This window comes from Lactuca saligna, chromosome 4 (assembly GCF_052625555.1).
Source record: "Lactuca saligna cultivar CGN05327 chromosome 4, ASM5262555v1, whole genome shotgun sequence".
Lineage (NCBI taxonomy): Eukaryota > Viridiplantae > Streptophyta > Magnoliopsida > Asterales > Asteraceae > Lactuca > Lactuca saligna.
The window spans coordinates 19899234-19971322 of record NC_136420.1 but is presented as its reverse complement, the minus strand read 5'-3'; the positions used below and the strand labels follow the sequence as shown (position 1 = coordinate 19971322).

At 37.4% G+C, this 72089-nt stretch overlaps 1 non-coding gene across 1 annotated transcript; it reads right to left on the bottom strand.

The window, feature by feature from the left end:
• Window positions 1-48452: 48452 nt before the first annotated feature.
• Window positions 48453-48559, bottom strand: LOC145044689 (small nucleolar RNA R71). Its single transcript, XR_013681634.1, has one exon. It is a non-coding gene; the product is annotated as a small nucleolar RNA R71 (small nucleolar RNA).
• Window positions 48560-72089: the final 23530 nt, after the last annotated feature.

Below are 72089 nucleotides of genomic sequence, written 5' to 3'. Positions count from 1 at the left end.
AAACCCATCAAAAGGAAGCTCATCGTACACAATGGCCAAAACCTTTCACCAATAACACACATAACTCAATTATTACAACTAAATTATAAATGAATACTTAAACATGAGATATTGGTTGCTAAAAATGAGTGATGGATGATTAATACAAGACACCTAGCCAAAGTTCCATATAATTAGTAGAATAAGCCACATGCTTCCCATTCTAACATTGGAGCATTTTGAAGAATGAATAAGGGAATCACTTATTTTATTAAACCATAATAGAAAAGTTCTTAACTCCACTTTATTAGTAAAATGAGCCACTTGTTTCCATTCTCCCATTAATGACCTAATCTTTATGAACCTTCATACTAGATTGACCTAATCGATTCATAGAGTTAGTTTAGGAAGAGACAATTGACCTAATATATGCAACATTCGAATTTCACATAAATGAAAATGCGAACAAAAATCAATTCACATACCTATTCTGTAGGCATCGACTGCTTGTGATTGAAGGAAAAAATGCCAAGACTAATGGAGGTGTGAAAAAAAAAAGACGACATGATGTAGGGGTCGATTATTGGCCTTGACATATCGGCTTTTATGTGTTGACATAATTAAGGAAATAAGTTCCAATGCTGACGGAAGTATTTCGACGATGAGGAGAGAAGTAAACTCTTGAACCTAAATCACAAGAAACCTAAATCATACTTGAGGCTTATAAGCATGCACAATCACGAGAAACCTAAATCACTGCCTAAAGTTGCTAGCTAGAAAGTAGACTTGTTGTCAATTACTTTAGAATGGGGTAGACGGGAAGTAGAAAGGTACACAGAACCCTCAATTGTCGGTGACAATAACGTTAGGAGTAGTTGTGAACAGTTTTATGAGGTCGCGTTCAAAAGCCTTAGTTTTTCGTTGATTTGGTGAGGAAAGGACGTCTTTGAAAGGGTGGTTTAGAATTATATGACAACTAGTAAAAAAGCCCAGGATTCGCCCTGGGTGGGTTTTTTTTTGGTATTGTGTTATAAAATATTTCACAAAGATTACCAGAAATATGATGTTACAACTCAATGAAAAGTGTGTTTAGGAAAGATGTAATAATAAAAAGTTAATCTAATAGGTTGCTATAATAAACTAATAATAATAATAAAAATCATAAATCAATCTGATTTCCGATAGGAATTGTATGTAACTTTTATTTTATTTTGACATTAAATTCATCCACGTGTCTCCCTCGGCTAGAATCCATGGACTTATGATGAAAAGTGCAAGAAAATCAAGCAGTAAGGTAAAGAAATAAGCAACTTAAATTTAAGATAAAAATGATTGTCTGATATTTATTGGCACATTCAATTAAAAACTCAATCAATAATCATCATATATTTTGATTAACTAACTGATTATATCTATTTTGAAAAGTAAAAACCTAATTTGACCCAAAGATCTTTATTAATGAAGTTAGAGAAGATTAAACCAAATCATTCTTCCTTCTTTTTATCTTTTATTTTATTTTTCTACACACCACTCTAATATACATAAATCTAGTATCTATTTAAACATCATAATTATTAGTTAATCATCCTATTAATAAATTGTTGTGGTAACATTGTTTTCCAAAAAAGTAATTTTTTTTTCTTTTTTTTTCTCTTTCTCTTATATATATATATATATATATATATATATATATATATATATATATATATATATATATATATATATATATATATATATATATATATATATATATATATTATGAGTAGCAAATGAGTTCTTTGAATTTTTCTTATAAGAAACATATCGTAAGAAATATATTTAGGAATGTATCTTTTTTAATATTTGTTGTTCTTTAATTTTAAATATAACATTAGTATTGCTTTTAAGTACCTAATGATATACTAGAAAGAAAAAATAAAAAAAATAAAGATTATAGATAGTTGTATAGGAATTTACAATAAAAACGAGAAAATAAAATTTAATGAGTGATAATCAGAAAGTGGCCATCAAAACAAACCCGAAACATTGTGCGATAATGTTTTTTGGGATTGAGTTTGAATTTTTATGTTTTCAATTTACATGTTACGATTTAAACGAAACTGAATAAATTCTGTGTACAAACATTGTTTAAATATTAATATTTTTTTAAAAAAAACTATATGTTTTAAAAACACTGCATGTTTTATAAAAAAAAAATTACATGTTTTATGAAAAACTGCATGTTTTAAAAAATCTGCACTTTTTATAAAAAAAAAATTTACATATTTTAATAGACAAACTGTACTTTTAAAAAAAAAAATAGCACGTTTTATAAAAAAAAAAAAAAAAAAAAAAAAAAAAAAAAAAAACCTACACTTTTAAATTCAAAAACTATATGTTTTATAAAAGAACTTAAAAAAAACAAATTATAACAAGAAACAACAAAGAAGAACATATTTATGAAAATTAAGTTTATAGAAATGGAAAAAAAAATGTTTGTGGGTTTACGACTAAAAATAAAGATAAAAAATGATGAAAATTATTTATAATATTATATTATAAAAATAACATTATGATTATTTTTTATTTTAATAAAAAATAAATTTAAAATTATGAATATTAATAAAATTAGTAATAAAAATATTATTATTAAATACTAAAGTTTTATTATTAGGTTTTACTGAAATAATTATAAAAGTTAGTCAAAGAATAATAATTATATGGTAATAATGACTAAAAAAGTAGGACAAATGATGACTATATGGTAATAATGACATAAAAAATAAGGCTAGTGGCGTATGAGGGTTATGCAGATTGGTGTGTCTGTAAGGCTAAGCGGAGTGGAGGTCGCCACCATTCTCGCTACGCTCGCTAGCCAACTTGAAACACCACCCCCTAGCCCTCGCTAAGGGGATCCCCACCAGGCACTCGTCGAAGTTGTGGCGAGAAGAGAGAGAAACAGCAACGCATTGTGATTGGTTGGAAGAAGACAAAGCGGAAATCGGGTTTGGTGTTTGGTGTTATTTTGCTTTTGATCTAGGTTTTCGCTTGATGTTCTCCAAAACCAACAAAATCATAGAGGCTCGCCGGTTGATCGGTTCATTCTTCATCGAAGCACGTGCTCAAAAGAAAAAGAAAAAAAAAACTCCATTGATGCTCCCGGTCCAAAACTCACTCGACATGGTTTAAAGGTTTGATTTGGTTTTTGAAGAGAAAAAATATAAAAGCAGGGGCGAAATTTAGAGGTGTGTATGGAGCGGTTTGGTTCGGTTATTGGTCAAAACCGAACCATAACCATTATGATTGGTTAATGCATTTTGATAACCATTGGGTATGGTTAATATTGGTTATGGTTAATGGTTTTTGTCGGTTAACGGTTTTGGTTAATGGTTAATATTGGTTAACCATAATGTTCAAAATAATATAAATGGCGAACGTATAGTTGCATAAAAAAATGAAAAGAGAATACAAAAAGTCATCGACACCAATGTTTGTAACCTAGCTTATAGTAATAGAATAAAATGTGTACCTTAATAATCAAAGTGAAATAACACATAGTCACATTCAAAATCAAAAACATTAAATAAAAAGTATAAAACATTAAAAAAAAATTAACATTAATAACTTCATATATTGATAATTGATATTAACATTAAAATAAAATCAAACATTCATACACGTTCAAAGTGATTAAATCAAATACTATAAAATAAAATAGCTAAACATTTATATTACGTGTTATCTGGATAAAAAAAAAAACAATCACTTATATAGATTCAATGTGATTAAGTCAAAAACAGTAAATAAAAAAAAACAATTTAAAAAAATACATTCTTATAATTTTACGAAGTGGAAAGACCAAAACTTAACTTACCTAAAAGTTTTGATTATAAATTAAAAAAAAAAAATCATTCGAATAAAACTATAAAATCAAAACAATCTTTGATTAGGATTAACGGTGTGAGAAACCTCCGATTAGGATTATGAGTGTGAAGATTAAACTAATTGTGAATAATGTTTACAAATTATAGAATTAACCGATTATGAATTACAACATTAATCAATAATCTCACTCAATGCATACCTGGAAAATTGTATGTGACTGCATGATCTGCGTGATCATCCTTTGATAGTTTGATTGCACATTCGTCTCCTGATAAGTGAAGATTAATGAATTATATTTTGAAATATTAATAGGTTTTAAATAAGTTTGACTATATTATTTTATATGTAATCCATAATTTTTATCTATTAAAATATAAAGTTAGCGGTTCAGTTAATAATGATTCGGTTAACCTATAAAACCATAACCGAACCGTTTGTTATCGGTTAACAAAAATTAAAAACCAAACCAACGGTTTTTAAAATGGTTCGGTTATTATGGTTCGGTTATATTGGTTAATTTGGTTATCGTTTGGTTTTTCGGTTATTATGCTAACCCCTAGCGAAATTTATTAAAGAACTATAAATTTTTTTGATGATATAAAGTGACTTGGAGAAATTGGCATCTACGGATGTCAATTCTGAACCAACAACTCAAGAATCTGTCAATTGAGAATTTCTCCTGTCAAGTATGAATTTGTCAACTGAGAATTGAGGTGCACATGATTCATTATACAATCTATTTGTAATTATGTATATTTTTATATGGTGCTCTTTCTATTTTTCATTCATGATCAATACTGAGGACCTTGTGGAACATTGATAGGAAAACATTTACAAATGCTAACCGATTTCTTATTTTATTTTTTTGTTCTTGGGATTTTGATTTCTTATATTTTGTTTTGTTACCCCATCAGTGTAGAACATAAAAATTGCATGTACTCTTTATTTTTGTATGAACACCAAGTGTTATATAAAATTCCTCAATGAAAAACTTCCTACATTTTTGAGTTCCTCTGCTTGTTTACACTTATAAATCAAATGTAAATCTGGTTTTTATTGAATTTGTAAAAGAATATTATTTATGTGATTGTTAACACTTTGAAGTCAATCTTTTCATAGCATACTCTGTGATTTGCAATGACTGAACATACATTTTTATTTTTATTTGCTTTGTATATGAAAAATCCAAGAAGGTAAGAGCAATGCTAAATGCAATTAGCACCCAAAATTGGTATTGTATTTGTAGGAGTGATATAATATGCTAATGTGGAGAATAAGATATGAAGGAGACTTACACGATCTGCATCAATGGCCTTCTGTCTCATATAGCCTTCTATCTCATATATGTATTGGATGATGTGGTGATGCCCTACATGTTTGGCTTGTGTTGAGTAGCAATATCTAGCCCTTCTTCTGTCCCTTGCTTCTGTCAACGACAAGGAAATAGCTAAATAAGATATTAATGTAAATATGTAATGATCATAAAAAGTATATAAATAGATGGAGTTGGTATATCATATGGGATTTATTTGAAAGGGTTTCAACTGAAGACGTCAAGCTAGTGCTAATGGATTGGTATTCTAGAAATCTACATATTTCTTAGAAGAAACAAATATATAAAATGAAAGAAAGAGAGTGAGAGGATCCTGGCCCCAAGAGAGTTACTTCTATATAACCACAAGGCAATAATTTTAGAAACACATGGTGGTGGAGAGAATGCCACGATTTCAAAAGAAAAAACAAACAAAAAATCATTAAACTCTTGACAGATTAAAATAGAATTGCACAAAAATAAGACACAAAAGGTTACATGATATTGCATGATTAAAGACTACAATTACAAATCCTCTTCATCGACCTATATTGCTTTACTAGATGGTAAGATGGGGATCAAAGTGAGAACACATACCCATGGTACTAGATTTTATAATAAATAAATAAGTAATCTTAAAGATTAATTTTGAATAAATCACTTTACAAACTTACATTAAAATAAAAAATTAATATATATATATATATATATATATATATATATATATATATATATATATATATATATATATATATATATATATAATTTAATATTGAATAAAAAATATTTGTTTATTAAAATATAGCAATTAAATTAAATTACAAAAAGTAAATACAATAAATATATTTATTAAAATATAGTAATTAAAATAAATTAGAAAAAAGAAAAATATAAAAAATTAAGTGCTAAAAGTGTTACTACTCATTACAAAATGTTATGTGTAGGTGTTAAAATGAGAAAAATGACGTCGCATTTAAAATGCTTATGTGGTAAGGTGTCAAGAGTGTCACCACTCCTCTTAGCCTAATAGCAGTCTTTGCAAAGTTACATTTTTTTATAATTTATTTTTGTTTTACATTTATTTTATGCAGAAAAATGGTTTGTTATAATGTTTTGAAATATGTATCCTTGAATTTAAAGTTTAAAGAATTTCATAAACTCTATTTTTCATACATATATGTTTCATTGATATTTGTACATTAGTAACATCATATCAATTAAAACCACAAAAATGGTTCATTTTTGCATAATTTGAATTGTATTCTTCATTTTCTTGCTTCAAATCCATTAAAATTTTTCCTTTTTTTATGGAGTTTGTTTCTATAAGAAAACATAGAAAACATCAAACAAGTGGTAAGAAAACCATTTTCCACAGAAAATGGTTCAACCACACAGCTTGCAAATAAGCTTCGATTTATAACTTGTAAGATAATCAGGATAAAACAGTCTTGGAAATTCTGAGAATTGTGATTTCACTAGCAAATCAAAGTATTGGGTGGTACTCCTAATCTTTGATTGGATAATACTCAAAAGAGAAAAGAACAGAGAATGAGTATATGAATTTTCGTAAGTACCAGAAAAAACTGACCAAAATTAGTTAAATACCTTCCTTGTCTGAAAACTGTCATAAAACAGTTTGACAACAGTCAACAAACTGTCATATATCCGGGTTTTCTATAAAATTAATACGAAGTCAAAAAGCGAGTCAAGTATTCTAAATTTGGATTTCTGATACTTTTTCAATACAGGGGCTCTGCCCCTTGGACCCCGCTCCCAGGGACGCTGCCCCCGAACCCCCGTTCGTTCAGGGACTCCGCCCCTAAATGACAATCTACTTTTAATCTTGAATAAATTTAAACAAGTGTGCACACCACACATTCCTTACTTGTTTAATATTTATTAAGATCATTTTTAGTAAATAAAGTAATTTCATTATACTTAAATTACATTAGTGAAACAAATCACCAACATCACTGTCAAATTCCAAACATATTAAATTCAGATTTCAGATAGGGAAATCTTCAGAAAAGTCCCAAAATTTTTGTCCAATTTATGAAAAAGTCCCAAACTAAATTTTGTTTATAGAAAAGCACAAACTACTGGCTAAAACTTCGAAAAAACCCTTTTTGGCCGGTTTCGTAGATTTAGCCGGTATTTTATCCTTTTTCGTTAGTTTGCTCAAAATATTAGGACTTTTTTGAAAATTACCCGATAACCAAAATATTATGACTTTTCTGAAAATTACTATGGAATTAATAGATATTATTATTAACAAATCATTTATAAACATAACAAATATTTTTTATTATAAACAAAGGAAATACATTTGTTTCTAATTTCTAGGAATAGAATGGTCGACATGGTCTATTGTTTGTTGACCACTTCAAACTCCTTATGCTCCTCCTATGTATCGTTATACAAGAGTTGATAATATTTATTAATACACAATTAATAAGTGTCTACTTTCTATTAGGTGTGATGCTATATGATCACATGTTATTAGAAAATATCATTAAATAATAATTCTTGAATATATAGATCTTTCATTATGTTCTTTAACGTAAATATCACCTAACCGCCATACATTATTCGGTAACAACCATCAAATTACAAACATAGTGAAAAATAAACACTGAGTGACAATTTACATAGATAATCACCCTACAATTTTTTCCACATAAACTATCATTTACGATTTACTTTTTCACATTTTATAGATGTATGTTAGTCTATGGTTGTTACCGTGTGAGGTATAGATGTTGGGTGGTAGTTAGGTTAAATAACATAAGAGGAACACCAACATTAGATGAACACTCACTGGGTACATCTCATCATCATATGCACAACGATGCATAGGAGGAACGTAGAGAGTTTGATGTGGTTAATAAGCAATAGAGGAGTACTTAGACCACCAATTTATTCCTAGAAATTAGCAACAAGTGTATATTCTTTTTTATAATGAAAATATTTGTTATGTTTATAAATGATTTGTTAATAATAATATCCATTAATTCCATGGTAATTTTCAAAAAAGTCCCAATATTTTGGTTATAAGGTAGTTTCCGGAAAAGTCCCAAAATTTTAAGCAAACTAACGAAAAAAGACGGAATACCGGATAAATCTTCAAAACCGGTCGAAAAGGGTTTTTTCGAAGTTTTAACCGATATTCTGTGCTTTTCTGTAAACAAAATTTAGTTTGGGACTTTTCTAGAGATTTCTCTTTCAGATAAAAAGAAATTTTTCCATAAATAAACTAAATAATTAATTAAAGAAATTATCAAGAACGGATTGACCTCCGAATTTCCAGTTCAACTTTATAGTACGATTCAAAACAAACAGGATGAGTGTTAACGTAAGCGATCTCATCAGATCCCTAAATAGCCGCCATAAAATCATTATCAATCTGAAAAACAATGATGAACAAAAAAGCATTTTCGGAATATAAAATATTGTACTTCTGTAGCATGGAACCTGATCCAGTAAATATTATTCCACATGAAAAGATGCAACTCAAAAAGAAAGATAAGTTACCTTCACATTAGCTGAATAAAGATAAAAAAAATTATATACATATTTAAATGCATCGACAAAAGTTGTAAATAGAATAAAATAACATAAAAGTAAATCTTTTTTAAACAAAAAAAAATACATTAAAGCATAAAAGTTTGCAAGCAACCCATATCTCCATCATCACCTTAAAACCCTACAAATCTAAAGCCAGGGACCTAATTAGATTATTGACCTGTACCAAAATGGATATGAAAAACCAATTTTATTTACTCTTTCCATCGCTAATCCCTAGCTAATCCGTCGATGATCCGTCACTGAAATTCGGATTGCTTTATTTATCACTTAATTTGATTTCTGCCGCTGATCTCTATGAAATCTGTCGCTAATTTAGCTACGGATGTCGTCCGTCGCTAATTCCGTTGATGAAAGTCCATTTTCTAGTAGTGTTAAGATGTTGTATTTTCTTCTTAAAGATAACCCAAGTGTTATCTAAAACCACCATGGTCCTCTCCTACTATACCATCAAAACCGGCCATCTCAAACCAAAAATGAAAAACACGGAAAGGGGGTAGGACCATAATCAACACGATGTTCAAATAACAAAATAGGACAATGATCATGAATCTTTTTTTCCAAGACAAGACTCGTAAGATGAGGGAATGATGACAAAATACCTTCCATAACCAAAAATCTATCGATCTTACTAATATTAGAGCCCCATTTGTCACTCCAAGTGAAACGCGAACCACTTAACATAACATCAACGAGATCAAGATGATCAATAAAATCGTTAAAGGATTGCGCATTAGCCGGATAAAAGGTTGATCCCAATCTTTCAGATCCATCTCAAACTTCATCAAGGCACCCATAGTGATACATTCTGGTGGGAAAGAAGATATAATCTGAGTAATATCATTCTAGAGTTGTCTCTAACAATCAACGACTTTTTTTTGAACCAGCAAATCTAATCTACTCCTAAGCTAACAACACCTATTCCACCTATGTCCACGACGGGACTTGAACCCTCGACCTCAAAGAGGGAGGGCACCATCTGATACAGCTGGACTACAAGCCCTTTGGTAACAATCAATGGCTTGTAGGGCATAAACTACAATAAATAACATTTCTAGACCCAAATTAGTCCAAATCGCCTCAATAGCAATGAACCAATTCGTGATAAACGTCCTTTTATGAGAAATGCAATTCAGATCCAAAATAGTAAGAATACCGCCGGAGACATCACGAGAAGGAGAAAATGCATGCATAAAAGAAGCATTTCCCCAAAAAGATCTTACTGAGACCAAGTCAATTTATTCCATCTTCATTTCTGGAATAGCTAAAAATTTAACTTTTTTAAGATGATGAAATTTCTAATCCAAGCACATTGATCCATACAACCTGCCCCTTAAACATTAATTGAGAGACAATTCATCAAATCTTTTTTCTTTCATCGTGACCTCCTACAATTTTTTTAAACAATCTAGACATCCATCCAAATTATATCCCATAGCTTCTCCCAATTCTATGGTTTTTTTTACTTCAATAATAAAGGAATTATTATTAAAAGAAGATCCTAAAACACTTTGATTACCACCATTAAACGAATAGCATTTACTAGAGAACCTCGGGGGATGAGTAAGCTTCTCCCAACTCTATGGTTTTTTTACTTCAACAATAAAGGAATTACTATTAAAAGAAGATCCTGAAACACTCAGATAAGTTAACTCCCGAAACTCTACCAAAACCTCCCGAAAAACCCAAAGAACCAACCACATGATGAGGAAAGGAATATTAAGATGGACCAAATTGAGCCTCAACAAATTTTAAACCTGATTCACATCAGGTTTTCTCGTCTTCTTCTAAACAGGATCACCAGGAAGGGGGTTGTCTGCTATCGGATCTACACCAGGAACAGATTCTAAAGCTCCAGTTGTTCATCGATCAGAAAAGGACTGCTGCATTGGGGCCAATGCAAAGGTTGTTGACATGGATGAAGATATGGGATAGTCAAACTGATTGCATTGCTCACTAACATCGTTGACATCCTTGTTGCCATCAGATTTTCTTGGAACAAAATGATTAGATTTTTTATTTTTCATTTCAGCTTTGTCAAGTTTTTCCAATAAATTCCAAACGGGTCCTTAGATACTTCATCATTCTCATTCATAGAGAAATTACTTCCTTCGTCAACAAACTAAACATGTCCCTCATCTTCCCCACCAACGGATTTCATGAAATCACAAGAAAATGACGAAGTCCAACTGGGTGCTTCTTTAGCTCTAACCGGAAATATGATACCATCCACGCTAACTTTCACCACTTCAAAAATAATACCAAGATGAGAAGTCAGAATACATTCATGACTTTTGTATATATCTTCACCAAGATTATCATCTAGTTGCACCACACAACCCCATTTTGCTAAAATTTCCCTAAATGGCAACTTACTCCAAGCCCGAAGAGGCAGTCCTTCAATATCAAACCAGATAATACGATCTTGCGAAACAAAATTTCTATCCCACTGTGGTTTTTCTATGATCCAATGACTAACCGCATCACTTACCAATAAATTTGTGCATGCTTCTTTAGAGGTGAATTCAAACATCACGCATAGTCCCCCTACATAACGGATTTGAAAATCAACAAAACCTTCATCATGACATAACATGCCAAGATTCGGTAATGTAGAAAAGTCTATTTCCTTCGCTAGACAAGCAAGCTTTCTCTTTTCAATAATAAATCCCCAGAATTAAGTACAATGGCGATATCAACTCGTTCTTTATTCCCCTTGTCTTGACCTTTAACCACATTTGCATATGAGACAGCAGGAGCTTCATTTTTCAATTTTTGAGGGGATTTTGTGTAAAGAAAAATCCTTTTTAGCAACACGTAGAAACGATCGATACATATAGTTTATGAAAGCCAAACCATACATCACATAGTTTCTTCTTAACCATACGATTGACGTTGCAATCACCCTAAAATCTAACAAAGCCAAACCTTTTCCCCATTCGAGACTTCTTATTAGAAACAAACACATCGACAATTTTACCCAGACGACCATAAACACGCCACACGTCAGAAGGTAGAACAAATTATGGGAAATTTGTAATGTAGAAGGATTGAATATCAGACCTTACATGATGATGATTTTGCTCAAATTGAGTTTTGTGTCGCTTGTTCACTTCATTAAAACTGTGAACTTTATTCCACCCATCATCTGGCTTCCATCAAGAATTCCTAGAGTTCTTGTAACCCATAACGAACACCTCTTACTGGAAGAGAATACCAACAGGATCTATGTAACATCCCAACTCCCATGTATAAATTTAAATATCTTTATATTCATTATTAATAGGGCAACTCGACGAGTTGGAGGCCCAAAATCGTCGAGTAGATATCGAGATAGCCGCGTGAACTTTAGAGCCTACTCGTTGAGTTGGAGGACTCAAGTCGACGCGTTGGAGCTGAGTGTGAAAGCTCTAATTTTTAGGGTTTTCACCATATTTAAAGGACCTTAAGTCCTCTACCCAGCCTCCCTTATCACCTTATCACCCAATGACAAACCTTAATCGATCTACCTTCCATTTTGAGAGTGTGTAAGGCTAAGAGTGTGTGCTTTAGTGCATTCCTTGAAGAAACTTGAAAAGTAAAGAGCTTGGAACAAGAAGGAGTCTTGTAACAACGTAAAATTTTCGACAAAATTTTCATTTTTAAAACACAATAAACCACATGTCACATTTTCTTAAAACTCACAAGTAACAAATTATCAACACATTTTAAAAAATCGTTTATCACAAATCCAGGATCCTTCAAATACATATCTCCAACTCGAATGTGTGTACAATCAAGTCGGTGTCTTCCTGCGATCCTGATAAAAACATGAAACACATAACACACAACATGGTAAGCACGAAGAATTATGTGTTCCCCAAAATACCACATACATCACATTAGCCACTCGAGGCTATAACACTGTAAGTGATGGGTTTTGGTCATAAGACATCCTATGTGCTCATACAAACCCTAATGCTTGGATCTAGGTTTCTCTATTGTACATGCTTTGAATCCAAGACTTCAAACCCTAATAATAGTATATGGAAATCGATATTAACATATAATTAGGTTTAAGATATTACCTTGATTGTTATGTAGCAATAACAATCCCAAATCTCCTTGATTTGACTTTGGAATGCTTAGAGTCACAAGTGTCACTCCTCTAATGGCTTACAAACACCAAGAGCAAATGGAGAAGGTATAAAGAGAGAGGAGAGAGGTTAGAATTCGTCCTTAGGAATCCGTGGGAACAAGTACACGAATTCTAAGGCCTTAGGGTCTTTATATAGGTGTAGAGATAGGGTTTCAGTCATTATCCTTATCTAGTTGCTTATCCACAAAGCAACTATAAGATAAGCCTTGAAATCCCTTATCCTTTATCCTTTGGAGGATTTCAAGGATCCTTATGTCCTTTAATTCGTTCAACCCATATTTAGGATAACCATTACCATATTCTGTAACTATCACATAATTACAATTCAGCCCCTCTAGTTCAATTAATTACACTTGATCACAAAATTAATTCCTAATTAATTATTGACCAATATTAATTAAGAAAATATGATTTCTCCTTTAATATATTATTCTTATAACATATTAATAAATCATAATAACCTCTCTCTCTTTATTTATTTCTCCAATCAAGTTGCTTTGGTGAAGGCAACCCAAAAGGACCATGCACCATCGGGTCAAGTACATACCAAAATAGTTATGGACTTAGACACTAATCCAACAGTCTCCCACTTTGATAAGTCTAATAACTATTCTGCGTATGACTTCAGATCCTAATCTGCAATCGTAGCTTTCCAAAGCCGCTGTCAACTCTGATCCTATCAGATACGCGTGTCCTTAGATAAGGGATCATATATTCCTCCATTCTAGATACCGTATGAGATATGATTTCAAATCATTCTCTTTGTACTACTTCTCGATTTCCGATTTATGACGACAGACTAATTGAACAAATCAAATTAGCCCTTGCCCGGCCGAGCATTTACGTTTGTCATCACTAAACCATCGAGGGGCCCAAAGATATCGCTTTTATCCTTCTTTGGATAAAAGGAATGGATAAACTTTGATACAATGCTTGCTTGCACTCACTAACCAAATCACACACAACAATATGTCTTATAACACCAAGTTACTAGTGCGTTTTCATATTATCAATGTGCAACCGATTAGCAAGATACAACTCACACATCTCGGTTTCAAGAATATAAGATGTTATCGTCTCACCAATCACTCATGATACAATTCATGGAGTGATCCAACTGAGCATGGGTTTAATCCAATGCTCAAATTCATATTCATAAGAACTCATGAATGTTGCAGCAAACATTTGCTTATGTCTAATACTCTTTTAGACAATCCACACACCAATTCACGACAGTCTTCATTCATATCTACTTCCAACATATGAACGACTGTGGCCCGTTTGAATAATTCGATTATTCTTAATAAACTCAATTATTCTGGAAGTCAAAACATGCAAAGTGAAACACAAGAATAATACTAATCCCATATGGCCTCAACCCTTTGAGCATAAATAAAACACTTTTTATTTATCACCATATCGATTACTCATTATTTGTCATTTCGGGTAATCAACTTCTTACTTGAATTATTACACTTGTCCCATGCTCCTAGCATGCACACAATGTTTACCTATGGTTCTTATTTTTGTGAAATAGACAAATTGAACACATTTCCAATCATTCTCATTTTACAACTCCAAATCCATTTTCTTAAGTGTAAGAATATCAAATTCTTGTTACTTATAGAATATACTAGATTCTAACACATTATGCAACGATCCTTTGTAATGTCACTGCACCAAAGTCTCAAAGACTATTGCCAATGATATTACAAAGTCCTCTAACGTAGATTGTTACAAGACAATTCCTTAGATATGATGTCTCTCACTCAAAGTACATTCCTTTGAACATCCTTTTGCATAAAAGTTTCTAATCTAGACATAGATTTTCAATATTTACTTCCTAATATGAACACGCTTCCATATTTTCCTCATGACAACTCATTCTTAATAGAATCTTTTCTATTTGTAATGATGTCGATATGGTCCATCCAATATGGAAACATTTCCATATTTTCCAATACTATACTTCCAACTACTCACAAGCGACCAATCCTCGTCGAACATTGGATTATCCTTTGATAGTTGTTTAATTATTTTAGTCAAAACCAATTCTAGTCCCTTTTTCCCTCTACATGCGCTAGACATTTGGAAAATTTTAGAATGGTCAAACATTAAAGCATTTGCAATCGATCCTATACCCGAAGCGTATGGGACACGATGCATAATGTTTTATTTGCTATGTTCTCAAAATTCGAATTGTGAAGAGGAATGCCGTAATCATAATTGAAATTTTAAGAACACACTATGTACCTTTGACTAAATTTATCAACATTTCTCAACCTAATCCTTTAGATTTAAAATGAAGCATAATATTCTATCCCTTAATTATAGCAAAACAACTTTACAACCCTTACGACTTTGCAAGGTATAACTCTTGTTTTTCTATAATTAATATTGCCAACTTGCAATACTTTCTATAATAATCATACAATCATAACTTTTATGCTCCCACTATCATGATGATTACTATAAAACATAACACTTATGCTCCCACTAGCTTCGACATGTATTCATAAACATCTTAACTTTCAGAGAGACAATACCTATTGAATTTCTTAAGTCCATGTTTCTAATACTTAGTGCTTTGATAATCTTTTATCAAGGCTTCTTGAACTTATACACCTTTGCCGTTAGATAGTTCATATGTGTGTCTCAACAATTAAGACTAACTGCCAAACCTCACAATTCAAATTATGGAAAGGGATACCGTAACCATGATTGAATTCGAGAATGCAATTTTACAATCATTATCTTCTTAAAATCTTTCTTAGTGAAAGCATTTCCTCACAATAATTTTCATGAAGGAGGAAATCTTATGACACTTAGATTTAAATGGTGTATTTGTTCCCATCCTTGTGAATTTGTTAAAACCAAAGTTTACGACAAATTCAAACTCATATGGACCGAGCCTTTTTTTAATCTTGATTTCTTGCCTTATGGTAGCACAGTTGTCCACCACGTCTTCCAAGTAGTTAAGCATCTCACCCTTTTCCTATCAATTTACCTTTCATTGATCAAGGTGCTTTGCCTTTTATGCGTTCAAAATGAGTACTCATAGGACTCACATGCATAATTAACTCAATTGGAACAGCACAGAATCAAAATATCATCAACACGATAAGTTGTAAAACTCAGCTCGTGTGCTAGTGATGATTGATAAGCTTTATTTGATTTGTTCTTGAAACTTTTCAAGACCATTAAGACTCCCACTGACTCCTTGACATATAAGATTCTATTGTCAATAAACATTTGTTGACAACCAAATATTCAAGATTTAGTGTAGCTTTTATCAAAACACTTCATAAATTGGTCCAAGTTGGTCTTTGTCTTATTCAAGAAATCACAACTTTCCACATTTTATGAATGTTATAAACCTTTAATACTTTTCACTCATTGCCACAATCTTAACTTTAAGACTTGTTATTGGAACGAAGTATGATAGACTTCTTGATTTAACCATTTCTTCAATCCTTGATTCCTCTTCTTAAATATATAATTGTACTAAGACTTACTTAGAGGATCAATTGAGACATGGTTCTTAATCATTAAGACCCATTATAAAGCATAAAAGCTACTCTCCCTTCTTCTTAGAATGGAGAAACTTTTATCTTTCTGCCTACTTCATTCTTCTTGTTCGTTCTACTATTGATCTAAACCCTTTAATCAATTCAGAATTACACTTAATCTTGTAAGTGTAATCATATTTACTAAGCCATTAGTAAATAATGACAAATATCTTTGTTACTCTTATGGTGAACTTGATCAACACACAACTTTGTGTACTCGATCTCCTAGTCCTTCACTTGACACTTTGTCAACGAATTTGTCTAATTTCCAAATATGAAATTTCTCATTCACCATGCAACCAAGTTGCGTGATTCCAAATTTCCGTCCAATTGAAACTTTGGGCGATGAGAAACTCTCCTTATTTGACAATTTCTCGACATTTCCATAAATAACATAACTAAGAATCATATCCATTCATTGTAGAAATATGCAAACATCAATTTTCATAACGATTTCATTGCAAGGAAGTAAACAAATAAATAAATAAATCAAACAAAATTTATCTTATTTATAAAAGTAGCGGAAAAACATTTGTCCTTACAATGCAAAATCTATTGAAAACTACGTAAAAGGAAAATTTCAAACAACTCTATCATAACTATCTAAGCTCAAAATCCAATCTTCAAGTCCATGCGATCGAGATCCATCTCTTGTGATTAGATTCATCTTGCTCTCTTATCAAGCTTCCCTTCTTTTCACCGATCCTGCAAATCATTTAAATGCAATCTTATCACATCATGTATTTGAATCAATGAATAGGAACTTAACGAAGTTAGATAGTGGATTTTACCTGAAGCGCAGTCATACTCTTTGACTCTCCCATCTTTGGAATTTTCAGGTTCTTGGGGCAGACTTCTATCCAACGCCCTTTCTCTTGGCAGCAAACGCAGGTCGGTTCTCCTAGAACATCCTCGGAAGCATGGTCGGCTGACTCTCCCAACGAATACGCTCCATTGCTTCGCCAAATCATTTCTGATTCAGCAGCAATGAGCATGTAGGTTAGGTCAATGAGGTTGTCGTCATGATCCATCATATAATACTTTTTTTTGAACTCATTATATGATTCAGGAAGTGACTGCAAAACCCAATTTACATCCAACTCATTCGGGAATGACACACCCAACATAATCAATCTATCGATGTGTGATTTCATTCCTAGAATGTGGGCACACACGGATTTACCATCTTCATGTTTCATTTCCAATAGGGCCTTAGTGATATTGAACCTTTCAATTCTTTGATCTTGTGGGTTAGGGAGAACAATTGGAGGAGGAGGAGGAAGTGAAGCATGATTTCTTGTTCCTCGATCGAATCGTGGAATATCATCTTCATGTGGAATGCTTGTTCCACGGGATTTGGGAAGACCATGATTGTCGAACTTTGACATCTACAAAACGGGAGAAAACAAATTCAAGTTAGTTGATCGATTGAGTCCTTAGTAAATCACCCAAATGAGATACTAAGGCTAGGACCCAACACAATATGCTACAACCTAGAAAAGGGATGCCGTAATCTAGTTGCAGAATATTTGAAGGTAAGTGAATGACGATTCACTAATTTCCACCATGAAAAACGAAAAAGAAATTTAAGTTTTAAATCTATGAAAACTCCTAGATCCTTTGAGATTCATTGAACTTTCAATGGCATGTTTAAATCTCGATATGCCCCTCTTGTTTGTGACTGGGATGCCAAGGATCACAAAGTGGGTGTGAATAACCATGCAAACTTACATGGTGCCCTCACATGTTACAATCACCCATTCGATGTGCCGGTAAACCACACACGCTCCACTAACGTCTTCGCAAGGGCACAAAGTGTAATTTCATGGAATTGCATCAATTCACTTTTGCCTAAGTAACTAAGATTGGGAATTAGAAAAACATTTAGTTACTTTGTATTTCATTATACTTATAATGGAAGGTTTCGTCCTATCCTACCCGTTCGGCTAACGACCCTCCACTAGTCAAGAGTGCGGTGGGTAAGAGTGGATACTCATTCAATCGCCATTTTATAGACAATTTCCTTAAACACCCCTTATAGACCAGCTTCGTGAATGAGGCCTACTAACGGTAAGACTGACTTTTACTCATACATATATATAATGTTAGACTTTTAATGTTATATATATAATATAGGGTGCATTTCATAGTTTTAAAATACTATGTGGTCAAATTTAATAATTATACCTTTAATTCAATTGCAAACCAAAACTTTTATGGATTTATTAAATCTCTTTTAATTATACACCTTAATTAATTAATAAAACCATAACGGTGTGATTTGAACTTTTCAAAACAATACTAGGGTTTTAGAATTTAACACTCCTAATTAAACATTTTTAATCAACTTTTAAATTCCAAAACTTGAAGGCAAGTTTTGAAACATTTCAAAACAATTTAGTTTTAATCTATCTTAAAATTTCGAATTTATGACATTTAAATTAAAATTTTAAATATTAAAACTCTTGATTTAATAATTATCTAGAATTAGACTATTAATTTAATTATTAAATCATAAGGGATTATCTAAATAATGAGGATAATTACCATTTATACATTTAAGTTATCCTAATCCCTTAAATATCTATATAGATTTCGAAAATATGGATGGATAATGCAAGATCTTGAATTACCATATATAACAATTAAAGGATAATTACAAGATATGGGATAATCCAAATCCCTAAAAATTAGAATCTTATCTTGGGGAGGAGGCAAATTTCGAAAATCAAGGGATTATAACAAACCCTCGATTTCGAAATTTAAGGGTTTAAGAAAAGGTTTTGAAGATCTTATTCAAACTCTTGCAAATTAGGGTTTGCAAACCCTAATCTCAAAAAACCCTAACCTCCTAGGGTTTATTGGCAATAAACCCTAATATATCAAGTTCATACAATTGAAACCAAACCAATGGCTCTGATACCACTGATGGGTTTTGGTCATAAGACATCCTATGTGCTCATACAAACCCTAATGCTTGGATCTAGGTTTCTCTATTGTACATGCTTTGAATCCAAGACTTCAAACCCTAATACTAGTATATGGAAATCGATATTAACATATAATTAGGTTTAAGATATTACCTTGATTGTTATGTAGCAATAACAATCCCAAATCTCCTTGATTTGACTTTGGAATGCTTAGAGTCACAAGTGTCACTCCTCTAGTGGCTTACAAACACCAAGAGCAAATGGAGAAGGTATAAAAAGAGAGGAGAGAGGTTAGAATTCGTCCTTAGGACTCCTTGGGAACAAGTACACGAATTCTAAGGCCTTAGGGTCTTTATATAGGTGTAGAGATAGGGTTTCAGTCATTATTCTTATCTAGTTGCTTATACACAAAGCAACCATAAGATAAGCCTTGAAAACCCTTATCCTTTATCCTTTGGAGGATTTCAAGGATCCTTATCTCCTTGAATTCGTTCAACCCATATTTAGGACAACCATTACCATATTCTGTAACTATCACATAATTACAATTCAGCCCCTCTAGTTCAATTAATTACACTTGATCACAAAATTAATTCCTAATTAATTATTGACCAATATTAATTAAGCAAATATGATTTCTCCTTTAATATATTATTCTTATAACATATTAATAAATCATAATAACCTCTCTCTCTCTTTATTTATTTTTCCAATCAAGTTGCTTTGGTGAAGGCAACCCAAAAGGACCATGCACCATCGGGTGAAGTACATACCAAAATAGTTATGGACTTAGACACTAATCCAACAGTAAGTCCCTCTGGTCTAGGTGTCTCACTGGGACCTTCCAGTTCCACGGTTTGTTTGAACCTCCGATCCAGTCAGGTTGGGACCCTCCAGTCTCATGGCTCGTTGGACCCTCCAGTCCGGTCATAATATAGCATGTATCACACAGACAAATGCACAACTCAAGTAACCACATAAGACCTTCCAGTCACACATAAATACCACTCTAGGTAAAGTTTAGTGACAAGACTCACCTCGCAAGCAGGTGAGCAAATAACGTTGCGCTCGGATCTCGAACTAGCTTCCGCCTAACACAAATGGATGAATATCTCTAATTAATACTCTTTTCACGACTCAAATAACTAAAGGATATTCTTTATCTCTCTAAATCTTTGAAGTGGATAAAAGACCACTTTACCCCTCCATGGTCTCAATTACTCATGTTGACCAAAACCCCAAAGTCAAAAAAAGTCAAACTCGAGTCAACAGTCCATGTTTGACCTGACTCGTCGAGTGCACTCTTGCAACTCATCGAGTTCCCTCGTATCCTCATAAGTCCCAAAAAATCGACCCCTAACTTGCCGAGTTATCGCACAATCAACCCATTGGGACAAACCCTCGCCGACTCGTCGAGTCAGGCCATGAACTCGGCGAGTCCCTTCGATTAGATTCCCCACTCATATCTACCGTCCTAAGGGTCGGTTGTCATGTAAAGTTGCAAGTGTTACGTTTAAACATGGCCTATAAGACTCATAATGCCAAAACATGCTCCTACAAGGGCTAGATGCACAAAAGCTAGACTCTAGCTCAATAAATCTTGGATCTTTGGTCTCTCAAGTCCTTCTACAGTCCAGATTTGAGGTTTCAACCTCATGATATACTCAAATGACTCATTGCCAAGAATTTATGGGAGAAAACCCTTAAAATCTCCCTAAACTAAGATCTCACAAAGGAAAGGTCAAGATAGGAGCTTTTTACCTTTGCACTGAAGCTAACCATTGGAGAACTCTGGATCTATAGCTCCTCCTTGATCAAACACACCAAGCTCTCCAAATCTCTTTTAAAGGATGCACAAAACCACTCAAATTAGCTCCTCACTCACTCTTTAGCTCTAATGGCGATTAGGGTTTGCTCTAAGGGGTGTAGGGTGACTGGTGAGGCGTGAATGCGGCATAAGTTCCCTTATATAGGGCCCCACCCCAGGAAATTAGGGTTTCTCTGCCCAGCACCTACTCGGCGAGTCGGTTCTCTGACTCGTCGAGTCCACTCATTAATTCCATGCGAACAACTCGACTCGACTCGGTGAGTTAGACGCTCAACTCGTCGAGTCTCTCCATAAATCTCAAGATTAAAATACACAATATTGTACCTAAAAATTGGATGTTATAATTCTCCCCCACTTGAATTTGATTTCGCCCTCGAAATCAGCCCTCAACAACACATAGATCGAACCCAATAACCCGAAAAGCACCACTGGAAGAATCTCATACCACTTAGATGTGTTTCCCCATGGACACTTGAATCCAAACAGGATTTTCCAAATCCGAAATAGGACAGACCTTTTTGCTTCTACGACACCCCTTCTGACTATCTAGACTCTGGAAACTCTAGTGGCCTGTCTCACTGCCAGACCGTCCTCTCAAGATATCGCCAAGATAATTTCCCCTTGAATAACAGACTCCGATAACTCACTGCCCCTCTGATTCTCTTGTTGTGACAGATAACTTAAGACAATGCCCAAAAATCGGCTGTCGATTACTTAAACCAGATATATTAAACAATCCAAATCATACTCAATGAAACGAATGGATCACATCACACCAGGGACCCATCCACTGAACTGTAAACAAAACCCATCTGAACGATGAACTCTCAACACCCTGCCCTCAAACACAAGAGAAGATCATGCTTGCTCAGTAGTATCCTCCAACGTCTAACAAACATAAACCCCAGCTCCATCCTCATATATCCCCTTTCAAAATTGAGCACTAGGTCATTTCCCGACCCAGCAATTTAACCTCCAAAGGTTATTCAGCATGCTCCAAAATGTCTCACTGACTACCTTCTCACAATAACCATCTCGGCCCACTGTGACACACAAGTCACAAAGCTCACTTTACCCCAAGCAATTACTATAATCCAAATTGAAATCATATCACCCTCGACCTCTGTCATCAACTACATATTAGTCCCATGCGTTTCGTGGTTTTCTCATACCAACAAACTGACCCACTCAGGTATAAGAAACCAGATGAAAAAAAATACCCCGTCCAAAATGAAATCCATCTCTGAATCTGGAATCTCATTCCGCCTACTCAATACACCGATAGAATCAAACTTATCTCGCGACCCATGACCCACAACCCACACGTACATCACTTCTTCGATTCCTTCTGATTGTAGTCTCTATATCCTAACTCAAAATATAATGATTCCCGACCATTATTGTGACAACCCTGAAAATTTTTGCTATAAAATCCCATTCAGTCAACTTAACTCAGTGTCAGACTCATTCCTGCTATCATTTAGCACGATTTAGAGTCTATTTGAGTGTTCTAAGCCTAGTACACTTAAGGTTTAAGTGTTGGGAATTATCTGTTGAAGCCAAAGTACAAGATTCAAGCCTTAAACTCCAACATGTGGAGTTTACTCCTGCAAACATGGAGTTTATGACTGTAAACTCAGCCCTGGCCGTAAACTCCTCTATATAACCTCATACCCTTCATTTTCTTTCATTATTTCATTTCCAACTGAAGAACACTCCCAAATCCTCTCAAGTATCATCCCGATTTTCATCCTAGATCATCAAAAGTTGTAACTGTTCTTCTTTTAGATTGATTTTAATCCTTCTTAACTAGCATCATCTCATGATTTCATCCATGAAAATCATGTTTTCTTAGATCTTCAAGTTTCACCAAGAACACACACTAGTGTTCTTGGCCACAACTGACCATTTCAAGCTACTAGATCGTAAGTACTCTTCCCTATGCTTCTTATCTAGTTAGTATCCATGCTTAGAGACTTGAAAACATCAATAACACAAGGACAAAAGAAGTTTACGGCCAAGCCATCTCCCAGGGCCGTAAACCCCTTTAAGGTTGCCATTTTGGCCATAAACCCTCCAAGATACAAAGCTAGTGACCCAGGACCCTTCATGGATGAGATTAGGACCTTAAACTACTCTCAAGTGCACAATGACCATGAGTTTACAGTCGTAAACTCCTTTGGGCCGTAAACTCATCAAAAGCCTTCAATGGGTTGGTCTTTTTCATACTTGTGTAGAGCAAAAGTCCCTAAAGTTTCCCTAGCCTTCAAACAAACACTTATGCATGTTTGATTTACGGTCGTAAACTCCCTTTGGCCGTAAACCCATGGTAGTAAACTCTTGTTAGTGCCATTCCACACTCCTTAGTCCAATCACATGTGATTCCAACACTTGGTCAAAGTGTTTCCTAGTCCTGGAAGGTGTTTCCTTTCATATAGTTGCTTCTAATCCCTATATTTGTCATTTAGGACTTGTTAAGTCTCGGGACATCATTCATGGAGCTTCTCATCCTTACACGCATACCCGTTTGAATCACCCACATCAGGTGATTTCATACCCCGTAATGAATCTTTTAACTATTTTAAATGCTTTTAAGGGGGGGGGGGGGGATACAAGTTGAACATGATGAGAATTGTGTAATTATTTTTTATAAACATCTTTCAAAATGTTGCTTATGTCTTCTATAAGTTGTCAAAACATTTTAAAAACTATTTGATAGTTATGTTGCTTTATAGTTTAACAAAACTTCGTTTTTAAAGTACAAGCATAACTTGGTAGTAAAATGAGTCTTTTCAATAATAGTTCAAGTAGAATACTAGTAAGCTATAATGGGTATAGTTTAGGGGTTTCAGTTCATACTAGATACAATACATGATAACATAAAGAACGTATTAAGATACTATAACAAGAGAAGATACTAAGATACTAAAACAGAACGAACACACTAATTTGCTATAGCATGACACTCTTACAGGATCTAACTATACCAATGAATCACTAATACATTGTTTTAAACAAAAGGTGATAACTATATTGGGTATATATGATCATATAATGTGGATGTTCACAGCTTGCAATTGATTGTAGAGGTCGCGTTTGGTTCCCAGAATCTTTTGACAGTGAGAGCGTTTAGTATGGGATCTAGCCATCACATTATATCTTAATAATCAATTTAAGACAATTAGTACAATAATAGTTACTATATACAAAACTACAGTACTTACATTTTACAAACAACAAATAGAACAGTCAGGTCTAGTACATGTTGGATAAGGTGTCTAAGTCCATAACTATTTCTGGTATGTACTTGACCCGACCCGGCATGGTCCATTTGGGTTGCATGGCACCATGCAATTGGATAAACTAAATGAGAGAAATAACGCTTGGAGATTATTAATATATTATAAGTTCTAATATATTAATAATATTATTTGATTAGTTTGATCAAGAATTAATTTAGAATTAATTAAGTGATCAAAAGATAACTAATTAAATATTTGGGTTGATTAAGTAAATCATCCATATCTTGTATAGTGGGCTAAAAGGCTCCATGGATCATCAAGTTGGGTTCCACCCATAGGATGCTCCATGGATGCTCCATGGGAGTTACAAACCCATGGGTCATGGAAATGAAGAGTCATGACACATTAGGGTTTAACCCTAGATGTGTCAACACTATATAAGAAACATAATCTCCACCAAAATCGGTTGCAACAAAGAAATAGAGGGCTTGGCCGATTTGAAGAAGTGAGTATACTCTCATAAGTTCTTCCAAGAGCATTTGGTGTTGTGTGAAGCATTTGAGGCATCACCACTTGAGGTGCTAGGCTCACAAGGTTTCAAGGAACACAAGCAACAACAAGGTAAGTTATTCTATCTATACTTTATGTTAAAATTGTTCCCCATGTATGCTAGATAGGAATATAACCTTGGAAATCAACTTTGCATGACAAATTAGACAAACATAGATCCAAGGTTATTAGGGTTGCATGTACACTTAGGAAGTGTTAGAATGCTCAAAACCCATCAGTGGTATCAGAGCCTAGGCTTGTTTGTTCTTATTTGTTCTTAAAAGTTGAAAACAGAATCGAAAATTTGCTGTCTGCGATCGGACTCGTCGAGTCCATAGGGGGGACTCGTCGAGTCCATGAGTATCTTCAACCAACTCGGCGAGTCATGTTCATGCACTCGGCGAGTAGGGTCGAATGAGTGCAGAATTTCGATTCAGTTGCTGGAAAATGAATTAGAAACATTACCCTAAACTATTTTAGTAAATATAAACTTGTTTTTGGTGGTGTAATGTTTTGCTAATTCATTTACAACAACTAGTTATCAAAATTACAAAGTTTTATGTAATTTTTGATTATGTTCATATTCATGTTCTTATTCTTATGATGTTTTAGATGATCATAGGAATTATTTGTAACCTATTTGGTAGTTTAATTCTTGATCATAATGTGTTTTAATGGAGTCCATAACTTATCCTTAAGTTATGGAAAACCAAGAGTCACACTTGAGTTAAAACCATTAAGAAAACACAAGAGTTATAAAAATGAAGAGTCTTCATTTTATGACTCTATTAAACTCATAAGTTACAAGAAATGAAAAGTTTTGAAAGTTACAAAACTTGCCCTCAAGTTTTGGAACAAGTAAAGTTAAGTTAAAACTTTAGTTCCAACCCCTAGAATTTTAAAAGTTAAAATTCAACCCTTATACTTATATTATGATGATTTAATAATTATATATATATGTATAAGAACAAGTCGTCTTACCGCTAGTACGCCTCATTCACGAAGCCGGTCTATAAGGTGGGTATAAGGTTGTTGCTTATAAAATGGTGACTTAATGGGTGAATATTCTCACCCACCGCTTGCTTGACTGGTGGAGGGTCGTTAGCCGAACGGGTAAGACAAGGACTTATAAATTCTCATTCAAAGTATGATGAATATATAAAGTAACTAAATGTTTATTAAATTCCCAATCTTAGTTACTTTAGGAAAAATGTGAATAAGGTGCTAATCCATGAAATTACACTTTACACTTTGTCTGAGTCGTTGGTGGAGCGTGTGTGGTTAACCGGCACACTAACTTGGACTTAACAAGGTAGGTAAAGGGTGACTTAAGGTTTATTATAGTATCGGTGGAGCGTGTGTGGTTTACCGGCACATCGATTGAGTGATAAACTTTAAGGGTACCAAGTGATTTGCATGGTTACTTCACACCTCGTTTTGTGATCCTCGGCATCCCAGTCACAAAACCTGGAGGGCACTCCCGAGATTGAAACATGCCTTTGAAAAGTTCATTGGATCTTAAAGAATCTAGGAATTTCTAAAACCAATAAAAACTAAATATTTAATATTTCGGTTTTCGTGGTGGAAATTGGTGAATCGTCATTCACCTACCTTTCAAATATGGTATAGCTTAGATTACGGCATACCTCTTCTAAGTTATATTATATTGTGATTGGGTCCTAGCCTTAATATTACATTTGGGTGTTTTATTAAGGACTCTCTTAAATCTAAACTAAACTTGTTCTTCTTTTTCAGATGTCTTCAACTAATGCTTCTAGCTCGAATCCTAATGGCTCCTTTACTCTTATGAGTCTATGTGGGAAAGTCACCTTTGATGGATCCAACTTCAATAAGTGGATCAGAAACATCAGGATGATTACCCGCTACGAGGACAAAGAATATGTCCTTGACAAGGAGCTTAAGGAAATTGACGAGTCCACTGCAACTCCCCAGGAGATCGCTGACTTTCATACTCATGAAAGAGATGCAACCAAGGTGGCTTGCATCATGTTAGCCACCATGACAGCTGAACTCCAAAAGTCTTATGAAGACTTCTACCCTTATGAAATGCACCAAGATTTGATGGAAAGATACCATCAAAGTGCACGACAAGAGAGGTACGAAGTCATCTGCTCCATGATAACAACCATGATGAAGGACGGAGAGTCCGTCACGAGCCACATGCAGAAAATGCAAAGGTATGTGGATCGGTTGCTGAAGCTCAATGTGAACTTCCCTGAGGAGCTTGCAATAGATATCATTTTGCACTCCTTACCATCGTGCTATGATCAATTCCGCATGACATATCACATGAACAAGGAAGAGGTCACCCTCAGCAAACTTCAGGGACTTCTCAAGACCACAGAAACAGGTCTTAAGGGGAAGTCGGTTGCTATCACTCCTACTCCAGAAACAACTCCGGTCTTGGCAATCGGGCAAAGTCGAGGGAGGAAGAGAAAGAGATCTTCAAAGGGTACCAAGGCTCGGACCCTTGATGGCTCTTCTTCAAGTGGAACCAAGAAAGGTTTCATTACTCCTTCTTCTGACCCAAAAGAGGCGGAATGCTTCTATTGCCACGAAAAAGCTCATTGGAAGCGGAACTGCCCAAAGTACCAGCAAGATGTAAAGGATGGGAAAGTCAAACCCAACCATGCAGGTATTTACACTATCATTTCTAATAACTCACCCCATTCGAAATCTTGGGTCCTTGATACAGGTTGCGGAATTCATACTTGTTGTGACTTGCAGGGACTAGGAAGAAGTGAGAATGTGGAGCAAGGAAGAATAAACTTAATCATGGGGAATAGGAAAGTTACACCTGTCACCAAGATTGAAGTTTATACTTTATCGCTAAGTAGTGGGTTAAATTTAGATTTGAATAAATGTTGTTATTCGCCAGAAATGGCAAGAAATATTATTTCCTTTCATGCATTGTACAAACAAGGTTTCACCTTTTCGTTTGATAATGAAGTTGGTTCGATTAATGCTTTCTTTAATAATGTACTTTATTTTAAAGCATTACCTTGTGATGGTGTGTATGAAGCTGTATCTATTGTAGATAACTTAGGAAATAATGTTTTGTGTATTGATTCTACTAATAATAATAACTTGGATAAAGCATCGTTATGGCATTGTCGTCTTGGACATATAAGCAAGAAACGCATAGGCCAACTCCAAAAGGATGGAGCCTTGGAGTCGTTTGACCTAAAGTCAAATGATAGTTGCGAATCATGCTTACTTGGAAAAATGACAAAGTCACCCTTCACAGGCTCATGTGAAAGGGGTGAAGGTTTGTTGGACCTTATACACACGGATGTGTGTGGACCATTCAAACATGCCACAAGAGATGCTAATCGTTATTATTTGACTTTTACCGATGATTACAGTAGATATGGATATGTCTACTTAATCAAGCATAAGTCAGAGACTTTCGAGAAGTTTAAGGAATTTAAACAGGAAGTCGAGAATCAATTGGGCAGGAACATTAAGATGCTTCGATCCGATCGAGGTGGTGAGTATCTTAGTTCAGAGTTCCTCGACTATCTAAAGGAATGTGGGATTGTCTCACAATTGACACCTCCCAGGACACCGCAGTTGAATGGTGTGGCTGAGAGGCGTAATCGAACCTTGTTGGACATGGTTCGTTCCATGATGAGTCGAGCTTCGCTACCAATATCATTCTGGGGGTATGCCTTAGAGACTGCCACCCATATCCTTAATCTAGTCCCTACAAAGAAAGTTGCCAAAACTCCTCACGAGATGTGGACTGGTAAAGTACCTAAACTAGACCACATCAAGATTTGGGGCTGCGAGGCTTTCGTGAGACGCGAGACTCATGATAAGCTCGAACCCCGAAGCGAGAGGTGTATTTTCATCGGCTACCCACAGCAATCCTTTGGTTACCTCTTCTACAGACCTAGTGACAACGTGGTCTTTGTAGCAAGAAGAGGAGTCTTTCGAGAAAGAGAGTTTATAAGCCAAGGAGACAGTGGGAGGCAAGTTGATCTTGAAGAAATTCAAGAGTCAAGTGGTGAAGGAACTTCAAACTCTAGCCCTCAACTTGAGGAGGAAACTCCTGTTGAGCCAATTGACGAATCTGTACCTCTGAGGCGTTCCACGAGAGTTAGGAGTGCACCTGAGCATTACTATGGATTCCATATTACTGCAGAAGGTGAGACACTTATTAGTGATGAGACACTAGTAAGTCATGATGACCCTAACAGCTACGAGGAAGCCATGGCGGGCCCCGAGTCTGCTAAATGGAAAGAGGCTATGGATAGCGAGATACAATCCATGTATGACAATCAAGTTTGGAACTTGGTTGAGAATGTACCAGGTCGAAAGACTGTAGGGTGCAAATGGGTCTTCAAGAAGAAGACCGACATGGATGGTAAAGTACACACTTATAAGGCTAGACTGGTTGCAAAGGGCTTCTCTCAAATTCCTGGAGTGGACTATGATGAGACCTTTTCTCCGGTAGCCAAGATTAAGTCTATTCGGGTTCTGTTAGCCATAGCCGCATTTCATGACTATGAAATTTGGCAAATGGATGTCAAAACCGCTTTCCTTAATGGAAAGTTGGCTGAAGATGTTTACATGAGTCAGCCAGAGGGTTTTGTCAGTAATGAGTACCCTAATAGAGTGTGTAAGCTTGAGAAATCCATTTGTGGATTAAAGCAAGCACCTCGCAGATGGAATCTTTGCTTTGATGAAAAGGTCAAGGAATTTGGCTTTTCTAGGAGTGAAGATGAATCTTGTGTATATGTCAAGGCTAGTGGGAGTATAGTTAGCTTTTTGGTATTGTATGTGGATGACATACTACTCATAGGAAACGACATTCCAACCTTGCAGGAAGTAAAGTCATGGCTTGGAAAGTGTTTCGCTATGAAGGACCTTGGTGAAGCTGCCTATATCTTGGGAATAAGGATTTTGAGAGATCGGAGTAAAAGACTAATTGGACTTAGTCAAAGTACCTACTTGGAGAAGGTTCTGAAGAGATTCAGAATGCAAGACTCCAAGAAAGGAGAGTTACCCATCCAGAGTAACGCCAAACTGAGTAAGACACAAAGCCCTAGCACTGAGGCTGAGATAGCAGAAATGAGTCGAATACCTTATGCTTCGGCTGTAGGTTCGATCATGTATGCTATGATGTGTACTCGACCTGATGTAGCCTTTGCCTTGAGCATGGTTAGCAGGTTTCAGGGGAACCCTGGCAAGGCACACTGGACTGCGGTAAAGAATATTCTCAAGTACCTACGAAGGACTAAGGACTGGGTTCTTACCCTCGGTGGGAGTGATGACTTGAGAGTTGTAGGGTATAGTGATGCTAGCTTCCAGACTGATAGGGATAACTTCCGCTCTCAGTCGGGCTGGGTCTTTACCCTAAATGGAGGAGCAATTTCTTGGAAGAGTTCCAAGCAAGAGACAGTGGCAGATTCTACTTGTGAATCAGAGTATATTGCAGCTAGCGAAGCGGCAAAGGAGGCGTTATGGCTGAGGAACTTCATTGGAGACCTTGGAGTTGTACCAGCTATTAAAGAGCCGATGGAAATTTTCTGTGATAGTGAAAGTGCTGTTGCCTTAGCCAAGGAACCAAGGGATCACGGGAGATCCAGACACATCGACAGAAAATACCATTTCATCAGACATCGGATTGAAGAAGGACTCCTCGTGGCAAAGAAGGTATCATCAGATGAGAATCCGGCAGATCCCCTCACGAAGGGACTGACTCGGGTTAAGCATCTCCAGCATGCTCGGAGCATAGGGCTGAAGGATGATATTAGATTTAGTAGTTAGATAATCTTGAAATTTGTAAAGTGTAATTGACATTTGATGATGAATAAAAGTGTTTTATTTATGAGTAAAGTGTTGCTATCTCTTGTCGATCGTTTACTATATTTCTTTTGCATGTTTTGACTTCCAGAATAATTTTGTTTGGTATAACATATTATTCAAACCTCCACAGTCGGTCATATGTCGGAAGTAGGTATGAATCAAGACTGTCATGTTTGGTTGTAGAGGTCTGGGACAAGGCTACAACAATCATGAGTGCTCATAAGTTCTGAGCATTGGACTCAACCCACGCTCACTGGAATCACTTCATGGAATTCTATCTCGAGTGATCGTGAGACGGTAATATCATATAAGTCTTTAAACCTAGAGATATGATTTGTTACTTACGAGTTGGTTATGCATTGATTGTACGAAAAACGCATTGGTAACTCGATGTTATAAAATCGTGCTCTTATGTGTAATTCAATGAGTAGTAGAACAAACATATGAGTCGAAGTTTATCTGTTCCTTCTTGGATTAGAAGCTGACATCTGGGCCCCTCGATGATTTTGTTTTGACCTATGTACCGGGCCCGGTCAGAACTAGATTGATGTGTTCAATAAAGTTCTTTGTCAAACAAATCGGAAATCGGGAAACAAATGTTGGACAATAAGTAAGACATTGTTCCATGTATTTGTCCGACTGATATCTAGAACAGAGGATTATATGATCACTTATCTTAAATGGCGTACCATCATCTTCTCAAGTTTCGAGAAACCTTGTAAAGAGCTACGATTGCCGATCGGTTCCTGAAGTCATACTTGCAGTAATAGTTACTAGACTTATCCAAGTGGGAGACTGTTGGATAAGGTGTCTAAGTCCATAACTATTTCTGGTATGTACTTGACCCGACCCGGCATGGTCCATTTGGGTTGCATGGCACCATGCAATTGGATAAACTAAATGAGAGAAATAACGCTTGGAGATTATTAATATATTATAAGTTCTAATATATTAATAATATTATTTGATTAGTTTGATCAAGAATTAATTTAGAATTAATTAAGTGATCAAAAGATAACTAATTAAATATATGGGTTGATTAAGTAAATCATCCATATCTTGTATAGTGGGCTAAAAGGCTCCATGGATCATCAAGTTGGGTTCCACCCATAGGATGCTCCATGGATGCTCCATGGGAGTTACAAACCCATGGGTCATGTAAATGAAGAGTCATGACACATTAGGGTTTAACCCTAGATGTGTCAACACTATATAAGAAACATAATCTCCACCAAAATCGGTTGCAACAAAGAAATAGAGGGCTTGGCCGATTTGAAGAAGTGAGTATACTCTCATAAGTTCTTCCAAGAGCATTTGGTGTTGTGTGAAGCATTTGAGGCATCACCACTTGAGGTGCTAGGCTCACAAGGTTTCAAGGAACACAAGCAACAACAAGGTAAGTTATTCTATCTATACTTTATGTTAAAATTGTTCCCCATGTATGCTAGATAGGAATATAACCTTGGAAATCAACTTTGCATGACAAATTAGACAAACATAGATCCAAGGTTATTAGGGTTGCATGTACACTTAGGAAGTGTTAGAATGCTCAAAACCCATCAGTACATATAGTATAAAGGAACCATAATGATAACCTTATGATTCCTTAATGTATACATCAAGGGATATATATAAATAGGGTCTGCCAGGTAATATGATGTGTGCTTTCCGCTTCATTTCCTGTTCCTTGTTTGGTTGTGGGATTGGAGCAGATTCACCCAGCCTATTATCTATTTGATTTTGGTTATATATATGTTTTGTACACATTAAGTCATCATAAGGGGTACCAGGTATTGGTCAAGTCATAGGAAACTAATTCAATGCACAGTTACTAGCACAAAATCTACTTTTCGAAAGGTGATTGACTCTATAATACCTTAGTTTATACATCATGGTTATATATCATTAATACCCAACAGGTAGTTGGATGTGCGCTTTCCGCCTTATTTCCTGTTCCTTGTTTGGTTGTGGGCTTAGGGCAGATTCACCCAATTAACTATCTATTCAATATTAGATTATATATAGCCAGTATAAACTAAGTGATTATAGAAGTAATCATTGTAGTCACTATTTTATTATAAGAAGTAAGGGTTTTCTTAAAGAATCTTTTCATAAAATATTATGGAACTATTACAATTAACTCCATGAGTAAAAAGCGAATACATCAGTGTCATATACAACAAGGACCTAACAAACAATGGGATGTGTGTTATCCGCTTTACATTCTGGTTCCTTGTTTGGTTGTGGATTTAGGGCAGATGCGCACAGTCGATTGTTTGTTTACTCTGAGTTTTATATAACTTGTATTCATTTAGTACTCATAGAAAGGATTGTAGAATCATTTTACGTATCTGTTATCTAAGTAGGAAATATAGGATTTTCTGGAGGAACAGACGAACTTTTCTAAAAACAGAACTTATAACTTACTTCATTTCAACTATATTTTTCAATAACTTTCTACAAACTTACTTACATCACTAAAATCTTATTAACTCACCAGCTTAATTGTTGATAAACTCTTTCAAATACCTTGTAATCTCAGGGAACAAGTAGACAGGTACTCGCGCTGGGAATTCAGAAGATGGAGTAGTATAGCTCCATGTCTTGTTTTGTTATTTGCTTATATACTCTATGGGTGTTCATCACTTTGCTTACTATGATACATGTCTTGTGATACTAGACATGACGTCCTCCACCCCTTAACGTTTCCGTTGTTCCGGTTTTGGGGTGTTACAGATTGGTATTAGAGCATTGTTTATAGTGAACTAAGTATATCAACCGATAAAAGATATACAACTATAAATAAAATGGGGCTTAAGTGCTTTGGATAATAATATATTTTAAGTATACAATTGAATTATAAAAATATACCTACTTGCTTATGCATGTACTTACTAGAACAAGTATCACAAGAAGAATAGAACATAAGTATTTAAAGGTTGAATACTAAGGTCAAACCTAGGCAGTTATGTAATCGTATCTGGGATCAATATAGCCTGATCAACTATATTCATTTGAGATGCGACCGACATGTGCTTGGGAGTGATGTAGTGTTGCAACAGTGTTAAAACTTACCTAACTCTATACAAAGGATCTCTGGATCAGAACATGAAAGTTAGAATACTATAGGAGTATTCTATGATACTATAACACGATAACAAGTTTGAAACATACTAAGTACATTACGTTAAAATACTGTAGGAGTATTTTAGGCACTATATAAATAACTTATGTGATAACTTAAAAGACCCTTGTGGATAGGTCTATAATCATGCAATGTATACTTCCAAGGTTTTATATAATTGAGATTTTATAGACTTAGAATTTGTGATCTAGGCTTCACTACCTGTTCCTTGTTTGGTTGTGGTTTTGGAGTAGGATCACTTATTCGAAGACCTATTTAATCTTAAATTATATACGACTTGTATGCATTGTATGATTATAGAAGGACTCTATAAGGATCACCCCCATAAAGTTACCCTTAACCTCATAGATTCTTTAGACACTTCCATTCTCGCACGACAAACCCAAATAGATGTAACCACATCCTCATAGTAGCCGGCAAAAGAGTCAAGGAGGAACAAGATTAAATTCAAAAGAAGTTCTCAAGGAGGGATCAACCGAAGTAACCAGAATGTCATATACGTCACACTAATAAATAATAATCTTGGTTAACTTAATGAGTTAGTGGAAACGCTACTCGCCTTATGTGTTAGGATTATTTTCTCTACATGTAGTTGGTAATAGTTATTCAGGTAACAGATAATCATTCGAGAATAGCTATTCCAAATTCATAATGCTTATTCGGTATAAACCTTTTTATGAATCGTTTCCAGAACCCCGTGGAAGTCAGGACCCGATACGTTCAGAACTAGGATAACCTTGTCTTTCAGCTTTCGATTTATCTCCACTACTAAGACTTATCCCATCTCATCTTTATATTCTTTTAGAAAAGATGCCTCCTCGCAAATCGATCAGACGTACTACTACGATAACTCCAACACCTTCTCCACAAATCGATGCAGCAACTTTAAATGTTGCAGTAGTTGCGGCTGTGGCAATAGCCATGGCTCAATATCATCCTACCAGTTCCAGTGGAGGTGAAACAGTTGTTCATGCTACTCAAAGTTAGGTCCTTGTGCGCTCAAGAGAGTGTTCTTACAAGGACTTCATCAACTGAAAACCCCTTTCCTTTGACAAAAATGGTGGAGTCATCGCTCTGATGCGATGGTTTGAGAAAACAGATTCGGTCTTCGCAATCTGTACGTGCCCAGAAAGGAGCAAAGTAAAGTTTGCTACCTGCACCTTCTCCGACAGAGCCCTAACATGGTGGAACAACCATGTTAAGTCACTGACTCTATCAATGGCTAACTCAATAGGTTGGGAAAACCTAAAAGAATTGATGCTGGAAGAATACTACCCGAGGGGTGAAGTACAAAAGTTGGAACAAGAGCTATGGGAGCTCAAGATGGTCGGCTCAGACATAGTAGCCTACACTGACACGTTTAGCGACCTAGCAACACTATACCCCGGGATGGTTACCCCGGAGAGCAAGAAGATAGAAAGATACATTTGGGGTCTAACTACTCCGAACCAAGGAGATGTGTTGTCTTGTAACCCAACCACATTTGATAACGCCAAATGCCTGGCCCAATGACTCATTGACCATGGATTCTGCCATGGTGTAGGAGTCCTCGTTCCCTAGCCATCAAAGGGAAAAGACTATAATCGGAAGTCGGGGAACAAGAAGAAGAAGAAGAAGAAGCGAACAACACAAGAACCCACGCAAGAGCAACAAGCGAGTACTATGTACGCTACCACAATGCTTGCTGCTCCAGCACCTGCCAGTAAGTATGCTGGGACGCTTCTGAATTGTGGAAAGTGCAACTATCACCACAACGAAGTATGCTGGGAAATGCAGTGTCTGAACTGCCACAAAAAGTGACATACAACCTGTTTCTGCAGGGCACCAGCTCAACCGATCTCCCAAGTCCCGGGAGTTGAATAAAACCAAGCCTGCTATGGTTGTGGTGAGACTGGTTACTACCAGAAGGACTGCCCGATAACAAAGAACTCAGGAGCAGACGGACGGATCCTGATGATCACCGCAAGAGAATCAACCCCGGAGTCGTCAACGAGTAGCGGTACGTCTTCGATCTAGTAATTTCTTTAAAAATTAATTTATATTTATATAAGATTAAAACTAAGGGGAATACACGTAAAAGTAATTTTAATCAATCACATATTGAAATAGATCACGGTATTCAAGAGAGCTAAAGATTCGTTTAGAGAAGCTATGATGGCTTAGCATATGCATCAGGGTTGTGCATAACTAAGGTGTTGCAGACTTAGAGTGAGTGATTCCACCTTAATTCCTGTTCGTTGTTTGGTTGTGGATTTGAGGCAGAGATACTCAGTCGACTGTCTTATTCATCTTAATTATTCATAACTTGTATATGATAGGCGTTCGTAGTGGTACCGAGGAAGATCATGATATTAAGTATCATCACCAATTGTCAAAGCACTTTCATTTTTATGTATGTGCACATAGCGGTATGATACATAGGACTGTTAACATCAAAAGGGACAACAGAAAGCGCTAGAACATTTACAAAGAGTACACTATCGAACACACTAGGAGTACATTGTCGAACACACTAGGGATACGTCACTATATAACAGATGTTTCTTTCAAATTGGCCAAAACTTTGTTGAGCAAAGAGTTCGTTACTATCATTCGTCATGAGTTGGCGTGGTCCTCACCATACTAAGTTCATATGTTTCTATCGCCTCGATCGTCAATTTCTCAAAACCTTCCTCATTCGTATCGATTGTTTGACCTAAAACTTCAGTTTATCTATTTTATTCTAAACCCCGAAGTACTCGTGCGAAGGGTACATTTTCCTCTGAAGCCTTATCGTCAGATGTCCGCAAACCGTCACAAAATACCACTCGTCCAGCAGACCAAGTTCGAGCACAGAGGCTATGGACGAATACAGCTCACCTATCACTATTTAGTGTATAAGCGAGGGTGTAATATGATTATAATTATGTAGGTCTAGTATGTGTGTTTCCGCCCTATCTCGTGTTCCTTGTTTGGTTGTGGACCTGGGGCAGAGTCGCATATCCGACCGTCTTACTAATCCTAATTATATACGACTTGTATACACGAAGTAATGATAGATAGACCAAGTACGAATCCTATCATGAACACTAGCGCAAAATTTGCCAGGTCTACGAGTGGGTATTATGCAAATAAGAGGAGCACAACACCAATAGTACTGTAAGAAAGCTAATTTCGGGACGAAATTTCATCTAAAGATGGGGATGATGTGACAACCCTAAAAAAAATTGCTTTAAAATACCAGTCAGTCAACTCAACTCAGTGTCACACACATTCCTGCTATTATTTAGCACGATTTAGAGTCTGTTTGAGCATTCTGAGCCAAGTACACTTAAGGGTTAAGTGTTGGAAATTATATGCTGAAGCCACAGTACAAGATTCAAGCCTTAAACTCCAACATGTGGAGTTTACGGTCGCAAACATGGAGTTTACGGCCGTAAACTCCCCTATATAACCTCATACCCTTCATTTTCTTTCATTATTTCATTTCCAACTCAAGAACACTCCCAAATCCTCTCAAGTATCATCCCGATTTTCATTGTAGATCATCAAAAGTTGTAAGTGTTCTTCTATTAGATTGATGTTAATCCTTCTTAACTAGCATCATCTCATGATTTCATCCATGAAAATCATTTTTTGTTAGATCTTCAAGTTTCACCAAGAACACACACTAGTGTTCTTGTCCAAAACCGACCATTTTAAGCTTCTAGATCATAAATACTCTTCCCTGTGCTTCTTATCTAGTTAGTATCCATGCTTAGAGACTTGAAAACATCAAGAACACGAGGACAAAAGAAGTTTACGGCCAAGCCATCTCCCAGGGCCGTAAATCCCTTTAAGGTTGCCATTTTGGCCATAAACCCTCCAAGATACAAAGCTAGTGACCCAGGACCCTTCATGGATGAGATTAGGACCTTAAACGACTCTCAAGTGCACAATGACCATGAGTTTACAGTCGTAAACTCCTTTGGGCCGTAAACTCATCAAAAGCCTTCAATGGGTTGGTCTTTTTCATACTTGTGTAGAGCAAAAGTCCCTAAAGTTTCCCTAGCCTTCAAACAAACACTTGTGCATGTTTGATTTACGGTCGTAAACTCCCTTTTCCCGTAAACCCATGGTAGTAAACTCTTGTTAGTGCCATTCCACACTCCTTAGTCCAATCACATGTGATTCCAACACTTGGTCAAAGTGTTTCCTAGTCCCGGAAGGTGTTTCCTTTCATATAGTTGCTTCTAAACCCTATATTCATGCCAATATATGTCATTTAGGACTTGTTAAGTCTTGAGACATCGTTCGTGGAGCTTCTCATCGTTACACGCATACCCGTTTGAATCACCCACATCAGGTGAGTTCATACCCCGTAATGAATCTTTTAACTATTTTAAATGCTTTTAAGGGGGGATACAAGTTAAACATAATGATAATAGTGTAATTATTTGTTATAAACGTCTTTCAAAATGTTGCTTATGTCTTCTATAAGTTGTCAAAACATTCTAAAAAGTATTTGACAGTTATGTTGCTTTATAGTTTAACAAAACTTCGTTTTTAAAGTACAAGCATAACTTGGTAGTGATATGTGCATATTTAGTTTGTATTAAGTATAGATTTTTATTCATTTATTAGCTAAATTATTGCATTTCATGGACAAAAGGTACTTAAAAGTGTTTAAATTATATTTTCAGTCCAAAAATGAAGCTCGGGAGCAAAAGGAAGCAGGAGAAGCGGTTAGGAATTCGGGAATTGGATAAAGAAGAAAAACACCAAAAAGAGCATCTACTCCGCGAGTAGAATCGACTACTCAGCGAGTCCAAGTGAGGATAATGACTCGGGAACCCAGATGCTTATCGCATACGGATATTGTGAGACGGACTCGACGAGTCGCCACCTGACTCGACGAGTCGATACGCAAATATATAGATAACTTCTCAGATCGATAAAAAAAACTTCGGGGGTAATTCTGGAGTAATTAGTTGCGATTCAGAGGCTAGAGAAACCCTAGAAGACGAAGATAGAAGCTACAATTCAATCCCGAAGGAGATTTGAGGCAAATTCCATCATTATACTTAATCTTTTGTTTTCCATTATGGTTAGACAATTAGAATTCGTTTTTGTGCTGTTATTTACTTCAATCATGAGCTAAAACTCTTAAACTTCTGTTTGGGGATACAAAATTGAGACTATGGTTTGATTATTGGTAGGATTAATTCAATGTTGGTGATTTATTTGTTATTTTAGCTTGCTAAAGAACCTTGTGTGTGAATGATAATTAATTTTCTGTTAATAGGAAGATAATTAAATAGCATGAACATCGTTTGATTATCAACCTCATATATCTTGTGACTACTTTGCTATATGTCTAGGATTAATGAACATGAAACTAGGATTAATAAGAAAATTAAGTAAATTTATGTGCAAGCTTGTGTGATGAACATCAACAAGAAGTTAATTAAAACCAAATTGATTAACTATTGTGAGTCTAAAGTAATCCGAATAATTAATCTAGTGAACTAAATTGAATTACACAACTGATCACTGTTTAAGTTACTTTATTTGCTACGGATTAGTGTAGTGAACACGAACCTAATCACTTGAATTGGTAACCAACAAAAGAATTAATCCATTGCACTATTACCTTGAAATCAACCATAGGATCAATTGAGTTGAACTAAACAGAAGTTCCTTCGCATTATTGAATCTGGTTAATTCTTTGTTTTTTCTAGTTTTTAGATTAAGTAATAGTTAGTAAGTTTCTAGTCTTGTAAAACTAGAGAAAACCCTCTACTTATTAATTAATTTATATAGAATTAGTTTTTATTTTTAATTTGCCGTTCCCTGTGTTCGATACCCTACTTGCTTAAACTATTCCACAATTGATAGGTACACTGCCTTTGTGTGTTTATTTTACAACTAAAAGTAGGATTAAAACTAAGTGAGTATACGCACATCAAGTTTTTGGCGCCGTTGTCGGGGAACGGTTCTCAAATTAGCATTAAAAATTTAATTCAATCGATCCTTTGTGTGAGATTTATCTTACACAAAGTTAATTTCTGTTTAATTTGTTAGGTAGTATTAAAAAAAAAAAAAAAAAAAAAAAAAAAAAAAAAAAAAAAAAAAAAAAAAAAAAACTGATTTTACCTTGGACTCGCCGAGTGCATTCGCCCAGACTTGGCGAGTACGACGCTAAATCAACATTAATTTTAATATATTTTTTTGTTCTTTTTACGCGTTTTCTGTTTTGTTTGCAGTTATTTCTGATGGGTTTTGGTCATAAGACATCCTATGTGCTCATACAAACCCTAATGCTTGGATCTAGGTTTCTCTATTGTACATGCTTTGAATCCAAGACTATAAACCCTAATTCTAGCATTCAAGTAATCATATTAATATGTAATTAGGTTTAATATCATACCTTGATTGTTATGTAGCAATAACAATCCCAAATCTCCTTGAATTGACTTTGGAATGCTTAGAGTCACAAGTGTCACCCCTCTAATGGTTCACAAACACCATAAGCAAGAGGATGAAGAGGAGAGAGGTTGGAGGCTGCCAAAAATGTGTGTAAACCCTTACAAGAAGCTTAGCCACGTTTTTGAGCCTTAAGGGGTCTTTATATAGTTGGGCTATTAGGGTTATCTAACAAGGAAACCCTAATTTGGATGCTTAAGCCCTAAGCAACCCATAGACTCCTTTTATCAAGCCCTTGGACGATTTCCTTATGGGCTTCCCCATAGAATTCGTCCAACCCTTGATACAAGGCAATCCATGGCCCAAATTGCAATTATCTTATAATTACAATCCCAGTCCCTTAAGTTTAATTAATCTCTTTTAGTCACAAAACTAATTACCAATTAATTATTGACTAATATTAATTAAGAAAATATGATTTCTCCTTTAATATATTATTCCCATAATATATTAATAAATCATATTTAATCCTTACTCTCCATAAATCATCCTATCAAGTTGCTTTGGTGAAGGCAACCCAAAAGGACCATGCACCATCGGGTCAAGTACATACCAAAATAGTTATGGACTTAGACACTAATCCAACAGTCTCCCACTTGGATAAGTCTAACAACTATTCTGCGTATGACTTCAGATCCTGATCCGCAATCGTAGCTTTCCAAAGCCGCTGTCAACTCTGATCATATCAGATACGCGTGTCCTTAGATAAGGGATCATATATTCCTCCATTCTAGATATCGTATGAGATATGATTTCAAATCATTCTCTTTTTACTATATCTCGATTTCCGATTTATGACGACAGACTAATTGAACAAATCAAATTAGCCCTAGCCCGGCCGAGCATTTACGTATGTCATCACTAAACCATCGAGGGGCCCAAAGATATCGCTTTTATCCTACTTTGGATAAAACGAACGGATAAACATTGATACAATGCTTGCTTGCACTCACTAACCAAATCGCACACAACAATATGTTTTATAACACCAAGTTACTAGTGCGTTTACATATTATCAATGTGCAACCGATTTGCAAGATACAACTCACACATCTCGGTTTCAAGAATATAAGATGTTATCGTCTCACTAATCACTCGTAATACAATTCATGAAGTGATCCAAGTGAGCGTGGGTTTAATCCAATGCTCAAATCATATTCGTAAGCACTCATGAACGTTGCAGAAAACATTTGCTTATGTCTAATACTCTTTTAGACAATCCACACACCAATTCACGACAGTCTTCATTCATATCTACTTCCAACATATGAACGACTGTGGCCCGTTTGAATAATTCGATTATTCTTAATAAACTCAATTATTCTGGAAGTCAAAACATGCAAAGTGAAACACAAGAATAATACTAATCCCATATGGCCTCAAACATTTGAGTATAAACAAAACACATTTTATTTATCACCATATCGATTACTCATTATTTGTCGTTTCGGGTAATCAACTTTTTACTTGAATCATTACACTTGTCCCATGCTCCTAGCATGCACACAATGTTTACTTATGGTTCTTACTTTTGTGAAATAGACAAATTGAACACATTTCCAATCATTCTCATTTCACAACTCTAAATCCATTTTCTTAAGTGTAAGAATATCAAATTCTTGTTACTTATAGAATATACTAGATTCTAACACTTTATGCAACGATCCTTTTGTAATGTCACTGCACCAAAGTCTCAAAGACTATTGCCAATGATATTACAAAGTCGTCTATCGGAGATTGTTACAAGACAATTCCTTAGATGTGATGTCTCTCACTCAAAGTACATTCCTTTGAACATCCTTTTGCATAAAAGTTTCTAATCTAGACATAGATTTTCAATCTTCACTTCCCAATATGGACACATTTCCATACTTTCCATATGACAACTCATTTCTTAATAGAATCTTTTCTATTCATCATAATGTCAATATGGTCCATTAATACCATGCTTCCAACTACTCGCAAGAAACCAATCCTCATCGAACTTTGGATTGTTCTTTGACAGTTGTTTAATTATTTTAGTCAAAACCGATTCTAGTCCCTTTTCCCTCTAAATGCGCTAGACATTTGGAAAATTTTAGAATGGTCAAATATTAAAGCATTTGCAATCGATCCTATACCCGAAGCGTATGGGACATGATGCACAATGTTTTATTTGCTATGTTCTCAAAATTCGAATTGTGAAGAGGAATGTCGTAATCATAATCGAAATTTTAAGAACACACTATGTACCTTTGACTAAATTTATTAACATTTCACAACCTAATCCTTTAGATTTGAAATGAAGCATAATATTCTCTCCTTTAATTATAGCAAAACAACCTTTCAACTCTTACAACTTTGCAAAGTATGACTCTTGTTTTCTATAATTAATATTGCCAACTATGCAATACTTGCCTTAATAATCATACAATCATAACATTTATGCTCCCACTATCATGATGATTATTATAAAACATAACACTTATGCTCCCACTAGCTTCGACATATATTCATAAACATCTTAACTTTTAGAAAAACAATCCTTATTGAATTTCTTAAATTCATGTTTCTAATACTTAGTGCTTTGATAATCTTTTATCAAGACTTCTTGAACTTATACACTTTTGCCTTAGATAGTTCATATGTGTGTCTTAACAATTAAGACTAATTTCCAAACCTCACAATTCAAATTATGGAAAGGGATGCCGTAACCATGATCGAATTCGAGAATGCAATTTTACAACCACTATCTTTTAAAATCTTTCTTAGTGAAAGCATTTTCTCACAATCATTTTCATGAAGGAGGAAATCTTATGACACTTAGATTTAAACGGTGTATGTGTTCCTATCCATGTGAATTTGTTAAAACCAAAGTTTACGACAAATTCAAACTCATATGGATCGAACTTTCTTAATCTTGATTTCTTGCCTTATGGTAGCACAGCTGCCCACCACGTCTTCCAAGTAGTTAAGCAGCTCACCCTTTCCTATCAATGTACTTTCCATTGATCAAGGTCCTTGCCTTTTATGTATTCAAATGAGAACTCATAGGACTCATATGCATAATTAACTTGATTGGATTGGCACATAAACAAAATAATGTCTTCACGATAGGTTGTAAACCTCAACTCGTGTGCTAGTGATGATCGATAAGGTTTATTTGATTTGTTCTTGAAACCTTTCAAGACCATTAAGACTCCCACTGACTCCTTGACATATAAGATTCTCTTGTCAAAACATTTCTTGACAAACAAATATTCAAGAGTTAGTGTAGCTTTTATCAAAACAAAACACTTCATAATTTTGGTCTTAGTTGGTCTTTGTCTTATCCAAGACATCACAACTTTCCACAATTGATGAATGTTATAAACCTTCTTAACACTATTCACTCAATGTCACAATCTTAACTTTAAGACTTGTTATTGGAACGAAGTATGATTGTCTTCTTGATTTGACCATTTCTACAATCTTTGATTCCTCTTCTTGGACTTATCATAAAGCATAAAAGCTACTCTCCCTTCTTCTTAGAATGGAGAAACTCTTATCTTTCTGCCTACTTGATTCTTCTTATACGTTTTGCTATTGATCTAAACCCTTTAATCAATTCAAAATTACACTTAATCTTGTAAGTGTAATCATATTTACTAAGCCTTTAGTAGATCATGACGAATATCTTTGTTACTCTTATGGTGGACTTGATCAACACACAACTTTGTGTACTCGATCTCCTAGTCCTTCACTTGACACTTTGTCAATGAATTAGTCCAATTTCCAAATACGAAATTTGTCGTTCATCATGCAACCAAGTTGCATGATTCCAAGTTTTTGTCCAATTGAAACTTGGGCGATGAGAAACTCTCCCTATTTGGTAAATTCTCGACATTTCCATAAATAACATAACTAAGAATCATATCCATTCGTTGTATAAATGTGTAAACATCAATTTTCACATAACGATTTCATTGCAAGGAAGTAAACAAATAAATAAGTCAAACAAAATTTATTTTATTTATAAAAGCAGCGGAAAAACATTTGTCCTTACAATGCAAAATCTATTGAAAACTATGTAAAAAGAAAATTTCTAACAACTCTATCATAACTATCTAAGCTCAAAATCCAATCTTCAAGTCCATGAGATCAAGATCCATCTCTTGTGATTAGATTCATCTTGCTCTCTTATCAAGCTTCCTTTCTTTTCACCGATCCTTCAAAACATTCACATGCAATCTTATCACATCATGTATTAAGAATCAATGAATAGGAACTTAATGGAGTTAGATAGTGGATTCTTACCTAAAGCGTAGTCATACTTTTGACTCTCCCATCTCTTAGATCTCTTAGGTAAATAGGGCAACTTCGTTTCCAATGCCCCTTCTCTTGGCAATAAAAGCAAACTGACTCCTTTGGAACAACACATGGAACTACCTCAGACATCGCCTTTCTCTTATGATCAAACTTTTCGATCATTGCATGTCTTTCATTGCCATTGTCTATATCCATAGAGGTCTTGAAGGCAGATTCACCAATCAACTTTGCTTTTCTATTGTGCCAAACCATTGCTGATTCAGCAGCAATAAGCATATAGGTGAGATCCATAAGGGTCACGTCGCGGTTCATCATATACTACTCTCTTACGAACTCACTATATGAGTTAGGAAGTGACTGAAGAAGCCAATCAACAGCCATCGCTTCACCGACAACGGATCCCATCATTCTTAATCTATCAATGTGTGACTTCATCGCTAAGACGTGTGCACACACCGACTTGCCCTCTTTATGTTTACTTGCCAAAAGGGCTTGAGTGATATTGAACCTTTCAATTTTACAATCTTGTGGGTTAGGGAGAATAATTGGAGGAGGAGGAAGTGAAGCATGATTTCTTGTTCCTCGATCGAATCGTGGAATATCATCTTCACGTGGAATGCTTGTTCCACGGGATTTGAGAAGACCATAGTTGTCGAACTTTGACATCGGGAGAAAAACGAATTCAAGTTAGTTGATTGATTGAGTCCTTGGGAAATCACCCAAATGAAATTCCAAGGCTAGGACCCAACACAATATCCTACAACTCGGGAGAGGGATGCCGTAACCCAAACTGCAGAACATTTGAAGGTAAGTGAATGACGATTCACTAGTTTCCACCATGAAAAACGAAAAAGAAATTTAAGTTTTAGATCTATGAAAACTCCTAGATCCTTTGAGATTCATTGAACATCTCAATGGCATGTTTAAATCTCGATATGCCCCTCTTGTTTGTGACTGGGATGCCGAGGATCACAAAGCGGGTGTGAATAACCATGCAAACTACATGGTGCCCTCACATGTTACAATCACCTATTCGATGTGCCGGTAAACCACACACGCTCCACCGAACTATGACAAACATTGAGTCACCCTTTGCTACCTTTGCTTAGAACCATTTAGTGTGCCGGTAAACCACACACGCTCCACTAACGTCTTCGCAAGGGCACAAAGTGTAATTTCATGGAATTGCATCAATTCACTTTTGCCTAAGTAACTAAGATTGGGAATTTGAAAAACATTTAGTTACTTTGTATTTCATTATACTTATAATGGAAGGTTTCGTCCTATCCTACCCATTCGGCTAACGACCCTCCACTAGTCAAGAGTGCGGTGGGTAAGAGTGGATACCCATTCAATCGCCATTTTATAGGCAATTTCCTTAAACACCCCTTATAGACCAGCTTCGTGAATGAGGCCTACTAACGGTAAGACTGACTTTTACTCATACATATATATAATGTTAGACTTTTAATCTTATATATAGTATAGGGTGTATTTTATACTTTTAAAATACTATATGGTTAACTTTAACAATTACACTTTTAATTCAATTAAATGGTTAACCTAAACCTTTATGGATTTATTAAATCTCTTTTAATTATACTCCTTAATTAATTAATAAAACCATAAGGGTGTGATTTGAACTTTTCAAAACATTACTAGGGTTTTAGAATTTAACATTCTTAATTAAACTTTTAATCAACTTTTAAATTCCAAAACTTGATGGCAAGTTTTGAAACATTTCAAAACATTAGGGTTTTAACTATTTAAATTTCAAAACTTCAAAACTTTTGGGTTCAAATTTAAACTATAAAACCTAAAGGGGAAAATATGAAACTTTTCATAACAACAAGGATCAAACAACAAATAATCTAAACTAACATTTAGTTACATAATTATCCATATTTGATTTGTTTAATGATTTCTTGCAAAACAATTTATCAATTTACTCAAAATAATTAATCAATTATCTTATAAGGAAACAATTATCTTATTAATTGATAATTATCTTTAATTAGATCAAGAATATAGTCATATATATCATAAAATCTGATTTATATTGATCTAACATGATAAGGTAACTATCCAAATGTAAAAACAGCAAGAAATCCCGAGATAAGCATTATCTGACGCTCGAACTCGCCGAGTACTACACTGTACTCGCCGAGTTGAGGGGTACTCGCCGAGTTCCTCAGCCATAAAGCCCAAAAAACGATTTTCCAGTTATACAATGCATCAATACAATTAAAACCATCCTAGGCTCTGATACCACTGATGGGTTTTGGTCATAAGACATCCTATGTGCTCATACAAACCCTAATGCTTGGATCTAGGTTTCTCTATTGTACATGCTTTGAATCCAAGACTATAAACCCTAATTCTAGCATTCAAGTAATCATATTAATATGTAATTAGGTTTAATATCATACCTTGATTGTTATGTAGCAATAACAATCCCAAATCTCCTTGAATTGACTTTGGAATGCTTAGAGTCACAAGTGTCACTCCTCTAATGGTTCACAAACACCATAAGCAAGAGGATGAAGAGGAGAGAGGTTGGAGGCTGCCAAAAATGTGTGTAAACCCTTACAAGAAGCTTAGCCACGTTTTTGAGCCTTAAGGGGTCTTTATATAGTTGGGCTATTAGGGTTATCTAACAAGGAAACCCTAATTTGGATGCTTAAGCCCTAAGCAACCCATAGACTCCTTTTATCAAGCCCTTGGACGATTTCCTTATGGGCTTCCCCATAGAATTCGTCCAACCCTTGATACAAGGCAATCCATGGCCCAAATTGCAATTATCTTATAATTACAATTCCATTCCCTTAAGTTTAATTAATCTCTTTTAGTCACAAAACTAATTACCAATTAATTATTGACTAATATTAATTAAACAATATGATTTCTCCTTTAATATATTATTCCCATAATATATTAATAAATCATATTTAATCCTTACTCTCCATAAATCATCCTATCAAGTTGCTTTGGTGAAGGCAACCCAAAAGGACCATGCACCATCGGGTCAAGTACATACCAAAATAGTTATGGACTTAGACACTAATCCAACAGTTTCATGACCCGAGGATCTGATACACCTCTGAATCCCCCTCTTGAAGATCCAGAAACCGCACTAAGAAGGAGCAAAGGCAAAACCGTTGGAGAATCCGCTTCTTCAAAGAACTCACCACTCAAAAACCTCAAGTCCATTTTCAGCAAGAAAAGGACAAACAAATCAGGATCATCCAGTGCCTCATTGACAATCGAAGACCCAATTCAAAAAGACACCGAGTACGAGACCGAGGAAGAAGACGAACCCACATACGAGCACACATCCGAGTTTGAAGACGATTTAGCTACCACTATGGCTAATATCGATGAAATCCCCATGGGGGAATGGAAGAAGAGGATGCGTGATGACACCGGCCCGGGACTTGTGCAACCCGCAATTCCCGCAACCACTACTTTCGAGCTAAAGGGCCATATTCTCGCTCAAATCAAGGAGATTCCTTTTTACGGGAAAGATCACGAAGACGCCTATAAGCACTTAGATGAAGTAAATGATGTGGCTGATTACTTCAATGTACCAAATGTGCCTCGCAAGATCCAGCTTCTTCGCATGCTTCCTATCACATTTAAAGGAGCTGCAAAAGATTGGTTAAAGTCACTTCCTCCCGGATCGGTCACCACATGGGCCAAGATGAAAGAAGAGTTCATAGACCATTTCTGCCCACCTTCCAAGATAGCCAAGCTAAAGAAAGCCATTTCCAACTTCGAGCAACAACCCGGAGAATCTCTTTATGAAGCTTGGGAAAGGTACAAGAGCCTACTTCGAAATTGCCCACACCATGACCTTAATAGCCAACAAGAGGTCTCCATTTTTTATAATGGAGTTAATGTCACCACAAGGCAACTGCTCGATTCACAAGGCCCGCTCACCAGAAAACCGCCTCCGGAAATCAAGGAGTTAATTGAAGAATTCTCTAAGCATTCTAGAGAATACCACAATCCGAGGAATGAAGTAAGTCGGGGAGCAGTGAACTCGGTGAATGATAGCATGGCGGCAGTAATAGCTAAGCTCGATAGCCTAGATCGAAGAATGACAAAAATGGATCAAAAAATCCATGCTATTAGGGTAGGATGCGAAAATTGTGGCGAGACCCACCTCACCAAGGATTGTGATCGAGACGAAAATGGAAATAAAAAGGCTCAAGTGTTTTACTCTAGTGGCGATAGATTCGACGAAGATTGGAGGAAACCGAAGAAGGAATGGCTCCCATACGAAGAATATAAAAAGGCTAAGGAAGAGAAATACAAGCAGAAGGAGAGGGGATTCTATCAAAAGGAAGAGCCGGTGATGGAAAAGAAGGCCAATTTAGAAGATATGCTCACAAGATTCATAACCGCGTTCGAGAAAAGACACAATGATCACGATGTAGCAATGCAAGAGACCAGAAATATGTTGAGGAGTCAGCAAGCATCCATTCTCAACATTGAGAAACAACTGGGACAGCTTGCACATCAAGTGAATGAAAGAAGATCGGGCCAACTTCCAAGTAACACCGAACCCAATCCAAGAATGGAGAATGTAAGTGTAATAACCTCCAGCAGTGAAGGAACATTTACAGAAGCACTGAGAATCTCCAAGAAGAAGGCAGAAAAGGTAGAAGAATCAGACCCAGCAAAACCCGACTCGACTTGCCGAGTCACTCCATTGGACTCGACGAGTCCATGCGCAAATGATAAACCTATCAGTTCTTTGAAGCCTTATAATCCTCCGCTGCCGTACCCAATCAAAGCCATGCCTGCAGAAAAAGTAGAAGCATACAGAACCTTCATGAAACATGTTAATGCTCTACAAGTTAATGTACCATTTGTGGAAACAATACTCCAAACACCTAAATACTTCAACTTGCTTAAGGGCCTTTTTGCTGCTAGGAAAGATTTGGCTGAAGTCGTGGAAGTATTGATGAGTGAGCTATCTGAAAAAAAGGGTGATCCAGGAAATATTGTGATTCCATGCCAATTTGGTAATGAAGTTTTCACCCGAGCATTATCTGATTCGGGGGCAAGCATCAATATGATGCCCTTTTCATTCTTTAAGAAGTTGAATTTACCAGAACCAAGGCCGGTGAATATGAAGATCCATTTGGCGGACAAGACGATAATTCATCCACAAGGTGTTTGTGAGGATCTCCTTATAAAAATTGACAAGTTTATTTTTCTAGTAGACTTCGTGGTAGTTGATATGGAAGAAGACCCTGAAATTCCAATTATTTTGGGGAGATCATTCTTGAACACCGTGTGTGATTTAATTGATATATGTGAGTCTACATTGACATTAAGGGTGGGTGATGAGTCTGTAATGTTTAAAGCTATTCCAGAAGCCAAGCAAGAAGAGGAAAAGAATGAAGAAATCTCAATGATCCAATTGGATGATGAGATATTAGACAAAGAGCTTGCACGTTTGCTAAAAGAAGATCCAAGCAAGTTTTTGATACACTCTGAAGAAGATGGAGATGTTAACAAGGACTTGGAGGAGTTAGAAAAGCTACTGGAAGGAGCCAACTCAGAAAACATCCAAGAATTGATGGAACCCGCTCAGACTCGCCGATTCACTTTAATGGACTCGACGAGTCCAGTCGACTTTGGCAAAGACTTAGCCGACTTAGATCTGTTTCTTACTAGTTCTGCACATACCTTGGATTTCGATATTATACATGATTCTTTAGAAGAAAAAACAGCAGAAGGAGGAATGGGAATGAAAGTTCAATACGCCAATGTAGCATGTCTTGATACGATTTCGTTTGAAGAAGGGTTGAGCACAGGCGAGGATGAAGAGACAAAGAAAAGGAGGGTGGAAGCTGATCAACCATTCACTACTAAACCTAAAGCACGAACCATCACGAAATATGAAGTAATTAAATTTAAAGAGAAGGAGGTGCAAAAGAAGGCGAAAAAGAATGGGGTAACAAAGAAAAAAAAAAGGAAAAGGGAAGCCCAAGCAGCTGAGGATGATGTTGTGAAAAACAAAAGAGAGGAATTAAAAAAGGCTTATAAAAAGAAGATTCACGCTTACAAGACAAAGTACAAACCACAAAAGATAAGGTGTAAATTCCCGATGCTAGAAGATGACGAGACGTAGACGGGAAGGAGTCCAGCTAACGACTCCTTAAAAAGAAGCGCTTGGCGGGAGGCAACCCGTTATTTAGAGTTTGCTTTCTTTTACCCTTTTCTTTTTAATTGCATTTTTTCTTTCGTTTTTCGGATTTTAATCTTCCAATTCATTAGATATGTTTGCTTGAGAGTGCGTATGGACTAAGTGTGGGGTGAAAAAAGTGTTCTTTTCTAAAGAAATTACAAAAAGTGTTAAAAAATTTGGATTTTTTTCAAGAGACTCGCCGAGTCTAACCATAACTCGACGAGTCAGTACAGATTTTTGAAAATATCATGCATCGCGACCAGACTCGCCGAGTCTGGCCCCGACTCGACGAGTCGGTATTATTCACAGAAAAAAAATAATAACATTTATTTCTGGTTTAACCCTAATGAATCAGTTTCTTTTCACACACACTCGCCGTGCGCCTCTCTCTCAACTCTCTCCCAAGCATTCATCTTTTTCCTTCAATTATTCTTCAAATCTTTCAAGTATCATCTCAAAAGGTAATGAATTTCTTCTTGTTTTCTATTAAGAACATGATTATAAGGCTGTATATGATGGACATTGCAAGAAAAAACCCGATTTTGGAAGAATAGTAAATTCTAGGGTTTTGATTTTTCATGGAATATGATGTTTTACTTGCTTATTTGTGCTAAATACCTTATATACATATGTTTAGAGTTTTTCTCCACGGTGTCTTTCACGGGGGAACGGGTTTTTATCACCCAGCAAGTTTTAGTTTTTGCCTTGGGGGTGAACTTCATCACTGTTCGGTGATCGATCTTGCTTGTCGATTGGGGATATATGACCAGCCCTTGGTTTCAACACCTATCTTTCGGGCCTTCTTGGAGCAAACTCATACGGTGTTTCTCGATGGGGTAACTAGCATGGGTTGGTGGAATACAATTGGAAACAAGGTTTATATTCCAAAGTCGGCACAAGAAGGGAGCATTAGATCACCTACCCACCGCCTTATACATCATCTCATTTCTTCCATCATTAATCAAAGAAAAGGATGATGACAAGGTTTCTAACCTTGATGTCTTCTATCTATGGAGCATTATTACACTCGGTATCTTCTGCAACATTCCATGGTGTTTGGCTTCGTATCTCGCAGAAGGTGCGGTCAAGGATCGCAAAACTTCCCGTATTAATGGTGGTATGTTTGTCACCCGGTTAGCCACCTCATTTGGGTTGATGAACCGTGGTGCATAGAATTTTATGACGATGATTTCTACACCTCCATTCAATCCAATTCTTTTCCGGTGAGCAAGAATCATTGAAGACTATGGTGGTGGTCATTATGCTATCCCGCATGATGACCCTGTTGTTGGTCCCGAAGCACCGGGAAGGAGGGTTAGATCAAGACGGCAACGGGATGTGGAGGACAAGCTGCCGGTGATTTCGGTTGAAAATGAAGAAGTACCAATGGATTGGTACAATGTGGAGATGAGGCGGCTACAGGATCAAATGGCGCGTGGGATCAACTTCAGCAATCAACCGTCATGGGATGAGCTGATTAGTGCGAGAAGAAGTGGTGCAGGAGGAAGTGGAGCAGCCGCGTATGATGAGGAGGAGGAAGATTGATTTATTTGTGTTTTAATCAAACAATTTTTATTTTCTGTTTTTATTTTTATTTGGTGTGTATGAATTGTTAAGACTTTATTTTGTTTAATGATTGTTTGCATTAGTCATTTTTTAGGATTAGATTAGGAATGCTTGCTTAGGAAGGGTTTAAAGTCATAACGAGCGGGTGTTATAATGAGTGAAAGAGAGTCAAGGAAGCGAAACGTTAAAGTCAAAGTGTCGAGTCCGGTCCCTACGGATATGAGCAATTGATTCTAGAAGTGAGGAGGAGTTAGAAGAGTTCTTAGAGGCTGACACAGTTGCAAAATACCATGTTTTTTTCGTCCAGTGGCCTACTCGTCGAGTGCACTTAACTGACTCGACGAGTCGCCTTGTATTTCCACACATTCTGAGATGGCCGCGCTGGTACTCGACGAGTCCTATATATGACTCGACGAGTCAATCATTTTTATACCAAATAACTGCTGATTTGATGCTGCTAAGTGTACCAATTGATCACTTATTATTCCATATCAATTCTTGAAGACTTTGCACTGTTTTACCTGCATATTTGAAGCTGCCACATGAGATTTTGATGCCCAAGTCATGGATGCGTTGTTTTCATGGCTAAAGTCAATTGAAGTAGGAGTTTGAAAGAAGAGTGTCAACCTATTGACTGCTACCCCAGGGGAGTTTGTTCCAATTCTCTCTATATTTGCATTTTTATTTTGCATAATATGCAATGAGGGCATTGCATAAAATAAGTGTGGGGTAGGGGGTTAGTCACATATTAGAAAATTTAGAATGTTAATTTAGGCTAATTTTAAAAAAAAAAAATTATTGCATACCAAAAATATGACTTAGGGATTTAATTTAGGAAATTTTGGTAAACAAAATTAGGATTCCATGTTAGAATTGTATTTGATGATTACATGAAAACCCAAATGTTTAGTTGATCTTATACACGTTCTAGTGCATTTGTGGCTTCCTTATTCCAGTGAAATCATGAGACAAAAACACGACCTTGCTCAGCCTGAGGGATGCAATACGTTTAGCAGCCTAAACCTGAAATGTATCCAGGAAAATTTTTATCGTTAGCCAATAAAGGTTGAGATTGAGCGCCCCTGCTTAAGCATGTAGGAATTTGAGTGAAAAAAGTGAGGAATACATGTAAAAAAAAGAGAGAATTACTAGAAAAGTTGTAAGAATTTTGGAGCAAACAAAGTGAAGATCTAAAGATCAAAATTCCAAGAAATCCAAAAAGTTGAAGATACCAAAACTCAATCAATACAAGGTGGTGAATTCAAAGAGATCAAAGAACAAATTATCAAGGAAGTGAAGAATTCAAAGAGCTCCATAGTGGTATCGAAAAGTTGTAATTCTAGATTATGTATGCTTGGGTTGCTCAATTAAAAATAGCTTGAGGGTAAGAGGTTTTTTGAGGATGGATTCGGAGGGTTGCATAAAATAAGCATAGTTCGGGGTGAGTGGGCGAATGTTTATGAGGATTGTGAGTATTTGGAGTATGGGGGTTCTTAGGAAAAAATTTAGACACAAATGCATGCGTTGCGGTCTTGGCATAATGGTTGGGTTAGATTGGAGTTGTCATACATAATTCTAATGTCTTAAAATTCAGTTTTGCTTGGGGGCAAGATAAAGTCAAGTGTGGGGTATTTTGATATGTGCATATTTAGTTTGTATTAAGTATATATTTTTATTAATTTATTAGCTAAATTATTGCATTTCATGGATAAAAGGTACTTAAAAGTGTTTAAATTATATTTTCAGTCCAAAAATGAAGCTCGGAAGCAAAAGGAAGCAGGAGAAGCGGTTAGGAGCTCGGGAATTGGATAAAGAAGAAAAACACCAAAAAGAGCATCTACTCGGCGAGTCCAAGTGAGGCTAATGACTTGGGAAGCCAGATGCTTATCGCATACGGATATAGTGAGACGGACTCGACGAGTCGCCACCTGACTCGACGAGTCGATACGCAAATATATAGATAACTTCTCAGATCGAGAAAAAAAAACTTCGGGGATAATTTTGGAGTAATTAGCTGCGATTCAGAGGCTAAAGAAACCTTAGAAGACAAAGATAGAAGCTACAATTCAATCCCGGAGGAGATTTGAGGCAAATTCCATCATTATACTTAATCTTTTGATTTCCATTATGGTTAGACAATTATAATTCGTTTTTGTGCTGTTATTTACTTCAATCATGAGCTAAAACTCTTAAACTTCTGTTTGGGGATACAAAATTGAGACTATGGTTTGATTATTGGTATGATTAATTCAATGTTGGTGATTTATTTGTTATTTTAGCTTGCTAAAGAACCTTGTGTGTGAATGATAATTAATTTTCTGTTAATAGGAAGATAATTAAATAGCATGAACATCGTTTGATTATCAACCTCATATATCTTGTGACTACTTTGCTATATGTCTAGGATTAATGAACATGAAACTAGGATTAATAAGAAAATTAAGTAAATTTATGTGCAAGCTTGTGTGATGAACATCAACAAGAAGTTAATTAAAACCAAATTGATTAACTATTGTGAGTCTAAAGTAATCCGAATAATTAATCTAGTGAACTAAATTGAATTACACAACTGATCACTGTTTAAGTTACTTTATTTGCTAAGGATTAGTGTAGTGAACACGAACCTAATCACTTGAATTGGTAACCAACAAAAGAATTAATCCATTGCACTATTACCTTGAAATCAACCATAGGATCAATTGAGTTGAACTAAACAGAAGTTCCTTCGCATTATTGAATCTGGTTAATTCTTTGTTTTTTCTAGTTTTTAGATTAAGTAATAGTTAGTAAGTTTCTAGTCTTGTAAAACTAGAGAAAACCCTCTACTTATTAATTAATTTAGATAGAATTAGTTTTTATTTTTAATTTGCCGTTCCCTGTGTTCGATACCCTACTTGCTTAAACTATTCCACAATTGATAGGTACACTGCCTTTGTGTGTTTATTTTACAACTAAAAGTAGGATTAAAACTAAGTGAGTATACGCACATCAGTAGTAAAATGAGTCTTTTCAATAATAGTTCAAGTAGAATACTAGTAAAATATAATGGGTATAGTTTAGGGGTTTCAGTTCATACTAAATACAATACATGATAACAGAAAGAACATACAAAGATACTATAACAAGAGAAGATACTAAGATACTAAAACAGAACGAACACACTAATTTGCTATAGCATGACACTCTTACAGGATCTAACTATACCAATGAATCACTAACACATTGTTTTAAACAAAAGGCGATAACTATATTGGGTATACATGATCATATAATGTAGATGTTCACGGATTGCAATTGATTGTAGAGGTCGCGTTTGGTTCCCAGAATCTTTTGACAGTGAGAGCGTTTAGTATGGGATCTAGCCATCACATTATATCTTAATAATCAATTTAAGACAGTTAGTACAATAGTAGTTACTATATACAAAACTACAGTACTTACATTTTACAAATGACAAACAGAACAGTCGGGTCTAGTACATACAGTAGAAAGGAACCATAATGCTAACCTTATGATTCCTTAATGTATACATCAAGGGATATATATAAATAGGCTCCGCCAGGTAATATGATGTGTGCTTTCCGCTTCATTTACTGGTCCTTTTTTGGTTGTGGGATTGGAGCAGATTCATCCAGCCTATTATCTATTCGGTTTTAGTTATATATATGTTCTGTACACATTAAGTCATAATAAGGGGTACCAGGTATTGGTCAAGTCATACGACACTAATTCAATGCATAGTTGCTAGTACAAAATCTACTTTTCAAAAGGTGATTGACTCTATAATACCTTAGTTTATACATCATGGTTATATATCATTATTTCCCAACAGGTAGTTGGATGTGTGCTTTCCGCCTTATTTCATGTTCCTTGGTTGGTTGTGGGCTTAGGGCAGATTCACCCAATTAACTATCTATTCAATATTAGATTATATATAGCCAGTATAAACTAAGTGATTATAGAAGTAATCACTGTGGTCACTATTTTATTATAAGAAATAAGGGTTTTCTTAAAGAATCTTTTCATAAAATATAAAGGAACTATTACAATTAACTCCATGAGTAACAACCGAATACACCAGGCTTATATACACCAAGGACCTAACAAACAATGGGATGTGTGATATCCGTTTTACTTCCTTGTTTGGTTGTGCATTTTGGGTAGATGCGCATAGTCGATTGTTTGTTTACTCTGAGTTTTATATAACTTGTATTCATTTATTACTCATAGAAAGGATTGTTGAATCATTTTACGCATCTGTCATCTAAGTAGGAAATATAGGATTTTCTATAGGAACAGGTGAACTTTTCTAAAAACAGAACTTATAACTTACTTCATTTCAACTACATTTTTCAACTAAAATCTTATGAACTCACCAGCTTAATTGCTGATAAACTCTTTCAAATAACTTAGTAGACAGGTACTTGCGCTGGGAATTCAGAAGATGGAGCAGTATAGCTCCAAGTCTTGTTTTGTTATTTGCTTATGTACTCTATGTTTTGTGAACACACACATTGTAAACACTTTCTTTCTAAAGAAGTGGTTGTTCATTACTTTGCTTACTATGATACATGTCTTGTGATACTAAACATGACGTCTTCCACCCCCGAACGTTTCCTCCGTTCTGGTTTTGGGGTGTGACAATTATGGAGACCTACATCTCTTTCCTAGCCTGGCCACCGGGTTCCCGAAGACTCAATCTAACAAGGTTACTCAAGCCCAAGAACTCTCATACATCATGCTCTGACTAACGAATAACACGACTCCCCGTAGCACCACGACACCCTCTCACTGGCTAGTGAGTACTATGGCTCCCCCAGTATCACAACACCCTCTCGCTGACTAGTGAGTACTACAGCTCCTCATAGTATCACAACACCATGTCGCTGACTAGTGAGTACTACGGCTCTCCACATTATCACAACACCCTCTCGCTGACTAGTGGGTACTATGGCTCCCCGTAGTATCACAACACCCTCTTGCTGACTAGTGAGTACTACGGCTCCCTGCAGTATCACAACACCCTCTCGCTGACTAGTGAGTACTACGGCTCCCCGCAGTATCACAACACCCTCTCACTGACTAGTGAGTACTACGACTCCCCGCAGTATCACAACACCCTCTTGCTCACTAGTGAGTACTATGGCTCCCCGCAATATCACAACACTCTCTCGCTGACTAGTGAGTACTACGGCTCCCTGCAGTATCACAACACCCTCTCTTATCACCTCTTAATCTCATCCTCATGTTATTACTTCACTGGGTTTACTTACTCATGTTTTGTGGCCCAACATAGATAGGTACACATACCCACCCAAGCTAAGAATCACTACTCCTGACGACCACCGTCAGGACAAAACACTTTTTCTCGTTGCAATTCACATTCTCATATAATCCTGCTTGATGTTAATTAGCTGCAAGGGCTCCCACTAAAACCATAGACACATGATAAGCCACTCGCCATCTCATAACTCAAGTATCAAAATAATCCAAAATTTAGAACATCATACTCGGATACCTCGGTACACCATCACAGAACCTCACGATGTCCTGCCTCAACCACTTATCCCCTACTTACGGAATCATACACAGATACATCAATGCAGTACTTTAGAATCTCATAACTAATCTTCATTTCACAAAACACGTAAGTTTGGAATATTCCAACTCTTAATTGAAACACGAAAGAATTGTCAACGACTCAGAACACGTTGACAAACATCCGAAACTCCCTCCTCTATTTCTCAAAATCCCATGCGAGAATGCCCATACCGAACCGGAAACTGGTTGCCCAATCAACTTCTACCCTTCCCAAAGTGCATCTAACAACCCATACATTGAACCAGAAATTCTAAACCATCGAAACTATCCTTATGAGCTACCACACGGTCTTCGACCAACGGCCACCTGCCGTGGAGACACTCATGCTTTCCTTAACACATACAACATGCATTATCTCGCTCTGCCCTCGCCTCGACCACCAATAACCCTAGCCTCATATGTCCGCACCGTAGATCTCCATAACCATTTCTCTAACCGCACATGAACGGATCGCTGATCCCCTCAATAGAATACCTAATTCTCCCCCACTCAGGGTTCGAACCTTCACCGATTAGCATGCCAACAATCTATTCCATAGACTCTTTCACCAGGTATGTCACACTTGACTCTTGAAATGTACTACGTAATCACTCAAGGCCCTTCCCAATGGAACCAAGCAATCTCCAAATATCCTGTCTCTGACCAAAAATCACGAAATCCTCCCAACATGACTGTCTCTAGTCATCTTGAATCTTCAGACCGACACACTACCGGGTACCTAACTGTTCTGAGTTAGTCCTGATTCTCAGTCTGGAATAATGCACTCTCACGTACTTCGTCACTGACTCCTGAATCAGCCTCCCAACATGGGAATAATCATAAAGGCAAGAGACCTCACTCTCATAGCCGATACACACCTTAGACAACGAAAGTCACCGCCCTAAAAATGCTCCTCTTGATTACCTGACACAGCTGCTAACACATTCCCTACTATACTCAAATAGGGTATATCTTTCTCCTTGATCATCTCAGTCACCACTGATGAACGTCTCTTACTATAATACTACCTTGCGGTAGACATGTTGCCCAAATACTCTGGTGAAAGATCGCAACCAATGCTACCCCACAGGGTTTACCCTCAGCTCAGAAACCGAAAGTCTCAATATCTCTTCTGCTTCTCACAGGAAACGGAAATAGCACAAATCTAGTCACAGAAAATGACATTTCCTCTATTGGTCGATTGCTCAATTCAGACCATAATCCTCCATAAATCACAATCTTGTACTCATCCCTGAGTCTTGTGACTCCAACTAGCATCTCGCCAAAAATCTATCGGAATCTAACTCGATTTCCCTCTCAAGATATTCTCCATTGTAACTCGTTCAACATGGCCATCTGACCCCATACTCTTTTACATCTGATCTTAGTATAGCCAATCATAACGGAATAACTTGTAAAACCATGAGTACTAACTGCCATGAGCCATGGTACTCGAACCACGTGGCCACCTCTCGATCTGCTATGAATCATGGTACCCAAACCATGTTATCTCCTCTTAATCTGCTACGAATCATGGTACGTGAACCGCTTTCTCTCTTCTCAATCCACTACGAATCATGGTACTCGAACCATGTTCTCTTCTCAATCCACTACGAATCATGGTACTCGAACATGTTCTCTCTTCTCAATCCACTACTTAGAACTTTTGGAATTCTCCCTGTTTCGAGTATGGGTCCTATTCTTTCAATAATACGGGCCCATACTACATGCCACATCTACCCATACTTTCCACACGGATCGTCCCAAATTTCCTAAGTAGATGTTCGACCTTCTCGATCACCACCCGTTACGCAAGTTTTCCCTCCAGCGAATACTCTCCTTTGTCAGCATACTCATCTGACTAAGTTCACTTCCTAGGTTCTTACACTTCTCTGCCATCAGCTGCTAAAGAACTCCTCAAGATGCCAACCATCTACCTCCTAAATATCGTCATATTCAACTAGTAGTTGTCTCCCATCATCAAGAGTTCCACAAAGCACGAAGCAAGCAACATTCATGTAACGAATGACCACCACTAACACATAAAGCCACTTTGGCATATACTTCCTCTTGCTCTATTCTCTACTCAAAAGACACTACCAACTCAAGCAATCCTACCTCTCGAGGTATCTAACTACTTTACTCAGCACATACTCAAAAAGCACATCACAGATAGCAACAACTCCTAGGCTAACGCAACACAAGTCAGGCAACCTTAGTCCAAAAATATGTAATAACTAGCCTATCTCTAGCATGCATAATATCTCATAACACAAAAGTAAGGGTATTTTGGGAAATCATCGTTCGGCCTCTAGTTGATTGTACACACTGATCTAACTCGTTTTCTCTTAAACTCTTTCTCATTTTTAGAAAAGTTTATCTCTTTTGACAATCTTTCTCAAATACTCGGTTTGAGTTCAAACACACCTGGAGGTGCATCCGAATCCCTCATACCAAGGCTCTGATACCAACTTGTAACAACGTAAAATATTCGACCAAATATGACATTTTTAAAACACAATAAACCACATGTCACATTTTCTTAAAACTCACAAGTAACAAATTATCAACACATTTTAAAAAATCATTTATCACAAATCCAGGATCCTCCAAAGACATATCTCCAACTCAGATGTGTGTACAATCAAGTCAGCGCCTTCCCGCGATCCTGATAAGAACCTGAAACACATAACACACAACACGGTAAGCACGAAGCTTTGTGAGCTCCCCAAAATACCACATACATCAAATTAGACACTCGAGGCTATAACACTGTAAGACCCTTCGGTCTAGGTGTCTTAGTGGGACCCCCCAGTCCCACGGCTCGTTGGACCCTCCGATCCGGTCTGGTAGGGACCCTCCAGTCCCATGGCTCGTTGGACCCTCCGGTCCGGTCATAATATACCATGATTCACATAGACAAATGCACAACTCAAGTAAGCACAAAAGACCTTCCGGTCACACATAAATACCACTCTAGGTAAATTATAGTGAGAAGACTCACCTCACAAGCAGGTGAGCAAATAACCTCGTGCTCGGATCTCGAACTAGCCTCCGCCTAACACAAATGATGAATATTTCTAATTAATACTCTTTTCACGACTCAAATAACCGAAGGTTATTCTTACTCTCTCTAACTCTTTGAAGTGGATAAAAGACCATTTTACCCCTCCATGGTCTCTATTACTCATGTTGACCAAGACCCCAAAGTCAACAGAAGTCAATCTCGAGTCAACAGTCCATGTTTAACCCAACTCGTCGAGTGCACTCTTTCGACTCGTCGAGTCCCCTCGTATCCTCAGAAGTCCTAAAAATTCCAGTTCAACTCGTCGATTTCACCCCCAACTGTAACAACTACAAATTTCACACCAAAAATTTTATTTTTAACAATCATAAAACACGTGTCTCATTAACAAAATCTAATATCCATCAACAAATTTTTCAAAAAAAACAGTCAAATCCAGGATCCACAAACATAGCTCCATATCAAGAGTGTGTGTACAATCACGTCGGTGTCTTCCCGCGATCCTCTGAGGTACCTGAAACACATAACATGGTAAGCACGAATGTTTAGTGAGTTCCCCAAAATACCACATACAACAATTCGCCACTCGAGGCTATACTCTGTAAGACCCTCTGGTATATGTGTCTCAGCGGGACCCTCTAGTCCCGTAGCTCGTTGGACCCTTTGGTCCGATATAGCTCGTTGGACCCTCCGGTCCGGTGTGATAGAGAACCCTCTAGTCTCGTACATCTTTGTACCCTCCGGTTTGGTCATAATATCACATAGCATACATAAATCACAATACACATAATCTCAAGCAAACACGTATGACCTTCCGGTCCACACATAGATACCACCCTAGGTAATGTATAATTAGAAGACTCACCTCGGGTAAACTCGGATGATCTCGAACTCAAAACACTAATCTAGCCTCCGCCTAACCACATACAAAAATTACCTCTAATTAACAGTGGCTCTCAAAGGCTAGATTATTCCCTTCCTATGTTGTCTCAAAAGGGTAAAAGACCATTCTACCCTTCCTGACCACTTACACTCATCTTGACCAAACCCTAAGGTCAACAAAAGTCAACTCTAGTCAACAGTCTAGCTTTTAACTAGACTAGTCGAGTGTACTCGGGAGACTCATCGAGTCCATTCGATTCATGGCAACCCCAGCAAGCTACAACTCGACGAGTTAACCCCTAACTCGTCGGGTCACCACCTGACTCAGTTCATTGGGACAAACCCTGGGCTACTCGTCGAGTCAACAGCTTGACTCGGCAAGTCTATTCAGACTCTTTTGCATTTAGACAATTTAGTGCAATATACTTTCCCAAACTTCAGATCTATGCACTCAAGGCTCATTAATCACGTAAAGGTTCGACGTTTATGTCCATGCATCACTCATCTAGCTCTATTTGACAAAATAACCCTCATAATGGTATCTTAGGCTCAATACTCTTATGTGACTGCATAAAGTTGGGTTCTTGGGACTCTCTGGACCTCTCACGATCCAGATTTGATGTCTATTCCTCAAAGGGACTTCATATACTTTATATGTCAACTTAAAAGAGGGTAAATAAGCCCTAAATTCATGAGATCTACTAATCATACGAAAACAAGTATGGATTCATACCTTCAACAACAGCTTTGAATGAAATAGTGGAAGATCTAATCCCCTCTAGTCAGTTAAGCTTGAACCCTCTCCTTCTTCCTTGTAAGAATGCACCAAAATGAAGCAATTAGCTTCTTCTATCTCTCTAAGCTCTCTGGATCGATTAGGGTCTCTCAAGGGGAAGTTTGACCGCAAATGAAGGCCATAAGAGCCTTTAAATAGGTCACAAACCAGGGTAATTTGGGTTTTCCTCAGCAGTGCTGACTCGGCGAGTCAGATACCCGACTCATCGAGTCCATTCATTAAACACGTCACCAAGTCGCGACTCCACTAGATGAGTTAAAGGACCAACTCATGAAGTCCCTCTAAAATTCTAAAATGAAGAATAATATACCTGGAAAACTGGATGTTACAATTCTCCCCCACTAGAATCAAACTTTGCCCCTGAAGTCCTGCTCCGCAAATAGCTCGGGGTACTGCTCCCGCATCTCTGACTCCGGTTCCCAAATCAAATCGGACCCCTTCCGATGTTGCCATTGGACCTGAACCAGGGGCACTTCCTTATTCTTCAAAACCTTCACCTTCCGATCTATGATCGTGATCGTCCTATCGATGTAATTCAGGCTCGCATCTACCTGAATGTCCTCTAGTGGTACTACTACCATCTCATCAACCACACACTTCCACAACTGTGACACGTGGAAGGTGCTATGGATCTGGATCAACTCCTCAGGTAGTTCCAACTGATATGCTACCTTGCCTACCCTGGCGATCACCATGAAAGGTCTAATATATCGAGGCCCCAACTTACCCCACTTCCTAAACTAGATTACTCCTTTCCATGGGTAAACTTTCAGAAGCACAAAATCTCTTACCTGAAACTCAAGCTTGGATCGTCGCCTATCCGCGTAACTCTTCTGATGACTCTAATCCGTTTGCAACCTTTGTCTGACCTGCTGAATCTGCTCGGTCGTCTTCAGCACTATCTCAGTGCCGCCCATAACTCTCTACCCTACCTCTCCTTAACAGATGGGAGTACGACACCTCCTCCCATAAAGGAGCTCAAAGGGAGGCATACCGATGCTCAAGTTATGGTTGTTGTTATAGGAAAACTCAGCCAAGGGTAGGTATGTGTCCCAACTCCCACTAAAATCCATAACAGATGCTCGAAGCATGTGCTCGAGTGACTGAATCGTCCGCTCACTCTGTCTGTCTGTCTGCGGATGGTACGCGGTGCTGAAATGCAATCGCGTGCCTAACTCCTCATGAAATTTCTTCCAAAACCGTGAAGTAAAATGCACATCTCGATCTGACACAATCGAGACCGGCACTCCATGCTGAGATACCACCTCTCTCACATAAATCTCGGCCAGCTTCTCTGCAAAAGAGCTCTCACTAATACCATGAAAGTGAGCACTCTTCGTCAACCGATCCATCTAGATCTGCTCCTATTTCCACTGGGGAATCTTCAGAGGTTGTAATGGACCATGTGGATGCTGGTGCTCTGCCTTGACCCAGCAGCAAGTCAGGCACCTCTCTACTACCCACGCGACATCCCTCTTCATACAGGGTCACCAATAGTCTCTCTTTAGATCCAAATACATCTTAGTGGCCCTGGGATGGATCGAAAATCTTGACCTATGCGCCTCCTCCATCAGAGTGCTACGAGCTCCGCCCGTATAAGGCACCCAAATCCGACCTCGAAAGGTCATAAGTCCTCAACTATCCGTCACAAACTTGGATACTAGTCCAATCACCCGCTCCTTCTTGCGGTTCTCCAGTCTCACGGCCTCCGCCTGGGCCTCTCGAATGGTATCCAATACTGGAGTCATCATTGTCATCCTCATGCATATATCCCGAATCGCGACACTCTCTGCCTTGTGACTCAGGGCATCGGCTACCACGTTAGCCTTTCCTAGGTGATACAAAATCTCATAGTCGTAATCTTTTACCACGTCCAACCACCTTCTCTGACGCATATTCAGGTTGGGCTGATCCATCAGATACTTCAAGCTCTTGTGGCCCGTGTATAAGGTACACCGAACCCCGTACACGTAATGGTGCCAGGTCTTGATGGCGAACACCACTGCCCCCAGCTCTAAATTATGGGTGGGATACCCCGTCTCATGAGGCTTTAGCTGACTCGATGCATATGCTATCACGTGTCCTCTCTGCATAAGCACTGCACCTAACCCCGATATAGTTGCATCGTAGTAAACCACAAAGTCCTCCATCCCCTCAGGAAGCGCTAACACTGGAGCTTCGCAAAATCTCTGGCGAAGAGTCTCAAACGAGGTCTGCTACTCGAGACTCCCAAGTAAAAGCAACACCCTTCCGGGTCAACCTGGTGAGAGGAACGACGACCTTGGAGAAATATTTAATAAATCTCCGATAGTAGCCGACCAACCCCAAAAAACTCCTGATCTCGGTGGGGGATCTCGGCACCTCCCCACTCATAACCGCCTCAATCTTGGTCGGGTCGACTAAAATCCCACTGTGATTAACGAGGTGTCCCAAGAACTAGACCTCTCGTAACCAGAAATCACACTTGGAGAATTTGGCATAAAGCTTCTCCGATCTTAATACTCCAAGGACCTATCTCAAATGCTCCTCATGCTGCTCTCTAGACCTCGAATACACCAAAATGTCATCGATGAACATGATCACGAACGATCCAACATAGGCCTGCATACCCAGTTCATGACATCCATGAAAGCTGCTGGTGCATTGGTAAGCCTAAAAGGCATCACCACGAACTCGTAATGCACATAACGAGTTCTAAATGATGTCTTCTGAATATCCTCCTCACGACCCTCATCTGATGATAACTAGACCTCAAATCGATCTTGGAAAACCAATATGCACCCTGCAACTAATCGAACAGATCGTCGATCCTCGAGAGTGGATAACGGTTCTTGACTGTTAGCTTGTTCAACTCCCAGTAATAAATGCACATCCAGTGTGAGCCATTATTTTTCTTGACAAAAAGGATCGGTGCTCCCCACGGCGAGCTACTTGGCCAGATAAATCCCTTTCCCAACAGCTCCTGAAGCTGCGAGAATAACTCTTGCATCTCTGACGGTGCAAGGCGATGGGGTGCCTTGGCAATAGGTGCCGCCCCTGGAAGCAAATCAATACAAAAATCCACCTGCCTCTCGGGAGGCACACCTGGTAACTCCTCGGGGAAAACATCTGGAAACTCACTCACTACCGAAACCTCAGCGACAGAACTCGGTCTCTCCGTAACATCCCGCGTATCCATCACATACTCCAGAAAACCTATGCAACCCTGTTGCAAGCTCTGCCTCACTCGAGCAGCCAAACAAAATGTTGACCCAGATCGGGTACCCACGCCGTATACTGTAAGTACTCCCCCACTAGGGTTTCGGATGGCCACCAGCTGACACTCACAGTCGGTCATAGCTCCGAATCGACTCAACCAGTCCATGCCCACAATGACACATACATCACCCATCGTGATAGGTACCAAATCTATAGGAAACTCGACTCCAAAAATCTCAAGCACACATCCCCGGATCACATCAGTCGCAAAAATAACATGCTCATCAGCTATGGAGACTCTCAAAGGTCGACTTAATGCCTCTCGTCGGATACTGATGTGACGACTAAATGTTAGCAACACGAAGGATCGACTCGCACCCGAGTTAAACAACACCAAAGCAGGTACTGAACTCACAAGAAAAGTACCTATACACATCACAAATAAGCACCATACATAAACAAAAGAATAAGCAAAATATCACATACCAGCCACAACGTCGAGTGCTACGCGGACCTCCTCCGCTGTCAACTGGAAGGCTCTACCGCGAGCCTTCGGTGCCTCGGCCTTTACAGGTTGACTCTTTGTAGCTCGAGTAACAGAAGGCGCAGATCCCTGTGCTGGTCCTTGAAGCAACTGCAGGCACTCGACTTTCCTATGGCCAATCTGGTTGCAATGGAAGCAAATCGAAAATCCCTTGGTGCAATCCCTCGTGATATGCCCCTCTCACCTGCTCTGCACACCCCATCATGGCTCTTGCCGCACTTCCCACAAGTGCAGCCCTTCTGACCTCCCGATCTCAAATCAGCGCGCTTTGCCTGCTTGGCTGCCGGCTGAGACTGTGTCAGCCGCCTATCTCTCCTCTGAAACTCCGCCTCCTCCCTGGACTGAGTCTCTACCTCAATCTCCCTCTTCCGAGTATTTTCCTGGAGCTCGACAAATGTTCGGAATGTCGAGTTCACCACTCACGAATGTCTCTCCTCAGTATGCTCAGATATCAGCTCATACATGCGTGCTCAGTAGACACGTGCTCATGGAAAAACAACGCCCTATCATGTAACATCCATGTGATCACAGTCACAGACTCAGTCCCCTACTTGAGGGACAAAAACTCTTGGGCCAACCGTTCCCTCTCCACCGGGGGAACGTACTCATCTCGAAACATAGAGGTGAACCTCTCCCAAGTCACCGTGGTAAGCTCTGCAGTAGTAAAGTCAGCTATCACAAACTTCCACCAGTCCTTCGCTCCCAAGCAAAGCGGTTCAGTGCGAACCATACTCTGAAATATTCCGTGCAGGAACAAGTGTAGAAACACCCATCAATGTTAGAGATCCATCTCATAGAAGAAATCGGTTCCTGCGTCCCATCAAACTCTAGTGGCTTCGTGTTGCTGAACTTTCAGTACAACAACGAGTCACCCCCTATGGCCTAGCCGCGGCGACGGCTGCGGTGGCTGCCGCAACAGAAGCCTCAGTAAGAGCAGCATATCGCTCATCAAATGTCTCAATCAGTGTGGTCTTGATAGACCCAAACATCTCTGGTATCTCAGCTCGAATGGCTGTGGCCACCTCCTCGTGAATCATCCTACGAATCTCCTCATTACTGGTACTACTGCCTCCGTCGTTGTGGCACGTAACCACCATGATATCTCTGAAACACAAGATAAAATAATCAGAGAGTCAATCGAGATCACTCTCACTCAATCACCCACTCCTACTTGTTTCTTGGTACCCTAAGGACTCTTACTTGAACTGATTACCGATCTGGTGTCTCTAGTAGTACGGGCCCTATACTACCTGTCACACTACATTAGTTTTCACCCCAATTCCTCCTCCTAGGATCCCAGTTCACAAGCAAACTATGTCTCATTGAATACAGACTACACCCTAGTAAACCTCTCATAAACTCCTCTCTGCTACCTACTCACACTCGAAGTAATTCACAGTAGTAGTAACTTCTAGGCTAAGGCATCACAAATCAGGCCACTCTAGTCCTAGATTATGAACTACCTAGCTTACTCTCTAGCATGCATATCATATCTCATACTATATCACAACACATAAAGTAAGGGTATTTTGGGAAATCACCATTCGGGCGCTGGCTGATTATACACACTGCTCTTCCCGCTCTTTTTGGAATCTTTTACTCTTTTTAGAAAAAATGTTTCTTTTGAAAACATTACTCAAATCCTTAGTTTGAGTCCATATATGCCCGAAGGTGTATCCGAATCCCTCAAACCAAGCCTCTGATACCAACTTGTAACAACCAAAAATTTCACACCAAAAATTTTATTTTTAACAATCATAAAACATGTGTCTCATTAACAAAATCCAAATATCCATCAACGAATCTTTCAAAACAACAGTCAAATCCAGGATCCACAAACATAGCTCCATATCAAGAGTGTGTGTACAATCACGCCGGTGCCTTCCCACGATCCTTTGAGGTACCTGAAACACATAACACGGTAAGCACAAATGTTTAGTGAGTTCCCCAAAATACCACATACAACAATTCGTCACTCGAGGCTATACTCTGTAAGAACTTCCGGTATATGTGTCTCAGCGGGACCCTCCGGTATATGGTCAGAATAGCACATAGCATACATAAATCACAATACACATAATCTCAAGCAAACACGTATGACCTTCCGGTCCACACATAGATACCACCCAAGGTGATGTATAGTGAGAAGACTCACCTCGGGTAAACTCGGATGATCTCAAACATGAAACAATGATCTAGCCTCTGCCTAACCACATACAGAAATTACCTCTAATTAACAATGGCTCTCAAAGGCTAGACTATTCCATTCCTATGCTCTCTCAGAAGGGTAAAAGACCATTCTACCTTTCCTGACCTCTTACACTCATCTTGACCAAACCCTAAGGTTAACAAAAATCAACTCCAGTCAATAGTCTAGCTTTTGACCAGACTCATCGAGTGCACTAGGGAGACTCGTCGATTCCAATCGATTTATGGAAACCCCAGCAAGCTCCAACTCGATGAGTTAACCCCTAACTCGTCGGGTCACCACCTGAATCAGTTCATCGGGACAAAACCCTGGGCTACATGCCAGGGCAGTGGCTTGACTCAGCGAGTCTATTCAGACTCTTTTGCATTCAGATAATTTAGTGCAATATACTTTCCTAAACTTTAGATCTATGCACTCAAGGCTCATTAATCACGTAAAGGTTCGACCATTATGTCCATGCATCACTCATATATCTCTATTTGACAAAATAACCCTCAAAATGGTGTCTTAGGCTCAATATTCTTATGTGACTGCATAAAGTTGGGTTCTTAGGACTCTCTGGACATCTCACGGTCCAGATCTGATGTCTATTCTTCAAAGGGAATTCACATACTTCATATCTCAACTTAAAAGAAGGTAATGAAGCCCTAAATTCATGAGATCTACTAATCATACGAAAACAGGTATGCATTCATACCTTCAACAACAGCTTTGAATGAAATAGTGGAAGATTTGAGCCCCTCTAGTCAGTTAAGCTTGAACCTTCTCCTTCTTCCTTGTAAGAATGCACCAAAATGAAGCAATTAGTTCCATATATCTCTCTAAGCTCTCTGGATCGATTAGGGTCTCTCAAGGGGAAGTGTGGCTGAAAATGAAGGCCATACGAGCCTTTAAATAGGTCACAAACCCGGGCAATTAGGGTTTTCCTCAGCAACGCTGACTCGGCGAGTCAGATACCCGACTCGTCGAGTCCATTCATTAAACACGTCACCAACTCACGACTCCACTCGAAGATTTGACGCACCAACTCGTCGAGTCCCTCCAAAATTCTTAAATTAAAAATTAAGAATAATATACCTGGAAAACCGGATGTTACACCAACTTGCCGAGTTATCGCACAATCAACCCATCGGGACAAATCCTCACTTACTCGTCAAGTCAGGCCATGAAATCGGCGAGCCCTTCGATCAGATTCCTCATTTAGACTATTTAAGGCAGATCCATCACTCCTAACACTAGATCTACCATCCTAAGTGTCGATTGTCACGTAAAGCTGCAAGCTTTACATTTAAACATGGCATATAAGACTCAAAATGCCAAAACATACTCCTACAAGGGCTAGATGCATAAAAGTTGGACGCTAGCTCAATAACGCTTGGATATTTGGTCTCTCAAGTCCTTCTACAGTCCAGATCTGAGGTTTCAACCTCATGATATACTCCAATGACTCATTACCAAGAATGCATGGGAGAAAACCCTCAAAATCTCCCTAAACTAAGATCTCACAAAGGAAAGGTCAACATAGGAGCTTTTTACCTTTACACTGAACCTAACCACTAGAGAACTCTATATCTACAGTCCCTCCTTGATTAAACACACCAAGCTCTCCAAATCTCCTTCAACGGATGCACAAAACCACTCAAATTAGCTCCTCACTCACTCTCTAGCTCTGATGGCAATTAGGGTTTGCTCTCAGGGGTGTAGGGTGACTGGTGAGGCATGAATGGGGCATAAGTTCCCTTATATAGGCCCCGACCTAGGGAAATTAGGGTTTCTCTACCAATCACCTACTCGACGAGTCGTTTCTCTGACTCGTCGAGTCCACTCATTAATTCCATGCGAACAACTCGACTTGACTCGGCGAGTTGGACCCTCAACTCGTTGAGTCTCTCCATAAATCTCAAGATTAAAATACACAATATTGTACCTGAAAATCCAGATGTTACAAGTCTATAGATCCAGCATCCATTCAGTTGTAGCAACCATTTGAAGGTAAAAGCCATTACCTTGATCACTTGTTTGTTAGATCTCTCCATTAGAGAGTTTATGGCCATTTCAATCTTCTTCTTGAATTATTCTTGGTTTTGAGCATGCTTTGAAGCTAAGACTTCGGATCTAGACACTACTAGGCCCCTGAGGCCTAAAGACTCAAGCTTTATCAAGCTTTGGCCAACTTTTTTGCCTTAAACACTTTATTGAGCCTTGTGTTGGCAAGTTAGCTTCTAAATGCCATGCATGGATGTAAAGCTTGTAGCTTTAGGTACTATCTCAACCCTAGAAAACTGGATCTATAGTTTGGAGCCTTGGTTTCGCTTTAAAGCGTCTGAATGAGAAAAGGGGGATGAAGGAACTCGACGAGTTGGTTAGGGTTTCCCCGATATTTTGGACACTGTACAAGTTCGACGAGGTGGTGAGACAACTCGGCGAGTTGACTCGAATTTTCCCAGTTTTTCTGAGAACTGAAGGAACTGGACGAGTCTCATAGATGTACTCGACGAGTTGGGTCAACATGGATTGTTGATTTTGATTGTTGACTTTCGTTGACTTTTAGGGTTTGGTCAAGTTGTGGACTTTGGAGGCCATGGAGGGGTAAAATGGTCTTTCACCCTTTCTGACATTTAGTAGAGGAGTTAGCCTAACATCTTGGGGGTTGTGTATATAAATTATTAATTACAGATGATTGCAATATATGATAGGCGGAGTCTCGACCGACAGTCCGAGTGCGAGGCATACTTGCTTTACTTACGAGGTGAGTCTTCTCACTATACTTACCTGAGTGGTAATTACTGTTCTACCGGAGGGTTTTATCTGTGTTATTGACCGGAGGGTTTTATGTGCTTATCCTGAGATATGTGATATTATGCATCCTGTCTTTGTGATTTAGGCTGTATATTATTCTATAAATTTATTGAGATAGAACCAAAGGGTCAAACAAAGTCGTGAGACCGGAGGGTCTTCACTGAGACACAAGACCGGAGGGTCCAACCCGAGCCGTGAGACCGGAGGGTATTCAATGAGACACATGATCGGAGGATCCTTATCGAGATATAGCCATGAGAGGATAACTATTTGTGTGTGGTATTTTGGAGAACTCACTAAGCTTCGTGCTTACGGTGTTATGTGATATGCGTTTCAGGTACATCTCAGGATCGCGGGAATGCACCGACATGATTGTACACACCAGCTGGTTGAATTGTGTTTTGAGGATTTTGGGATATTTGATAAAACAATTTTTATGTTTTGTGTTTTGAAACATATATAAATTGAGTATGAGAGATGTTAAACTATGTTTTGTGTGTAATTAAAAATGAAAATTTTATTTGAAAATTTAGAATGTTACAATCCATCAACAAGAACGAATCAGAAGATAATCAAATTGGAAT